General features: G+C 34.1%; 2 protein-coding genes, 2 long non-coding RNA genes and 2 pseudogenes across 8 annotated transcripts; 3 read left to right on the plus strand and 3 right to left on the minus strand.

Moving 5' to 3' along the window:
* Positions 1-10,240: 10,240 nt before the first annotated feature.
* Positions 10,241-14,338, minus strand: LOC120071570 (VIN3-like protein 1). Of its 3 annotated transcripts, none has more exons than XM_039023908.1 (4): positions 14,165-14,338; positions 12,412-13,037; positions 11,945-12,255; positions 10,241-11,846 (listed from the first exon to the last, which is right to left on the minus strand). In XM_039023908.1, exons 2-4 carry the CDS (start codon positions 12,867-12,869, stop codon positions 10,651-10,653), a joined length of 1,965 nt encoding a protein of 654 aa, XP_038879836.1. In that variant the 5' UTR covers positions 12,870-13,037; positions 14,165-14,338; the 3' UTR covers positions 10,241-10,650. The 3 variants fall into 3 exon arrangements, with proteins under 3 accessions (XP_038879836.1, XP_038879835.1, XP_038879837.1); XM_039023907.1 differs by having other exon boundaries at positions 12,412-13,066; XM_039023909.1 differs by lacking the exon at positions 14,165-14,338 and adding an exon at positions 13,221-13,249.
* Positions 14,339-21,550: 7,212 nt separating this feature from the next.
* Positions 21,551-24,265, minus strand: LOC120071008. The gene is made up of 2 exons (XM_039022990.1): positions 23,647-24,265; positions 21,551-21,760 (listed from the first exon to the last, which is right to left on the minus strand). The coding sequence occupies exon 1, from the start codon at positions 24,109-24,111 to the stop codon at positions 23,650-23,652; it is 462 nt and encodes a 153-aa protein (XP_038878918.1). The 5' UTR covers positions 24,112-24,265; the 3' UTR covers positions 21,551-21,760; positions 23,647-23,649.
* Positions 24,216-43,064, plus strand: LOC120071009. 3 transcript variants are annotated; one of them, XR_005480107.1, is made up of 5 exons: positions 24,216-24,303; positions 28,408-28,492; positions 32,782-33,270; positions 39,432-41,160; positions 42,337-43,064. It is a non-coding gene; the product is annotated as an uncharacterized LOC120071009 (long non-coding RNA). The 3 variants fall into 3 exon arrangements; XR_005480109.1 differs by having other exon boundaries at positions 32,782-33,243; XR_005480108.1 differs by lacking the exons at positions 39,432-41,160; positions 42,337-43,064 and adding an exon at positions 34,073-39,425.
* Positions 43,065-60,414: 17,350 nt separating this feature from the next.
* Positions 60,415-61,081, minus strand: LOC120072019 (annotated as a pseudogene).
* A 320-nt stretch (positions 61,082-61,401) lies between these two features.
* On the plus strand, positions 61,402-64,136 carry LOC120072020 (annotated as a pseudogene).
* Positions 64,137-64,171: 35 nt separating this feature from the next.
* On the plus strand, positions 64,172-65,095 carry LOC120070741. Its single transcript, XR_005480022.1, has 3 exons — positions 64,172-64,672; positions 64,753-64,882; positions 64,988-65,095. It is a non-coding gene; the product is annotated as an uncharacterized LOC120070741 (long non-coding RNA).
* The last annotated feature ends 6,994 nt before the right edge of the window (positions 65,096-72,089 follow it).

Genomic DNA, 72,089 nt, shown 5'->3' on the forward strand with positions numbered 1-72,089 from the left:
TCACCCATATAGATCAAAGGACTACCGTCATAAATAGGAGTTCACAACTCACTTAAGATTCAGATCAAGTCTTCTATTGTCATCCTAGGGAAAGGTTAGTTTCTTCAAGTAACGGTATTATAAAGAGAGACTAATTTTTTGTGGTCCGGTCTATATATAAACTCTTTTATATAGGATACCTCCACTCACATGTCTTTACATGAACAATATGGTTCATATTGTTTGTAACACTTACATCTCATGTAACAATTACAAAGTGGGTCGTATCCGCAGTGTTACTAAGATAAGACACCCAACCTTCATCCATTTACTGCAGACCTTTTAAGTTATTACTTGAATATGAACTACCTAAATGTCAACTACATACTGTTCAAGTGACATCATATAACCTTAGATCTTAGTTTATTGAATTGAATTAATGTTATCTAAATGTCAAATAAAATACCTATGATTTTATTAAATAAATAATTTGTATTAACAAAACTACAAACTTACACTAAATTTAGGACATCAAACTTAATAGATAGATACAATGAGAGGAATTATACGACCACCTAAAAAAGGAATGAAAACACCGCATTGGATGGACCACCATTTGAGTTGCACTTGAGCCATGCATGAAAGTGTTGATAGTGAATGAAATGGTCTTGAAAACTTTAAATTATTGTTTTGGTATAATGTTAAACTGCATTAGGAACCTTTAGGGAAAAAAACCTAGTTTTGAGTTTATTGCTGATGTTTCGAAAATCTTGATATTTCTGTTTTGAGTTTATTTCTATTTTGGGAAAGCTTGAATGTTGTTTTACTATTTTGGAAACTTTGGATATTTAGACTTGGTAGGATTTTGGTTATTCTAATAGGCATTATTTTTATCTTTCCCTATTATTCTAATAAACATTATCTTTTTTTTATACATATAAGTTATCCTCTATATTAATGTATGCTTAAAATATTCTTAATCCACCATAATAAAATAGCAATGAAATAAATATTTAACATATTATGCATTTGTAATTTAACGTGCATTTTCATTTGTTCAGTTGACAACTGCTGAAATTATAAGTGATACTCTAATTTATATATGCTTAACTTGTTATAAAAAGATCCTAGTAAAAGGACTGATTATTAAATGGTTTAACTCATGAACAAATGACTAAACTACATCTAAACATTTAAAATATACTATATTTATAATTTAACATATAACTCATTCTTCCAATTACATATATACATATAAGGTATATTAACAACAAATACACTGTATGCGACAACTGAAGTCTCTGGAACTCTCCAACTTGATATACTAAACTAATACCATAAGTTAGACATATTTGAATCAGAATTATCCAAACGGTAAATGAATATTTAATATATAATGTATTTGAATTTTAACAGGTCTATCATTTTTCTAATTGATTAATTATACATACAGTTCAACAATCACATACACACTATAATTCTAAAATGATAGCCACAAAGTACCGAACCACCAAACTAAGTTAGTCATATTTAACTTTAAATTTGAGGGGCACTGTTGTTGATTGGAGATATATACGTTGAATATAATTACAAGCAACAATATGATAGATAACAAAATGCAATATTAATGCCAATGATGTATCCATTGATAAAAAAACAAACAATAAGAAAATTGAAGAAATATTTCATCAGAAAAATAAACTATAATAGTTTAAACAAAAATAAAATACAATGATATAAGAAGACAATAATATAAATCGTTCCCAAAAATGATTAATATGGGGACTCAACGCCGTATGGGTTCTTTACAAGACCCTACGATTATGATCCCTCCTACCACACCTACTACATCGAACTATAGCTTTATTTTCTAAACAAAATGTAATCCTTTTTCTCTTAGACCTTCCAACAGGACGTTTGACATCAAGAGGAAGAACGAGATCATCACCAACTCATGCATATTTGTAAACAGTTCTACATTACCAATAGGACGTGTTTCCTTTATATATAATCGAACTAAATTCGAAACATAGTAGAAATCATGTGTGTATGCCTGCAATTGAAGGTTCCTAGTAGATAATGCAATGCATGCATGGGAGTAGGGAACCATGTCTAGGTCCCACCGTCGACATAAGCAAGTACGATTTAGAATGTTAACCACAAATTGGTTGGTACGATGATGAACTTCAAATTCATGTTGGTTAATAGGGTATACCTACAAAAAGATAACAATAAGTGTACCATACAAATTTGTCTATTACTAATGATACGTATATTGCTTAAATAAAAAATAACTTACATTCATTGACCAATTCTTCCTTAAGGCTAATCGGATCATGTCCTCTGCATATGTAGAAAGTTCTGAACTCTGGAAACTCTAATGACTGCGACGATCATAATACAATTTTTGAACCAAACTACAAATCAATTCAAGGAGACCAATGACAGGTAATTCACGTGCTTCTTTCAATAATGAATTCATGCTTTCAAATATGTTTGTTGTCATCAATGAATATCTTTTCCTTCCACAAAATACCTTAGCCCATTTTGATTTGCCAATATCTTCTAAATCATGACTAATACACAGAGCAAGATCATCCAATTATCTCATGTAATACCCAAACTCCACAATTGTATCTTGCACACATATGGAAAGCATTCTCAATTGAACTTGACTTATGATTATTTTTAAGGTTCTTACACAAATGAAATGCACATAACCCATGTTCATCTGAATCATAAATAGAACTAATGAAATGCATATAACCCGTGTTCATCTGAATCACAAATAGAACTAACACCTTTGCCTATACCCTTATGATCATTAAACATAATAACAAGATCATTAGGCTCTCTAAAAGCAGCTTTAAGATCCATCATTCTTTGAATCAATAATGATAAATGCAAAAGGCACGATTTGAGAATTACCATCAAGAGTACAAGTAAATAAAAATGTCCCCAGAAATTTATTCTTCATATTGGCACCATCAACTGACATATTAGTAAAATAGTAATTCCATGCATCTAGCAATAAGGGCCATGAAATAATACTTAAATCTACCTTCATCATCAGATTCTTGTGTTATATATGTTCCTCTAAGGAATAAATATTCAAAGTCAATATTGTGATAACTTAAATAGAATGTCTAATTAATGAAATTGAACATTGGAAAAAGAATACGTATCAGGATTTTTTTCAATCAATATAGATGAGAATGATGACAAAAGAGAATATGAGGACTCGAGACTATCCCTGATAGAATTGTGAGCAATATCACGACCTCTCCAAACCTTATCATAACTTACATTTACACCATGATATCTTCTTATATAGCTAACAACGTCATAAAGACGACATGGCACCTTGTTGTTCATTTTAAAAAAGGACTTCGTACACTCAACAACAATCCAGGATATTACTTGTCTATGACCATCTTTAACAATATTGACAGCACATTGATGGATATTCGTGAATTTTCGAACCATCCACACCCTACTTTTCCTATATACAGATGCACATAGATACCAACCACAGAACGAATCCTTGCAGCGATTGTCATATGACGTACGGTTTGACCTAATAGTAGTAAGTTCAAAATTATTAAGTCAGATCGCCAAAAAGAAAAAAATTATCTTGAATATATTCAACAAACTGATGGAAAGAAGAATTTGATGGAATATAAACTTCAAGAACTCAAAAATCATGTTAGTGTGAATTTTCATTCCATCTACCATCGAAAATAAGTCTAACTCATTGTAAACTCATAGCAAAAACAGCAAGATAGCAAAATTGACTACTTACTTGTGTGTCAATAACGCAAACTTTTTTTAGAGATACTCATAAAACAAAAATGTATATAAAAAAATTTTATTGAATCCAAAATAATAATAATAATAATAATAATATTATGTTATTTTATCGATACAATAATAATATAATAATATATCAGGTGATAAAACGTGATAATAATTTAAAATAAGTAAACTTAATAAGATAATGTAAAATCTGAAAATTTACGATAAAGTAAAATTTATATTGAGAGAGAAAAATCAAAGATTGATAAATTTTGAATCCATTCAAAAATGGTTAAACAAATCTAATTTGGTTTTAAAAAAAAAAAAAAAAAAAACTGCAAATTTGAAATTCAAATGGGTGAAAAATGCGGCACTTTTTTCTATCAAATCCGTTAGGTTGGAATTTGATAACCAGTGCTTGCAAATTTACACTATATTTCTAAATCAATTATATTCACACTAGGGAAGGCAACAGGGTTGGGGCGGGGCGGGATGTTTCTAAATCAACTATATCCCCACCTCATTTCCTGTTTTAGGGGGTCGAGGTCGAGGTCAGAGAACTCCTATTCGGGGATTCGGGTCCCCGCGGGAAAAAATCTTCGTTTTTTAATTTTTTTTATTTAAAATTAACTAAATTTAGTATTTACATTTAAAATTATAAATTTTATGTAAATAATTAGTATTATTATTACATATATTTGTTTAAATCAACAATTAAAAAATATTTTTATTGTTACTTATTATAAAATAATAAAAAAAATAAAATTTATATTATCATAAATTAATTAAAAAAAATTATTATATTAAAAATTTTAAATTAAAAAAAAAAAAAAAAAAAAAAAAAAAAAAAAAAAAACCCCGGAAACAGTAGCTAGTGTTTCTGTAGTTTATATATATACACACACAATAATTAAAATTAAAGAAAAAAAAGACAGTAGTTTTAGCTACTGTTTTAGTGTATTATATATCAACAAATAAAAAAAATCGGGGCGAGAGGGGGGATTGGGTTCGAGGTCGAAGATGGGGCTGAGATCCCCTCCCTGTCCCCGACCGGGGACTCGATTAAACCCTGTTTAACCACCGTACTTGGTTAAACTGGGGATTCCCCGTCCCGATCGGGTCGGGGACCCGACTCCCGAGAAATTTTGCCATCCCTAATTCACACTATAACAATTACATTATATTTAATATTTCTGAAGAACAACCATATTAACAGCAAATTGGGTATTATAAAAAAGGAACTCACATGAGTGTTATATGTTTTGCAAAAAATCTTATTATTTTCGGATTTTGCCATAAATCCAAATGAATCATCAAATCTTGCTATTTTATCCAAACAATACCCATAAACTTCACATCGAGAAACTTCATCTTCCTCTCTTTCTCTATCTATCCCTTCAAACCAGACACATTTGTATTTTTATTTTAAACAGTTCTTATAAAAAGTGTGTTTAAATGCAAATAGTCATTACCATACCATTAGCATTTATGATAGTTTTTTTATCTTATATACTCATTATCATCTTCTTATTTAGTCAATGTAGGATTTTGATCATATTCCAACACCAACATACATGAGTAATAAATCCTAACCTACAATTTTTTACATAATATGTCATAAAAAGTCCTAAACTCTTTGGTGATTTTTTTTTTTTTTTTTTTACATAATACTAATGTGAAAGTATATAGTAATTTGATTATTTGTACGAAACAAAAGCCTTTTGTCTATCTCAAGTACAATGGTTACATATAAAAAAAATTGAAAAATATATGTGAAAATTTGAAGTTGACAACTCACTTCCGTGTTAAAATTTTGGAAAAATATGTGTGCATTTGAAGGATTAAACAAAAAGTTAAGCAAACAAAATAACCACCAGAAAATCATACTTCTTTAGACCATAACAAAATTTCACCAAATATCCTAATTTAATAACTTAACTATGCACCTCAAGAACAAATTTCCTAACTTATTAAATAACCATGCATCCTAAAACATAAACTTTCCAGCTCTAGAAACATATTAAATCTATAACTAACTATATAAAGAAAGTATTTTGAATATGATTCACTTGATAATTTCTTTGGTATAATGTTACTATTTATATACATGGGAAGTAAACTTGCATGTTAAAAATATAGGTAAATCAAATTTACAATTAGTGGCATAATTTAAAGGTATAAGCAAGGAGGTGATCATGAAGAGATATTTGATAATAAAAAATGATGCTAAAATATGCTCCAATAAACTTTAGATTTAAAAAATTTAACTCCACGCCCCGAAACAAGTCTTAAGTTCTATCCATTACAATGACCTTTTGTTTCGACTCAACGCCTTGAAACAAGGCTTAAGTTCTATCCATTACAATAACCTTTTGTTTTGACCATTTTTTAAATATATTATATATTAAAATTACTCCTTCACATTCACACATACGTATAGGTAGAATACACTGCATGTATATATTGATATAGTTTCCATGCATTGTTTGTTTTTATTTGTATTTTTTTAACCAACGTTTCCATGCATTGTTGTACGTACGTACTTAAATATAAATTCCTCCCAAACAATTTATGTATCGTTTGTGGATAAGTATGCATGATTAATTGTTATTTTACATCGACTTGTTTCATGTTGAAATATTTCATCCAAATAATTTCTTTTTTATATTTAGGATCTGTTTGGATTGATTAGTGAAAAAAATAGTTTTCAAAAAAACTCATTTTTATTCACATTTTTTATGTAAAAAAAATAATTAAAATACATTTGAAAAGTTATTTTGACTCGTTGTTAAACACTCCAACTTCTTCTCAAATAATTTATTTTTTAAATTAAACACTTGAAAATATATTTCAAACACACTTTTAATTTATTCATTTGCTTCGCGATACTTGTTCTTTCTATCTCTATTTTGTTGACAAACTTTTTCAAATTTCCTTCCCACATTAGGACTGGAATATGAAGGTGAATTAGAAGACTACAGTCCTATTCAGAATAACTTTCAAAAGCGTTTGGAAAAAACGTTTTTAGGTGTAAAAAAGTATCCTTGGAAATATCTTTGAAATTACGTGAAAGTAACAATTTAGTCTTTTAACTTTAGGTTGCAATGTTTAGTCCTATCGTGAAAATTTATCTTAATGAAAGTTTTTATACATATAAATTGATAAATTGGATAAGGGCTAATTTTGTTTATGAATTATAAATATAACTTGTCATATAATCAAAATTGATAATTAAGTTTGATGAGATTTTACTCGATAGAGACTAAATTATCATAAGAAAATAATACCTTTTTGGTACCTAAGTTTTGACCCTAGTTTCTATTTGGTTCCTAGGTTTTAAAATGTTATACATTTAGTTCTTAGTTTTTAGTTTGCTTCAAGTTAGTCCTTAAGTACTAAAAGGTTACAATTTGACCTTTGAATTTGAGTTTTGTTTTAATTTGGTTCTAGATTTCAAGATTTCATATTTTTAACCTCATTTTTTCATTAAATATTTATTTTCAATCATTAACATCAATTTTTATTAATTAATTAAAAATACTAAGAATTAAAATTTTAAATTTAATTTTAAAAGTGCTAAAAATAGTGAAACTTAATTAATTATAATTCTTTTAACAAATTTTAATTTATTAACATAAATTAACTCCAAAAGATGGAAAGTAGATATTTAGTGAAAAATTGAAACTAAAAGTGTAAATCTCGAAACATAAGAACCAAATTGAAGCAAAACTCAAATGTCAAGAATAAAATTGTAGTATGTTGATGTTGGATTTTATGTCCTAAAACTCATGGTATGTAAACAATGAAGCTTATTCTGAAAATTCAATAAAGTTGTTATTAAATAGATCTATTACTTAAATTAGTAATATTATCCGTGAACGTATTGAGCAATATAATAGAGAAGTCAAAATTGTAAATACCGGTACTGTACTTCAAGTAGGCGACGGCATTGCTCGTATTCGCATTACTCCAAAAAAAAAGTCATCCCATGAGTATACATGACCTCACTACAGTCCCTTCTCCTCGATCCTGTATTGATCCACGACCATTCTTGGTATCCTTTGGTGGATATCCCACATGAAATTCGAATAGAAATCCAATAAACCTAAAAGTCCCTTAACTATTGGATGAGTACTTGAACTTTATGTACAGACATAAATGTGGATCAGGTTCGAGTAAATAGTCAAAATGATCTATAGTACATGGATAAGATTGTGTACCTTATTCTAGTAACACTGTTGGATACGGCATGCTCTGTAATTGTTATAAGGAGTTGTAAAGTGCTACAAACGAAGTGATCCTAATTCGTTCATGTTGGACATGAGGAGTGAAGTGTCCTTGTGCAAAAGAGTTTGTACAGGATCGGACCACGAAATGAGTCACTTTTACTTTATAACACTGTTTACTGTTTAAGACTGATAATTTCAAAGTGATGATCTAGGTAACTTGACCTTAATCCTGAGCTAACTATGAACTCCTGTTGATCTGGGATTACCCTTAGATTTGCGTAGGTGAGGGTTGGCTTAATAGCACCGGCCCAATATGACTGCTATTTCAGGGGTGAAACTGGATAGATAGCTGGGGACATAGGGTACAAAAGGGAATTTACTCCTACCCGCTTTAGAGATAGTAGAGAGGTTGTTTTCTTAAGTGCTTATTCTGGGGCTTGAACAAGGGATCCCACCCTCTTATTTGGCATGAGAGGGACTCAGTTTTGTGATTGGATCACAAAACAATTATTCATTAGGGGATCAGTGGGGACTTAAGGACTAAGAGGTAATTTCGGGGGTAAAACAGAGATTTGACCCAGCTGTTATTGCGAACCTATGAAGGGTTAACTTACTAATCATGGTTATATCGAGTAGACATAATATATCTACAAGAGTTCAACTATGGGCTTTAGTGGAGTGACCCATTAGTTAATGAATGGGGATTAGATCGGTCTAATGAGTTCATAGCCGATTAATCTCGGATCGTTGGAGCCCATGATCTGTAGGTCCATGAAGTTTCCCTTCTAGCTCGAAAATTGATAGCTCTAAAGTAGCGTGATAAGTTAATTTGAAACGTTCAAATTAGAATCAAACGAAATTGGAGAAAATATATTTAAATATAACTTAAATATATGAAGATGAATTTGTGTAAAAATTAATTTAATATTAGATATTAAATTAATTAGAATTATTTAAATTGTTTAAATAATTATTTATTAATTTTATTAGAAAATTAATATTTGAAATTAATTTGTAAAATTAATAAATTTTGATTTTAAAAATAAAATATTATTTTAAAATCAATTTAGGATTTTTGGAAAATGGAAAAATTACACAATTTGAAAGTGGGTTTTTCAAGTTTATCTTCAAGTTGCTTACAAAGAACCCACCACCTCTTGATTTACTCCAAGCATGAGTTGCATCTCATGCAACACTTCTATTTGCATGATAGTAATATATTGAAGAGATTAGGGTGAAGAAAGAAAGAAAACCGACTGAATTTTTGCTAAAAAAATCGGATGAAGAAGGTGTTCTTCAATGGGTTTTCTTCAGTGAATTTTCCCCATATTCCCTTTGATTCCAACTTATTTTGAGTCCCACAACTCAATCTAGAGCACCAAGAGAATAGTAGGGAAGATCTTGTTGTGGTCTACACAAAGACTCGGAGGATTTTGCAACTGGAAATGGAGATTTCGTTTGTTCAACCTATGTTCATGAAACTCATTATACTCTGTTTTTAGTATGTTTCTTTTCATCAAAAATTAATGAATTAGAATACTTATGAATCTTGATTTCTTCCGATGCATGTTGGTATAGATCCAACAATTGAAACTTATGGACTAAATTGAAACCAAACTCAAAACTTAAAAACTAAATATGTAACATTTTGAAACCTAGGGACTAAAATGAAACTAGACCCAAAATCTATGTACCAAAAACGTACTTTTCCCTTACCATCAATATAAAAGTTTAGAAACTTAGTTGTTACATCCTAAAGTTGAAAGGACTAAATTATCGCAAATTGAAAATACAAAGATTAAATCATTACAGATTAATGTTAAAGAACTAAATTGTTACTTTTAGAGAGCAATGGGGTGAAACGCACACAAAGGTTGGGATATATTTCACTACCATCTAAATTCTTCTTTCTCCTTTCTAAGAAGCCAACCAAGAAAAGTTTCAAGTATGTTTGGTTTAACTTGTCAAGTGTTTAATTTTGAAAATAAGTCATCTTGAAAAAAAAAATGAAATATTTAACAATAATTCAAAATAGATTTTGAAACACTTTTAAATGCATTTTAAATAATTTTTATTGAAAGAGTTGAAATAAAAATGATTTTTCCTCTCATCAGTCCAAAAGAGGCTCTCCATGCATTTAACGGATACCCCTAGAGATTCTAGAAGTCCACCCAACACCACCTTCAAAAGGATAAGCTATAAGAACGGAATAGAAGTAGAATAGAGTAAAAACAAGATTACATTAAATAATGAAAATACAATATTAATTTAAATCAATGAAAATACGATATTAATTTCAATTACCTTCTTTGTATTGGAAGAAGGTTAATGCCAATATGATAACTATTACAAATTATCTTCACCGACACCAAGTACTTGAGAAATAGTTCATACCTCCTACAAGGTACCGGCCACCACCAATTTGTTACATTCTAAGAAAAATTGAGTAATCTGTCTCTGCAAATCAGCATCCAATTTCTTTAACCCGGATGATATTATCCGAGGTATAAATGAATCACTGGAAGACAGTGATCAAGAATAAATGCCTGTACAAATCATGGCAGACCAATTAGAGAGGAGAAGAAGCAGAGAAAGGTGAGATAAGTACGAGCTAACGGTGATTTTTTCTGCATATGAGAATGCTAATCTAATGCCAAAGCTTACTGCAGAACCCATTTCGTGGCTTTTTGCAAGATATGATATCAGAAAATGAGTCAACTAACTGTCCAGCCAAGCTACTAGGTTCATCGATCAGTGTTTGGATAAAGGTGTTGACTACTCTACGTTCTTGCTCTGTTGATCTCAAGCTAAACCATGTTAGAAGTTTCAATCTAAATTCCTGTTTGATGTAACCTTCACATTCTAGCCACCGAATTATCTTTACACAATACTCGAAGTTCTCGTCCAAGAAACACGAACCATTCGCCACACGGAGTGGCGATCCATTTATCAAAGTGCTGTCACAATCATTTGTCTCTTCATTTGTGCTAGCTGCTGCCCTTTTCCTACATAACCCTGTAAGGGAATCAACAGCTGGCACCTCACCATTTGGCCCACAAGTCCATATTTGAGAATCGCCACTACCGTGTGATCTTGCCAAGCCATTCTTCTCTATGTCATGGGAAGCAGCATCTTCATCTGCCTCAACAGCCTGCTGCAGGGTGCAGCCATTAACTTCATCCCTAGAATACTCGAAAGGAGGAGTTAGTTCTTCATTAAGATCAGGTACAGAAACCACATTTAAATCAAGTCCACGAGAAACAGGAGGTAGCTGCTCTTCGTCTGGAGTTTCAGGCTTGACCCCGTTCTGCACTCCACAACAATTTGCTACATCAACATTACAAATCCTCTCAAGACATCCTTCCCCTTGAGCTCTAGCAACTTGCAGAATTTTTCCAAGATCTCGAACTTGAAATCCTGAAGATGAACAGACAATGGTTGTACTATCTGGACCCCTCTTCCGGATACAGCTTTCTTCAATAACAGGACTTTCTTTCCTGTGATTTGAAGGGGCAGGAGAATGGGAGTTGCGAATTATTTCCACACTCTTTGTAAAACACTTGGCCTCAGAGTGACCAACGTCACCATTCTCTGTATATGAAACAATTCTGAATGTGTATTCAGTGCACGGTTGTAGATTGGATATCAAAATCCTTCTCTGAGTTCTAGGAAATACACATATAGGTTCTTTTGTGTATGCTTCTTCTCTACTCTTACTATACCAAAGCTTGTAGCCTTTAGTCTCTTTAGATGATGTATTCGAAATTTCAACTAAAGTAATCACAATAGAAGAAGATTCGATGCCCTCAAAAAGAAACTTGCAAGCAGCCGGAAGTGAATCTTCTGTCAAAAATGAAATTATGGGAAAAAACAACAAAAAAACTAATGAGATTTATTTAGAATAGTTGGAGGGCAAGAAACAAAATGGTCGTGGAATAAACCTCTGCAATTCAGATTTGGGTTGGATACGGTAGCCAGCCAGTGATCTGCTTTTTCAATTGCAAGGGAGCAAAGCTTCTGCACATCACCAGCAACAGCAAGCCTGCAGACAATACCACGAACCATCTTGGCAGAAATCCCATTTACTGGACCTACTTCAGTTTCTAGCTTGGCCTTTGCATCTTGAATAATCTCGTGCAGTTCCTTAAACCTAGAAGTCCTTTCAAGAAGCCTGTAACTTAAATAAATCCTATAACAGAGAACATCAACACGGCGTGCATCTCTTGCTATAACTAGCTGCTTCTTCCAACATCTGCCAGTATAGAATTCACAATCTAATCAGGCCGTGGGTAAAATAATATCACTGAAATAAATATAAACCATGCAACAACACCTCTCTGGAACTTGAGAGTGCAAAATTTGCAAAATAAGAGGATCAGAGGAAATATTGAGCGAGAAAATTGCTTACTCTAGTATCCCAGAAACTTTGCCACAAGAAGCACAGCAGTAACTACCATCTAGCTGCATTAGTTGCCCAAGATCGACAACCCCCACCTTCCCACGCTGCAAGGCACACTCAATATGGCAAGATAATCCACAGGAATCTCCCTGTTCCGATTCAGTAGAGCAAACCAGCCAGAGACTAGGGTCCTTGTTGTCATCAAATAAGTGACAGATACAGCAAGAACACCTCCTACAAAATGTATCATCTACTGACAAAACAGCTCTACAAGCAGAATTTTTGCACACCCATGTACTTGAAATTCCAGAATGTAGACATTGCTCAGGAGCTGTAGGCATGCGAGTTGGATTTTCTATCTTCCTGTGTTGCTTTCTACTAACAGACCGATTATTTAAACTGGACGAAGTTTTCTTCATCTCCTGTTTCTTAATCATTCTACTGGTTGCCTTTGGAAGTTCAGACATTTAACTTCTAGAATGATTAAGTCCCCCTTCTCCTTGTTAAGACATGATCAGAATGCTCAAAAAATTCATCATTCCATCCATGATTTCAAAAACCTACTCGAAAAGTTCTTGACCTATTCAAGCATCACCCAAAAGCTCATTTTCTCTCGAGGGCCATGAACGCCAAAACTGGATACAAAAATATAAACCAGTCACCCCTGGCAAATAAAAAAACATGACTTAAAATACTTAAAATACTTAAAATGGCGTACTATGCCAACTATTAAGTCCTATACACGATCATATTAGTGTAAGCTGCACTGATAAAAGACGCACTATGCACAATAACAAAATAATTCATTATCTTCTTACCAAATCCGTAAGGCAAAAGGTTTCTTTCCTTAGTGCCATCCAGTGAAAAGGAATCAAGGGAAGACAAAGCAACCAATGAACATTTAGTACTGATTGCATAATACAAGTCAAAACATGCTATAATTTTCAGAGAAAGAAGAAAACATATGCCGGTCCCAAAGCCGAGATATAACAAATTTTCCTATTTTCTTGTTCATGCGTATGCACCTCGAGAGCATGCAACTAAACCCCAGAGATCTCCGTCAAACCAATGAAATGCAAGCTGATCTTCAAAAAGCAGCGTATAAACTTTCTCCTATGCATATGAAGGAGGAAAATCTCCAAGATTCCATCTTTTACTCAACCCTTCCCCCCCAAATGCAGCTTATAATTTTCCCAAAATTGATCGAAAAACACGGAAATTATTCATTCAGCAGTACAGAAGAAACGATTTCAGTCATATTCCCAGAGTAAAACTGACCAGAAACAAAAAGCTTTTCCACACATAAAAGAATCTCCTTTCCACCATTTTCTCCAAAACCACTATTGAATTACCATGACAATTGACACATTACCTTCATCAAACAATTTCCCCCCACCACTTTATATGATATGACAACAATACACAGAAAATATATACATATACATACGAGAAGCCGCAAGCAGAAAATAACGTTACTGAAATTTTCCACATACACATTATGCGAATCTAGATACAAACCAATAAAAGCCCAACAACAAAGACAATGATTATAGAGAATTAAACAGAAAAAAACACATATTTTAACGTCACGAAATACTAAAACAATAGCGATAGAAATTTTGAAAAAAAGAAGAAAAACTAAAGAACAAAACCGAGAAGGAAGCTGGGAAAACAACGGATCTACCACATAAACAGCCTCAAAGAGCTAAGAAAATCGTTTGAAAGAAACGATGAAAACAAAAGAGAAATATTCGGAACGTACCAACGAAGAATGGGGACGAATCTAGGGCTTCGATGCGCCGAAACCGAATAATTTGTTCTCAGCGACCATGAAACTAGAGAGAGAAAGAAGAAGACGAAGAGGAGAGAGAGAGTCTTCGAAGGTGTTTGTTAGTTGGCTTAGAGAGAGAAAGAGAGGAAGAAGAGAAGCTTGTACGAAATGTTCACGTTATGGGAGAGAGTGGAACACACGTAGAAGAAAAGCGCGTGAGAAATGCGGCTTCTGTTGGAATACATTTCTGGTTAGGAGCGAGCAGATAAAAGTACATAAGCCGCTGCGTTTAATTACAATTGGGGGAGTGAAACCCATTCGCGGTTTTTGGCGCGTGAATTTCCCACTCGTTCATTTAAAAATCTGATTTAATTATTATATTTGTTTTTCCCTTTTATCAAGTTTGTTGGAAACCCAACGTGAAAGAGAAAATACTAGTCTCATCATCAGCATCACCCTTGCCACTGCTGCACCACATGATCAATATCTGACCGTCCGATTAGATGACTTTGAAATACTTTTACCTCATCATTCTAATCATGAATTATCTTCAATCACGTCGACTTAATAAATAAAATAAATTTAATAAAAGAATAAATCAAAGAAGAAAAAATATTCATTAATAAAAATCATTAAATTAATATAAATTAATTAGAATATCAATAAATAATAATAAATTTTTATATGGAATAGTTAAGATAATATAAAATATTAATAATATATGTATTAATTGAAATTTATTAAGTCTAAATAATATATTCATACTTAATAATTAATAGTAATAATTAATTGATATTAATTTATTAATTAATCAAGCTCTATCCATCTTTCAGGTATAAAAATCCCACAAATATAGAGGATATTAAAAAGATGAATTTTAAAGTTTCTTGGATAATAATATCTTGAGTTTTAAAAAGTAAAATTGAATTTCCATGACAATATTTATGGAATGAAGCGACCCTATGAAAGCTTAGAGTTTAAACTGATATACTTATGAAAGTTCATGATTTTAATTGATACAATTATTAGTTTGAGATTTAAATAGACATAACCTTAAAATTCACTATTTAAATTGATATAATTATTAATTTAGGATTTAAATTGGATATAACCTCCCAAATTTGATATTTGACCTAAAAGGAAACTGAAATTGGTGGGCATTTTAAAGAAGGGAAAATAGAAGTCTTTTTTTGGGTGTAATTCCAGGAACCGTCTTATTGGTTAAATTAATTTTAGATGTGAACTTTAGAAAAATCAATGGGCGGAAGTGGAAGAATTAAAATAAGGCAAATCAAAAAATTCCCACTTGAGACGACTTGTGACAAGCGTGTTTTTAGATCCAACTATTTTGCCGCTTTTCTAATACTAATTCGACCAAATTAAATGAACCCATTTTATGCTTTTGTCCTTGAATTCAACCGGACTTTCGTTAGGTTTCTATTCAATTAGGGTTAGGTGTACCATCATAAATACGAGCTAAGTCGATTTATAACTCTAAACTTTAAAGTTTTATTGCTTAAAATTATATATTCATGTCGGAATCTAAACAATTCATTTAGTTCAAGTTTGTTTGATGAGAGAAGAACGAGATTTGTCTAATGCTTAAGTTAGAGAATAGATAGATGCTACAAGCTAAGAGCCTTGACAACTTTAAATCAATTTAGCTTCATTGAAGTTACAATGATATATTTATAGAGGAAAAGATGACTTGAGTCATATTTTCTCAAGTTTTCGAGCAATTTTAGGATTATTCTTACTTCTCTTAGATCGGGACATGTGTAGAGAATGCTCTGTTGAATTTTCTACTAGATTTGTCCTCGATTGAACATGCTGACTTGGGCTCGAGCCTTAGTTAGCTCTTTTCTTTAGGCTTATTATAGTCTTTCGATGGTATTTTTGGTCTAGATTCTTCAATTTTTATGGATTCAGTTATGTTCTTTTGTCCAAATTTACCTATAAAATTAGAAAGTAATAATTTTATTAATTAAAATTTTAAATTAACTTAGATCTCTTAAAATTTTATATTAATTTGTTGATTTTTTATAAAACTTTTTTAAAGACAATAATTAATTTAAAAGAAATGTTAGAAACAAATAGATAACACTATTAGTCTTTTTTGTAAAATAATAGTAGTTTTTCATTTTTCTCATCTCTCTACCTATTTATTAAGAAGTATGTGATAATTTTTTTGTGCTACTTTTAGTATGCTTTCTAGAAGCATAGTTAGAAGTGATTTGAAATGATAAAATTCACTTGTGGCGTGCTCGAAATCACTATAAAATATAGTTTTAGTTATTTAATATCAATTTTCGTGGGAAGAAAATTGTGTTTAAATGAAAAAATTAATTTTAAAATCACTTTCAAACATGTCATAACTTTACTTAAATGATTTTGAGTTGCTTTTAAAATGAAATTAAGTAAAAATAACTATAAATTATCGATATATAATCTCAATTATTGATTCATTTATGAAAAATTGTTGGAATACCTTGAATCTTTTATTTGGTGCTTTGAATGACCAAGCACAGGGTTTTGTTGCTCAACCAGTGAGTCAGAGTTCAGGGGTGACGCACTCTAGGTGGGACTTTTAGAGGGGTGCACTATATATAAATTCTCTAACCCTATTAACACCTTGCAATCTGTATTACATGATACTTCTCTCTAATAATAAAATGATCTCCCTCTTTGTTTGTGGATGGAACAAATACACTATTGTTGAACCACATTTTCCTATAGGGACAACCTAATGGGGTTGGGATTCATTCCACATCCCTATCTCTCCCCCACTCCTGCTTTGTTTCTCTTCTCCACCCTGTTTAGCCTATGGTCAATCAGATTATAAATATGTTATGCTATTATTAATACTATACTTAAATTTCAAATTTTACTGTTTAATAGTCAATCAGATTATAAATATGTTTGAATTGAACATTTAAATTTAGATTATATGAATAAGTTGATTTGTAATTATTTTCTTTGACTAGAAAATTAGAATAATTTCTCTAAATCAAATTGATCCTATGAAACTAATCATATTAAAAGATTTAGTGAGAAATTAAACTATTTAATTAAAGTTTTTCTAAAGTAATGATTTAAATTGATTTTTTTTCAAATCAAACGGGCAAATATTCAAAGTCCCATAAATTCTTCATGAAGAATGTCCGCCCCGATCTCTATGGAGAATTTCACAAGAATGGACAATGATATGGGAAGCAAGGATGGGGACGAGGAAGCCATTCGCCCACTCTGCCCAATGGACATCTCTACTAAGTGGTCATTTGTTCGAAGGACGATTAATAAAAATACAATTAAAGTCTTATATCGACTATATAAAAGGAATCATCATAAGCTTATAAGAGATAACAACTATCTCCAATAGTATGAGATCCTTTTGATTAAACCGAAAGTAAAAGTAGGGTTTATGTGCAAAGTGAACAATATCATATTATTATCAAGATATTTAAAGGTTCAATATCTCTAATAAAAAATTAGTATATAAATCAATACGACCCTAAAATTTCAGTATATAAATTGCTTTTTTTTTTTCTCCCATGACAATAGACAAAAAGGAGGATAGTTGTAAAAGGGAGGATAATTTAAGTGGGGGAAAAAGGGAAAAGGTAAAGGGTAAAGAAGGGGGGGTGGGGGCAAGATTGATGGATAAAACTAGTGAAGAATAGAGAACAAGGCAATCTGAAAATAATGACATAATTTTCGGTGATATATTTAAAGAGAAAAAGAAAAACATGAAATAAGAGGGTGAGATGTAATTATGAGTTTCTTTTTGGGAAACGATGCTAAATAATAGAAAAATTAAAGGGAGAATTGATTGGGTAATGAGAAAGAGAGAAGAGTGTGGTCAAAACTAAAAAGAAAGAGTGGCATGCGATGAGGAACAGAGAAGGCCAATGGGATTGGAGGCCACACACTCAAAATAATGTCTATTGTCTACTTTGGTTTTAGGGTTTTTTCTTCCCTAAATTATGGGGTTTTGGGAAATGAAAAATGTGGAGGAACTTAAATGACAAATGGTGATTATTTGTCAAGCTTTTGGATCATATGTTATTGAAAAAAAAATAAAATCTCCCTTCATTTTTAGGTTTTCTTTTTCTATCTCTTAGTCTCACGAGACAATTTATATGTCGAAAAAATTTGTAAGATATTAAATTATAGGTACGTGATCACCATGAATTGAACTTCTGACTTCTTAGTCCTTCATCAAGGTTATGCCTCCATATTTACCATTAGGTCAATCCATGATAGTTTTTAGATTTCAAAATATTTATTGAATTCTTTAATTTTGAAATGTTTTATTTTTATTTGGTTCTTAAGTTTGAGTAGGTACACATTTACTCTCTTGACTTTTAACTAAATACTTTGTGTGAATCACATTGTTATTTTCTATTAATTGATTTAAGAAGAATTAAGTTAATTATAATTAAATTAGTTTTCAATCTTTTTAGTCACTACTAAAATTAATTAAAAATATACATTCTAATACTTTTAGATCTATTAACAAAAAGTTAGTTAATAAAAATATAATGGAAACAAAATTCGAAACTTAGGACTCAAATAGTTTTTTTTTCGAACATCATTTGATTTTGTAAGTTTCATACAATTCATTAACAATTTCTTATATGACAGGTAAGGATTGAAGGCCATCTAGAGATTTTGCCTCTTGCCCCCTTCCTCACCTGGTTTCGATTGAGAAAAGTTTTGGTAGTTCAAAAAAGTATATGGAATCCAAAATTTTGTTGATATTTTTCTTTGCTCAAAACATCACAGTGGGTCCTCGTTCATGGTTTTCTCTATGTAAATCGAAAGGGAAATACAACTGCTCGTGATCTTGCCTGTCACACTCATCGTTTCAAATACTCAAAAATTTGGATTGAAGACTACTCATCATGAATCTCCTCGACTATTTATAGGGATTTACAAAACCCTTTAGTTCCCTAGTTTGTGTTTGTATTTGAGTTTTGTACCAACAAAAAAAATATATATTAATAAAAATTCAAAGGTAAAAATATAAAATACTAAAATCCAGAGAACAAATATAAATTAAACATAGCTAATAAAAATATAATATGTTTTAAAACTTAAAAATTAAATAAAACTAAATTCAAATATAGAATATATAACTTTTTTTTTCTATATACATAATTTTATTTTACAAGTTTCACATAATTTTTAAAACATTTTTTATATGGCAAGCAATGAATGATCTAGAAAAATTTCCCCTTCTCCTTCCACTTGTTTCATGTCGAGAAAAGTTTTGGCGGTTCAAGAAAGTGTATGTCGACATGTCGAGACTTTGGAAGAATTAAAATTTTAATGCACTAAAGGTAAAGGGTACAAGATGTACATTTCATTATGGTGCATCAAGTTTGAGTTTGATGATGTCGTTTGAAAGACGATATGTCGATCAATATACATAAAGATTATATTCTCATAGATAATTTCAATTTTACTTTTCAGGATTTTTCAAAACAATGTTGTGAATATATTTGCAAAGTTAGGGTTAAGTATAAGGATAAATGAGGTGGAGTGAAATTGGAATCTTCATTATTATAATTGTGACCATAGACATTATTTGTAAATTACTATTTTAATCTTCTTTTTATGGGAATATAGCATCTAAAAAGTAAATGTGGATGTGAAGTTTCGGATATTCAATTTATAACAAATTAGATGTTGACTTAAAGAAAAATATTAATGTGTTTATTATTAAGTTATGCTTAAATTAACATGAATTGATAATTACTATAATTCTACTTAATAAATTGAATTTATGTACCTACTTTTGTTATTTATTATAGTTAATCTTTTTCTTCTTTAAAAAATTATTCATGGAATGATTATTTTATATCTAAATGAAGGATTATTGCATAAAGAAACACACGTGTTTTATATAATAAGTTTAGTTTCTAAATTTTTAAGATAGAGATCTATTACACATAAATTAAATGTTTAAAAATTTATTAATCATTTGAAAAAAAAAATATCAATTATCCCTAAACTAAATGGGTTGTATCAATTTATATCATGAAAAAATAATTATATCAATTTAAACCCTAAACTTTTATGAGTGTGTCAATTTACACAATTCATTACGCTTCGTTTGGAAAAACCTCGTGTGAAGCTTATAATTATATCAATTAATCCTCTGAGCTTCATAGATCAATCAATTTAAACTCTTTGTCAAAATTTCTTTATAGATTTCACTATGCGTTTACTCTAGTTATCCGTTTTGTAAAACTGACATATGATGAGACCTACCTATATTTAAGAATCAATATATGGATGATTTTCAAAGTTAATTATAATGAAAATGTCTAAATTGAATTACTTATGAAAAATTTAGAGTTTAATTGTCTCAAATCATAAGTTTCACATAATATTGATTGTACAAAATTTGGAAGAGGGTGTACGTTGATAGAAAGTTCATGATTTAAATTATTACAAATATTAGTTCATGATTTAAATTGATACAACTAAAAAATTTAAGGATATAAATTAATAACTTTCATAATAATTTTTTAAGATACAAACTGCAAAGAATAAATATGCACAACATTTAAAATGTTATGAGTAGTCAACTTTTAAAATTACATATCTGCAAATTAAGCTCAATTCAAATTCCTACTAAAAAAAGTGACAAGTTAATCAGTCAAGTTTTCTTAAAAGAAATGCAAGTAGATTTTCTCATAGGAAACATCTTATTTTGTAGTGTTACAAACTTACAATCCCACCAGACATTTTCTTTTTCTTTTCTTTTTTTCCTTAATAAAAGAAAAGCATTCAACTTTTCATCTTTATTTTAAAAATACTGTTATTCTTTTGAAAATTGCAACATTCCCCTATAAGTTTCTTCAAAACTACATTAAAAATTTGGTAGAATTTTAAATGAAAATTAAAACTTGATATAAGAAAGAGCTCATTTCCTTTCTTTTCTCTTTAGGGTCCTAATTTTCATTCCATTTCACCATCACACCATTCCAAATCCCAATTTTTGTATAATATTCTCATAAATTTCTACTTCAATGGTAGTTTTGTAGTTTTAAATCATTTATGAAAGGCTAGACATAATATTACAATTTTATAAAATATAGGGGCATTTTGTTAAACAAAGCGAAGATTCAGAAGTACTTTTTGTAATTCAGCAAAGATGAAAGTTCCAACTTTGAGCCCTCCAAAGTGAGAAGTTTGACTTTTATGTTTAAATAAAAAAAATGGTCATTAAAATTCAATACAAAGTATCATCATGTGAGAAAAGCTGCTCAAAAAACGAGACAACCGACAGCGGAAGTTGCAAGTCATCACCCCCCACCAAACCAACAGAAAAAGGGAAAAGTTAAAGGGTATAGTACAGATCAGATCATAATGAAGCACTAACCTTATAAATTAAAATAGAGTATTAATCCAGAACTAGAAGTAGTAAGTGTTACAATCTGCAGAATTAATATATACAAATTACAAAGTACAGTTCAACACACAGCCAGCATAATTAGAGGGTTCACATTTCATTTTAAAGAACCAGCATAAAATGATATAAACTAAGTTCATCTATGCTTGAAGGGAATGAATGCCCTGCACAAAAACAAAATACCAATTAAATAAGAGATCCTGGTATACAAAATATTACATATTCTGCACTTTAACAAGTCAATGTAATTAAAATTTAAAAGCAAAAGAAACAAAGTTCAGGGAATCTACTTTTTTGCATAGAAATCAAAAACCAGACAAATGAGAATTCACTAATTTCTTTATGAGCAATAATGAAGTTGAAGATGGCTTGAGATCACAGCATTGCCTGCCAAACACATTAAAAGAAACACAACTCAAGCTAAATGATTCTTTTGGAAAAGGTATATTGGAGGTTACAAGATACTTTTCTAGAACCTGAGATTGACAATGTACATTCAGATAACATCCATGTTATATGCCCGCAATGTAGCAAACTAAAGCTATTCACATCCTCTAGTTTTCTCTTCTATCAAAAATCTCGAGATTAGGGAGAAAGATGACAGTGGAGGGGAGACGTATAAAGGGAAAAAAGAGGATATATAAAGTTGGAAAGTTTTGTGGTGGACACAGATTACAATGTGAGATGTAGATTGTTGCTTCCTTCGACTTTTTATATGAAGAAGAATCTACATCTTACCCTACCTGGTCCAACTTCCACTCCGAATTTGTACTTCAATCTTTAAAAATGAAATTTCCAGAAGGTTGATATTGGCCCGAGAAACCACCATAACAAAGTACAAGGCTGCTTTTGCGGTAATGAAGAGGAACATGATATTTAAATAGCAATGGACTTGAACCCTTGACATACGAATTTTGATCTTGGGAATGTAAGACAGTAGCATGGAAACAAAACTTCACGAATCTGACTATCAAATCATTAAATCTTTGGGATAATTCTTCAATTGTTTTTTTTCCTTTTTCTAACTACTTCTAAATTTATTGTCATCATCAAGAATTCGAATTTCAACTTTCTATTTGATCTCTCTATGAAGCTTTACCTCTTTTTTTCTTTTGCTAAGCATCATCTTCTTTCTGTTTGTTTTATGTCTGTAGTTCCTTGATTATTTCAGCTTACTAGCAAGCAAACGCCGTTTGAAATTCACAGGTTACAAGGTCTATTCATAATAATAAATACTACATAGTAAAAACTGGATTCTTCTGGGTTGGATACATTTTTTGGTCTAGTGTGCAACAAATTCAGCTAAAACACCAATACTGTATTTAATATCATTTAATAATACGGGATTTGTCATTGTATGATTGTCCTTAATGGCTTATGTTCTTATTAAACTCCTTCCTTTTCAAATTGCAACGCCAGCACCTTTTCAACCTTAGAACACCCCGTTGTTAAATCCAAAAATAGAAAAAGATCTCATTCATCAATGAGGCTGATTTAACAAAGGCCACCAAGTAACTTTATTCCTTAAACTATTGCCAAAACTAGCCAGCTGGCGATAATTAATATATTTACAAGGTGATCCAGCAGATGTAACACAAAGAAAGTTTCCCTTTCGCAACGTCAGGAAACTAGAATTTTCTCGTATCATTATAAATACTGGGAGCTTTAGCAGAAAAATATACCTTATATAACATCTCAAGTTAGTCAGGGTATAATCAAGAGAACCTCGAACTAGGCACAGTATGAATATGAAGTAAATATACAGAATCCGTTCAAAATTCATGGATATTGAAGATAGAATCCAATCCACTTAAAAGAGAAGACATCAGAAAATTAAAACCAACAGCGTCCTGTTTCTAAAGAATCTAATCCATGCAAAGACTGAAAACATTACCTTCAACCCCACAATCACAAAGCACTTATAAAAATTAGGTAAAATGTCTACTTCACTAGTAACAACAAATCCCAAAATTACTCCTAAGATCTCAATCCTAACAGTGGAATTAGCAGTAAAAGAAGAAGCAGAAAAGCAAACTGAAGAAACCCAAACCTCTTACGAATCAGACCGACGGCCTTCACACACTGGGCTCTCGTTGAAACTCTTAGACGGGTACTTAGCAGTGATCAACCCAACCTCGAAAACCAAATCCTCGCCGGTAGACCTAATAGCAGTAATCGACCACCACTGGAACAAAGCGCGAACACGAATCCCATCAAGATTGTGGATCCGACCCTTTGCAATCTTACCGGTGACAACCCTAGAGAAGGAAGCCACATAGTTGTCTGGTGGAAGTGTGAACTTGCAGGAATCACCGAGGTCCAGAGAGAAGTCACCGGAGGTTTCGTTGATGGTGTAGGTGGAGACGGAGGAGGGGAGAAGGCCGAAGGGAAATCCGTAATCGGCGAGGCGAGCGTGAGCGGCGGAGGGTGGGATTTTTAGGTCTTTGGAGTCAATGGATTGAGTGGAAAGAGAAACAAGGGCTGAGACGAGAAAGAGAAGGAAGATGGATTTCATGGTGAGGTTCTTCTACGTTCTACCTGTGATCGTCCTCTGAATCAAAATCAAATGCTGTTTGGTTTCAGATTTTCGAAATCACTGAGATTTGTTGTTTCTTTCCAGTTCTTGACTAGTTCGTGATGGCTACGCAACTGTTCTCTCTTCCACAAAGGACAGCCTCCTGATGGGGCGATGAAATACTTTGACCTGGTAAACGACGTCGTGGCATTGGGTATTTTATTCAATTGTTTTCGTTCAAGATATTTCTCTTGTTTTGTAAACAAATTGCAATTTATTTATTTATTGTGGAATAGAAGTCAACGAAATTAAGGTCCACATTACATATTCACCACACACGTTTTGGGATTATTTTTCAAGGTTAGTTTTCAGTAATTTTGTTTTCTATTGAGCAATTAATCATGAACTTCTCCGTATTGTTTTCTTTTTTGCTTCTTTGACAATATTTCGCTGTTGATTGCCCTTCACCATTTCTTTTACTTTTTTTTTTCTTTTTATAACTTATATATATCTATATGAAGATAGTTAAATCTAATATAGAACACATACAAATCAAGCATGATATCGTAATATCACGAATGATAAGAATGCAAACTAAATAGTAAAAAAAGAGATGGACATTGTTATGGGTAATATACTCAAACTAAAGGGCAAAAGTGACATTACGAGAAAAGAGGGCAACAATAGCAACTATAGATAAGCAAATGACTGGGTTGAAGCGTTTTTGGGTCGAATGGGCCAGGTTGACCTCACAAGTGCCAAGCTCGAGCACACAAGATCAGGTCTCATGGGCTTGGGTACGACCCATGCGGACCTCCAAAGATAGGAAAACACGATTCGAAGCAAGTTCATTTGACTAGGCCAGCAAGAATGAATCTTCCAAACATACTAAACCTTAGGGGAAAAAGGAGATCCGAGAAGATTTAGGAAGAAACCCTAAGAAGGAAAAGCACACGACCATAACCTATTAAATAAGGGAGAAAGGAGACGAATAAGGTAAGTAATTTCTCTGCCCAAAACTCTATTAACAATGCATCTCCATGCTTCCTAACTTAAGCATTAGAGTGTGTGGTCTACACCACACTAGTGTGCAGTCCTTTATTGGTTTGCAAATGAGCTCTCATTCCAAAAGTACAAATTTACCGTTGTTGACAATTTAGAGGTCAGTCCAACCTACTTAATCAAATTTTAGCATCAATGGATGACGTCGTCTATGGGGAAGAATACTCACTTACTGACCAAGAAAGATCTAGAGTTCCTAAACAAGAATGAGTAGGAGATTTAAGAACATGAATTTAGACGGAGAAGATTCTAATCGAGATTACCACCTCAAGCGAGTATGTTAGGTTGAAGCTCCTCAACCTCGACCTAAAGAAAAATGAGCAAAGGAAAAGTACAACAACCTAGAGACGAAGGTGAATGGAATTGGGCATAATGTTGTTCGATTGCTAAAACTCATTGATTAACAAGGTCAATTAAATAAAAATCCTATGAACGAGCTTGTTCGAGATCCAACAAAAAGAAAGGTGCCAATGTTAGAAACTGTGGGGGAATCACATCTCCACCAGTCGAAGCTGATAGGACGCAAGGTGCAGGGAGTGAAGCAATAGCTGGAGGGAGAGAATAATACCAAAAGCCTCAAGCAAAAGAACCAGAATGAGAAGAGTGAGCGAGAAAGAAGAAGTAGAGCAAGGGAAGCCACAAGAAAAAATAAAGGTTTAAAGTCCATAGTGCACGTATTTTCAAAAAGCAACCGTTGAAGTCGAGGTCAAGGCTGAGCCTCTTATTAAAAGACGATGTCAATTAAGAATCTCCCAAAAAACAGATATTCTTAGCTGGATTGAAAAAAAAATGCAAAAAATTCAAAAACAGAGTTTGAGGCTGAGGCCAAAGAAGTGCCTTAGATTGCAGATCTACAGAAGATGCAAAAAGAAATAGGACATCTACATGGGGGGAAGGGGGATATGCGCAAGTAGACTCTCCATTTATCGATGAAATAATGGAAGATGAGGTCCCTTCAAAGTTCAAGGTTTCATCAATTAAGTAATATGATAGGAATAAGGACCTGATAAACACCTAGATTCATACCGATCTTGGATGGAATTACATGGGGTACGTTATGCTATAAAATATAGGGCATTCTCTTTTACCTTCCTTTTCCCAATTGGGCCAGCCGAAGAGTGATTTAGAAAATTGAAAAGAAAATCCATAGGGTTCTTTAAAGAATTGGTTAGGGAATTTGTTACACAATTTTTAGGGGGGCGAGATCAACGACAGTCGACAACGCATCTCTTGATGATAAAACAGGATTCAAGAGAAACCCTAAAAGAGTACATTGCATGATTTAACAATGAATCCTTGCAGGTAGAAGGATATACTGACTCAATAGCCTTGCTGGCTATAGTAAATAGGTTATGTGACATAAAAAAACTTTGTAATATCCTCGAAAAAGGGAAGCAAAATCATATATAGAATTGGTTACTTGAACACAAAAGTATATGGGTGTAGAGGAGTTACTACATTCAAAAGGAAGTATAAATGAGCCAAGAAGAAGGTCACCATAACCTTAGCCTAGGGATAGAGGGAGTTTAACTGAGAGGACGCAATATGAGGTAAAAAGGTGCAAAGTGGAAGACTAGGATCGACCATGGTTTACTAATGCATTGAGGTTGGAAAAGTGCACGCCAACCATTCTCCCGGTAGAATAGATTGTCATGGAGATAAAAACATATGAACCTTTTGAGAGAGCCAGAGTAGATGAAAATTGGACCACATCGTAGGTACAAACAAAAATACTACTTCTTTCATTGAGATGAAAGGCATATGACCAAGGATTGTATACAATTGAAGGATGAGACCGAATCCATAATCTGTAATAGGTTTTTGAGCGAATTTGTCAAAGACACAGGTGAGAGACGGCAAAGTCGACCCTGTCAACAGAGAAGTCGAGGCCAACTAGAATTAACCCAGATGATGAAGAATGGTGACAACCATTAAGAGAGGTCAGAGTGATCCATAGAGAATCAGCTAGAGGTGATTCAGGCAAGCAACGAAAGTAATGGCCTATGAAGCAAAATAAGAGCCAAGAGGTTTCCAGTACATTATCTACAAGTAAAGGCTTTGAGACAAGTCCTTGAGTTCAATAGAGAAGAAGCACAAGCTCTTCACCAGCCATACAATGTTGCATTGGTTTATTACTTTGATAATAGCTAATGTGAAAATCATCAGGTTTTGGTTGACGGTGGAAGTTTTGCAGATGTACTAACCTTAGAAGCATTCAACAAGATGAGGTTGAATAGAGAACAATTGAGAAGGCATGTGACTCCACTAGTAGGGTTAGGTAGAGAGAAAGTAGGGCCAGAAGGAAGCATCAAACTACCCGTAATGTTTGGGGAAGATCCAAAGTCAGTGGTATGGATGGTAAAATTTTAGTTGTGAATCGGCCATCATCTTACACCATGATATTGGAAAGGCCAATGTTGCATGAGCTAGAAGCAGTTCCATAAACCTATGTTGGGTTTGCTTTCTTGTGATTATGAACTGAAAAGCCCAAATGATGAATTGTAGGCCCTGTTTGCTGATCCAACTCGTGAATCCAAGTTATTTTGCTCCAATTAAATTGGTTTGGCCCTGTTTGCTGATCCAACTCGTGAATCCAAGTTATTTTGCTCCAATTAAATTGGTTTAGGAAAACTTAGACCTTCTTTGTCCACGATCTTCCAGCTGATGTGCTCCACATGGAAAACCCCACTGACGTTTGCCTGATGGAAGTGAATGACTATCTTTATTCTGATGGGATTTCAGAACAATTAATTTCTTTCTCTCTCTCGTTCTCTCTATCGTTTTCCTGAAATTTTCTAACCCTAATCTTTCTTTCTGTTTGTTTCGAGCGATTGCTTGTGTAAACGAAGATGATGAAGAACATGCAATCTTGTAGAAGAAAAGAGAAGGAAGAGATCTACACGATGATATATGTGGTTCGGCAAATGATACCTACATCCATGGGAAGGAGAGAAAATTTTATTCAAGAGCTAATTCACACCTTTTTTCTTTTTACAAATTTCAAGCTTTCTTGAAGCTTTTGTATATTGTTGCTACGAATTTGTAAATGATGAGTATTTATACAATTTTTTTGATACAAGTAGTTACAATAAAAAACTGTAAAAGATAAAGAAATGTGAACAGCTGTTGAATATATGGTTGAATGTTTGAGCTTATTTACTTTAAATCTCCACCTTAAGCTCAACATGCAAGCTCTTCTCCTTCTAGATTTGACATGTCTTCACCCTTTTACAGGAAGTTGGAAGTCGATCTGACCAAGACAGTTTGCTAGCTTGAGCTTCGGACAGGTTTGGTAAGCATGTCAACAGCATTCTCGCTGGTATGAACTTTTAGCACTTCGACTTCACCTTTTTTTATTCCGTCTCTTACAAAGAGATATTTAATATCTATGTGTTTGGTCCTTGAATGGTATTGAGGGTTTTTGGATAGATGAATGGCTCTTTGGATATCACAGTAGATCTTTACTACTGTTTGATTAATACCAAAGTTCTTTATGAACCCCTTTAACCACAATGCTTCTTTTATTGCTTCTGATAAAGCCATGTACTCTGCTTCTGTGGTTGATAATGCTGTGATTGACTGCAAATTTGCTTTCCAACACAATAAATTTGGACCATATAAAAATAGATAACCTGTTAATGATCTTCTTTTATCTTGGTCACCTGTAAAATCTGAATCAACATATCCATATAGCTCTAAATCCATTTCTTTTGTACTTTGATATGTTAATTTTGACTGTTTAGACCAAATTAGTTATCTTAAAATCCATTTTATTGCTTCCTAGTGCCTTTTTCTAGGGTTAGACATGTATCTACTGACAAGACTAGTGCTGTATGATAGGTCTGGTCTAGTAGATATCATTAGATACATTAGACTCCCTACTACTTAATTGTATGAAATTAATTGTATTTGAGTCAAATGTTCTATGTTTGTTTCCTTTGATGAGTTTTTTGAGGAAAGTTTAAAATGACTAGCAATAGGTATAGTGGCAGGTTTTGCATTAGACATATTAAATCTGTTAATAACTTTTTCACAATAGCTTAATTGACTAATGATTAGAATAAAGGAAGCCATATCTCTTTTAATTTCAATCCCAAAGATCTTTTTAGACTGACCCAAATCCTCCATGTTAAACTCTCTCTTTAGGAGATTTTTGACATGAATTAAATCCTCCTTAGATTTTCCTGCTAGTAGCATATCACCAACATAGAGTAGTAGATAGACTTTGTCCTTATAGGTAGTTGAATTAATATAAGAACAAATATCACAAGAACTTCTTTGAAATCCAATACTCTCTATGTAATCATTAAATCTTATGTACTAGCATCTAAGAGATTGTTTAAGACCATATATAGACTTGTTTAAGAGGCAGTATAGGTCTTCCTTCCTTCTTTCTTCAAACCCTTTAGGTTGAACCATATAGATAACCTCTTCTAGATTTCCATGAAGGAAAGCTATTTTAACATCTAGCTGATCTAGTTCAAGGTTGTACTGAGCAACTAGTGATAAAAGAAGTCTAATAGAGGTTTGTTTTACTACTGGTGAAAAAATTTCAGAATAGTCTATGCCTTCCCTTTGGGTAAACCCCTTAGCCACTAGCCTTGCCTTGTACCTAGGCTTTTCTTCTTTAGTAGAACCCTCCTTTAGTTTATATATCCACTTAGAGGCTATAGGTTTGCATCCTTTAGGAAGAGAGGCTAGGATCTAAGTATTATTGACAGTGAGTGATTCCATTTCTTCACACATAGCTTGAATCTAAGACCTAGCATTAGGACAATTTATTGCCTCTTCAAAAGTAGTTGGCTCTTGGTCATTAGGAGCTATTGTGGCATTTAGGACTAAGTTCATGTAATTAGTTTCAGTATACCTAGCTAGAGGAACTATCACTCTTCTTTGTCTATCCCTAGACAAAGAATACTGACTTAAATCAGGTACAACTTTAGTATTCTCAGTATGCTCATTTGAGTTTTCCTCTTCTTCTTCTTCAGTTTCATTAGGAGGGCTATGACTAGTGGAAGAATCTTTAGGTGTCTTCACCTCAATCCTAGTAGTACTAGGGCTTTTAGAAACTTCATAAGTTGTCTTTTCTTTTTGTATAAACATCTCTTTTTTTCTAAAAGTGACATCCCTGCTTATGAAAAACCTTTTCTCAATAGGATTCCATATCTTAAAGCCTTTAACACTTTCAAGAACCCAACAAACATACACTTTACTGCCCTAGACTTTAGTTTCCCCTGATTTTGGTGAATATAGCCAACACATCTAAATACCCTTAGATTTTCTAGGTTAGGTGGATGTGTTGTCCATTTTTCCTCAAGAGTTAGAAAGTTTAGGGAGGAATGAGGACACCTATTTAAGGTATACACGGTGTAGCTTGCAGTCTCAACCCAATACTTTTCACTAAGGATTGCATCTAAGAGAAGACATCTAACCCTTTCCATGACTGTTCTATTTAGTCTTTCAGCAACTCCATTATGTTGAGGAGTAAATCTAACAGTCCTATGCCTAATTATTCCTGTTTCTTTACAGAACTTGTTAAACTCTTTACTACAAAATTCCAGTCCATTGTCAATTCTTAGGTATTTAATTTCTTTAGAAGTTTGCTTCTCTATCACGAGTTTTCATTCCTTAAACCTATCAAACACTTGGTCTTTAGTTTTAAGGAAGTAGACCCAACTTTTTCTAGAGAGGTCATCAGTAAAAGAAAGTAAATACTTTGAACCACTTAAGCTAGGTGTAGGAGCTAGACCCCATAGGTCAGAGTGAATATAATCTAGGATAGCTTTTGTGGTGCGTTGTGCTTTAGTGAAACTTTACCTTGTGGCTTTTCCTAAAACACACTGTTCACAAAAGATTAGATTTTCTAAGAGACCTTTAGGTAAAATCCCTTGTTTAGATAGGGCTTCTAGGCCTTTAGCACTAATGTGAGACAATCTCTTGTGCCAAACATCAGCCTATGTGATCTCATTTGTGGTGGTAACATATGCCCCTGTCATCATTTCAACTCCTTTGACCACAAATAAGTCATTTATCTTTTCCTCAACTAGTATCATCTTAGAATCTTTTAGCACTTCAAGGGTTCCTCCTTTACCCCTGTACTCACACCCAATTGTATCAAGCATACCTAAGGAGATTAGATTTCTCTTAAGAAGTGGAACATATCTCACATTCCTAAGAAGTTTAATAGTTCCATCCTCAAGTTTCATAGAAACAGAGCCAATACCTTCTATCCTACAACCTTGGTTATTTCCCATATAAACCATTTCTCCTTCAATTTCTTTAAAGGTGTTGAACCATGGTCTCATTGAGGTCATGTGGTAGGTGCATCTAGAATCTAGGACCCAATCATGTTTTCCTAGAAGATTTACATGGTTGGATTTGTCTAAAGTTGAGGCTAAAGCATCTGAGTAGATAAAAGAACCTTCTACAACAGATGCTTCAGGTTATTTGTCTTTGGAGTCCTTCTCTTTCTTTTGGTTCTTTCTCTTTAGGATAAAATAGTCTTTGATTAAATGTCCTTTCTTTTTGCAATACTTACATTTTATTTTCTGTTTAGACTTATTATCTTCTGAATTATGTGGTTTTCTGTCATTTAAATGATTTTGTTTAAAGTTTCCTTTAGCAAATAACCTTTCACCACTAGGATGATCCTTTTTATCAATCTGTAACTCTAACTCTTTAGTTCTTAGGGCTGAAATTATAGTCTCAGTACTTATACTATCCCTTCCATATTTTAGAGCATTTTTAATTTTCTTTTAGGGTTCAGGCAAAGAGTTAAGAAGCACATAGGCCTCATTCTCATCACCAAGTTTTTCTCCTAAGGTTTTGAATTCAGCAACAATTTTCTTGAACTCATCTAAATTATCAGTTAAGGATTTTGATGAATCCATTTTAAATGTAAATAATTTCTCCCTAAGGTACATTTTACTAGGAAGATCTTTAGTAGCATATAATTCTTCCAGTTTAGTCCATATCCTATATGCAGTTTTTTTATCTAAAACTTGTCTTAGAACACTATCACTAAGGTTTAGGACCAACGTACCATAAGTTGCCAACTCCCAGTCTTCTTTTTCTTGAGTTGTCATTATGGCAGGGAGAGTTGATGGGTCAAGGAGGGCTCTGTGAGCTTTCTGTTGGCCGAGAGTTGCCTTGATTTTGGCCTTCCACAGGCCAAAATCTCCTTTGCCATCAAACTTCTCTACTTCGAATCTTGCTATTGACATCTTGGAGTGAAAAACTTGAATCTTGAATCTTCAAGAACTGCAATCTTGTAAGTCTTATGCTCTGATACCACTTTATTGGGCCTGTTTTCTTGTGATGTAAAGCCTAAATGATGAATTGTAGGCCCTGTTTGTTGATCCAAATCGTGAACCCAAGTTATTTTACCGCAATTAAATTGGTTTGTAGAAAACTTGGACCTCCTTTGTCCACGATCTTCCAGCTGATGTGCTCCACGTGGAAAATCCCACTGACTTTTGCCTGATGGAAATGAATGACTATTTTTATTCTGATGGGATTTCAGAACAATTAATTTCTTCCTCTCTTTCGTTCTCTCTATCGTTTTGCAGAACTATTCTAACCCTAATCTTTCTTTCTATTTATTTCAAGCGATTGCTTGTGTAAACGAAGACGATGAAGAATATGCAATCTTGTAAAAGAAAAGAGAAGGAAGAGATCTACACGATGATATACATGGTTCGACAAATGATGCCTACATCCACGGGAAGGAGAGAAGATTTTATTCAAGAGCTAAGTCACACCTTTTTCTTTTTACATATTTCAAGGTTTCTTGAAGCTTTTGTATATTGTTGCTACAAATTTGTAATGATGAGTATTTATACAATTTTTCTGATACAAGTAGTTACAATAACAAACTGTAAAAGATAAAGAAATGTGAACAGCTGTTGAATATATGGTTGAATGTTTGAGCTTATTTACTTCAAATCTCCACCTTAAGCTCAACATGCAAGCTCTTCTCCTTCTAGATTTTACATGTCTTCACCCTTTTACAGGAAGTTGGAAGTCGATCTGACCAAGACAGTTTGCTAGCTTGAGCTTCGGACAGGTTTGGTAAGCATGTCAACAGCATTCTCGTTGGTATGAACTTTTAGCAATTCGACTTCACCTTTTTTTTATTCCGTCTCTTACAAAGAGATATTTAATATCTATGTGTTTGGTCCTTGAATGGTATTGAGGGTTTTTGGATAGATGAATGGCACTTAGATACTGTGATGACCACTCTTAGATCCTAAGACAACTCACTCTAGAATTAGCTTGATCAAGACTAATCCAATGAATTGATTTAAATATCAAATCTAAAGCAAGATTTGAAAAAAAAAAGACAACACCAAAGGGTTGAATAAGCACAAGTTTTTTACTAGGGATAATATGAGTTTTGAAGAACATTACAAGCCATTTTATAGGCCAAATGGTCATGGATAGACCAAGAAACTCAAAAGCCATTCAAATACAAGTAATTGCAAATTGTAGAAAATAACACCTAGAAACTTGAAACTTAATTGTATACTTAAATTATAAGTCAAAATGAAAAATTAGGAATGTAGCAAGTTTTCAAATTGCCTTAAATATCTCCTCTAGAAGGTGGCAAAGTAGATGCGCACATTTAACAATATTTGACATCACATTTTTCCATGCGGTGCACACTTGACAACATTTTCTTCACAAAATCTGCACACTTTTTTTTTTTTACCACCGTGTCATCTTACAAACCTTTTCCCGTACCATCTTCACGTCTCTTCTTGACTCATTGAACTAACATTATATAAAACTTTGGTCCCAAAATTATTTGTCGGTTCTTGTGAATTTGCTAGTTTTTGAAGATATAGTGTGAATGCCTATTGAATCTTCTTTGCCTTGCTTCTTGTAATTGATCCTTTAGGTACATGCAATGGTTCAATGGTTGAATTCACATCACCAAGGTTGGCCTAGATAAAAGGCAGGCCGAAACCAACCTTAAAAGAAGAGAGATGAAGGCATGCTAGCAATGATGGAAAAGGCATTGGCAAAGTAAAGACGAAGTTGAAAGATAAAGAAACTTCATTGATTAAAAAGTAAAACCATAGAAAGAGCAACAAACAATAGAGAAAATATAAAGGAGAGAAGTGCAACAACGATGTTAAAAGAAGGCAGCAAAAACATAATGGTGGAGGAAATTTTCAATCATCTTGGTTTATGGCATCTTTAGTGTCAGCCTCGACATTGTCATCTTGAGGATGGAAGGGATAAGGATTCCTGCGTAGAGTTTCAAAATATTGAGTTGGATAGTCAAAGTTCATAATAGAGTGGTAAAATATGCTTCTTTCTTTGCTAAATGCCCCACCATTCTCCATTACAAAGTTCTACATTCTGGTGCAAGCTTCAGTTTCTGGGATTTTTGTTCCAAGTACCAAGTATCAGAGAGAAGAGCCTCAACTTTGTCAAGTTTAGCTTGGATAGCTGATGTGTTAACTCGGGATGATTGGAGCTCAGTTTGGATATCATATAGAAGCCGATTAAGACTAGCAATGTTGGCCTGGGCTTTGTTTAGCTTTTTAGAGGAACTCGAAATTCCATTAATTAATTAATTTATATGGTTAGTGATACTCATTTTGAAGTAGCAATCCGAGAAACAGATTAAAAAAAAAGAAGATGAAAAAGTTTACATGAAGTTCAAAACATGAGAGGCCAACCTTACTCAAATAAGAGTCGAGGCCGACCATTCTAAAGGGATAATAATGAAAAAAAATATAATAACATACGTAAAAAAGGTCATTCAAAGTTTTTGTGATAGCTGCAGCGGGGTCATCATATCTAGTAGGTGGAGAAAGGCGCCTCAATCTGACACCTTGCCAAAGGGTGAAGGTTTGGGCAAGGAGTTCAGCTTCACCCCCATTCTAGAATATCTACAAGAAAGTGAAATATTATATTCTCATTGAAGGATTCATCTTGAGGAAGAGGGATCTCATTGTAAAGCCGAATAGATAGCCGATGGGTCATCTGAGGGACAGGATGAGGAAGAAGTTGAGTTATATGTTGCTCGGGTTGTTCATCATCAATTAGGTCTATTATCCTGCCTTGAAGCCTCCTAGATGATTCTCCTCTCTTGCCCTTGATGAGCAAGAGAAAGGGTGTTGTAATCTTCTCTCTGCCAATCAAATAAAATTTATATTACTGAACTAACTACTTGTACTACTGAGTAGTACAAGTGGCAAGTCCGAATCAATCCACAGAGAAGCGTGAAAATTAGTTCCTCAAAGCTCATTTTCAGTTAAAGTGGTAAATAGGGGGATGAGGCTTTGGTGTGGTTTGAGATTAGTGCATAAAAGTAAAGACATGAAAGTAAAAGGATAAAAGTATAATCTAATAGCTTAGAGGAATGAAATTACCCAATGTAAACTTGATCCTAGGATAACACTAAATCATCTTAAACACATAGTCAACTTAAGTGGAAAAGCCAACATTAAGCGTCCTTAATTATCAATTAAGATTTGCATCCTAATTAATATATGTGTCAATTAACTAACAATGAAAATCATTCATTAATCAACCAAACACATTCATTAAGTTCTAGGACTAAACCATGACATGATTACCTAACAAAAAAGCCGATTAATTAATTGATTGTTCTCTATCCCTAAGTCACTCAAAATAACTATATGATTTTAATAGAAAAGCCATGAAATCAATATACACCCATGAGATGACTTTAGTTAGTTGGTAACTAACACATAACAATTACAGATTACATGTTAAGTTTTAAGCGATTAGTATACATAAACGACTGATTTGTTAGGCCTAATCATTCACACATATTAAGAATTAAACCAAGAGATAGGGTGCTCAAGGAATAAAAATGTATACATTCAAGCACAAAATCCTATCAAAATTACAAAGGGTTCTTCCAAAATCCTCTAAATAAAAAAAACCATAAATCTTACCTTCTCGTGGCGATGGAGAAGCTAAAATATGGCCTCATCTCAATTGATTACATGTGAAAATGAAGAAAATACATGCGCGAGAGAGAAAGGGATGAAAAATCGACTAAGGGTGATTGGGGTTTGATAAAAATGACCTAAAATCGAAGAGGATTTAAATAATCATTGCGGCAGCGGCGCGATGCTAGGCCCTAATTGGCCCTATATGAGTAGTGTCATGTCGCAACGTCGGGCGATGCTATGGTGCCTTCACCTGTGCGTGCCTATATGTCTCTTCTCCATCAAAGTCTGGAGCACTACAACGCTATGTCAAATGCAGCTACTGCCTTTCAGCGCCTTTCATGTGACGCCAATCCTCCAAGGGCATTTTCATCTTTTTCGCTCCTTTGAAGTTTCGTTGCTCTAATTAGCTTCTAATTACTCCAAATTAACCCTAAATGGGCCGTAACACTCTTAAATGCATAATTACTCGAGATTCTACAAACATAGACATTAAAACACATTAAACATCGTATACATTCAAGCACAAAATCCTATCAAAATTATAAAGGGTTCTTCCAAAATCCTCTAAATAAAAAAAACCATAAATCTTACCTTCTCGTGGCGATGGAAAAGCTAAAATATGGCCTCATCTCAATTGATTACATGTGAAAATGAAGAAAATACATGTGCGAGAGAGAAAGGGATGAAAAATCGGTTAGGGGTGATTGGGGTTTGATAAAAATGACCTAAAATCGAAGAGAATTTAAATAATCATTGCGGCAGCGGCGCGATGCTAGGCCCTAATTGGCCCTATATGAGTAGTGTCATGTCGCAACGTCGGGTGATGCTGTGGTGCCTTCACCTGTGCGTGCCTATATGTCTCTTTTCCATCAAAGTCTGGAGCACTACAACGCTATGTCAAATGCAGCTACTACCTTTCAGCGCCTTTCATGTGACACCAATCCTCCAAGGGCATTTTCATCTTTTTTGCTCCTTTGAAGTTTCGTTGCTCTAATTAGCTTCTAATTACTCCAAATTAACCCTAAATGGGCCGTAACTCTCTTAAATGAATAATTACTCGAGATTCTACAAACATAGACATTAAAACACATTAAACATCGTAAATGAGCTAGATTAGAGGCACTAAGATAACACATTTCGGGTGCTACCAAATACCCCAACTTAAACTTTACTTGTCCTTGAACAAGTAAAAATAAAAATGAGTCATCTGATGGAAAAGATTGACTCTAATCTCAAAGCAAAATATAACAACACAATTCATGACGAGAGAATCACTTGAATGCACACAATCATTAGCACATTTAAAGTAATTCTTAATCCCTTACGTGTGTGTGCTTAGCCATCCTACCTAGGTCTTTACAAACTCGGGAAGGTTTTATTCAACTGTTAACTCTAAAAAAGAGCCAAGTTTATAGCTTTAACTTTCCTATATTTGGGTAATTCTTGTGTCTTATTTGTCTTATTTTGTATGAGAATTGACTCCATGGAGCAAGTACGTTTCAAGGATGAAGAATCAAGCAAAAAGGAAGGAACAACCAGAATTCAAATGCATCAAATCGAGCTGAGATGACAAAGGACGATTCTGCCTTATTTCAGCATTGCAACGGTCTTCATAAGCCTATGTTCGACGCTCATTCGATGCTGGGAGGTAGTAGCATCGGGTGCAGGGCAGCGTTGCAAGTGTCACAACGTTTCAGAGTTAAATCATCGCCACTGTTGCAACGCAGTTTGACACCAACGCTTAAGGACAAAATACTCAGCATTGCAATGATCTTCTAGAGCGTTGCGATGCTACGAAGATTGATGGAAGATAAATGCGTGTGCGTAACCCAGTGTCAGGGGGAGCGCTGTGATGCCTCCTTAATGCTCATCAATTTGCATCGCAGTGTTGCAACGCTATTTCTAAGATTTGCAACGTTGCGAGAAGCCTATAAATAGGACGTTCGACTCCAACATTCGACATACCTAAATACAATTCAAAATAGAGTAAAATTTAAGAGTTAGTCCGGTTTTGGGAGCCATTGAAGTCGAATTGCTGAGCAATTATCACCATAGTCAGCCTTGATTCTCTTTCGATCATTGTAATTTCGATATGCCTTTTAGAGGCTAGGTAATTTTCTTGGGATAGTTTGTATGTCTTGATTCTTGAAAGTTTACTAGTTAAACCCCTCAGAAGGCTCAACCCCAACTTGAAAGATGTAGTTCTCAAGGAAATTATCAAGCTCAATGAAGTCAGAATTATTTACCCAGTTCCAAATAGCAAATGGGTAAGTCTTATTCTTGTAGTTTTGAATAAGACCGACATGAAAATTATAGAGAATGATAAGGGTGAGATTGTGCGCATACAAAACGGGTGGAGAATGTGCATCGATTTCTGAAAGCTCAACGAGGTAACCAAGAAGGACCACTTTCCTATACCTTTTTTGGATCAGATGGTGGAATGGCTCGCCGGAAAACTATTCTTTTGTTTCTTGATGGGTTTTCTGGATTCTACCAAATCCCCATCGCACAAGGAGATGAGGAAAAGACCACGTTCACCTGGATTTATGAGACCTATGCCTTTAAGAGGATGCCATTTGGGCTTTGTAACACCCCAGGTATGTTCCAAAGGTGTATGATGAGTATATTTTCCGATTTTATAGAAAAATGCATAGAGATGTTTATGGAAGATTTTACGGTTTACGGAGAGTTTTTCGAGGACTGTTTGCATAATCTTAGCTTAGTATTAAAACATTGCATTGAGGCTAACCTGGTATTGAATTATGAAAAATTTAATTTTATGGCTTTTCATGGGATTGTTTTAGGGCATCTAGTTTCTGCAATGGGGATTGAGGTAGACAAAGCTAAGATAGATGTTTTTGCTAACCTCTCCCATCCTACATGTGTTAGGGAGATTCGTTCTTTTCTTGGTAGCACAGGTTTCTACAGGCATTTCATAAAGGATTTTTTGAAGTTGGCACTATCGCTATCAACATTACTGCAGAAGAATGTTCCATTTAATTTTGACAAGGAGTGTCAAGAGGCCTTTGACACTTTGAAAAAAAAGCTGACCACCACCTTAATTTTGTAACCTTCAAGATGGGACGTACCGTTTGAGATCATGTGCGGTGCTAGTAATCTAGTAGTGGGAGTGGTCCTAGGACAACGGGTCGACAAGAAGAGTCACGTCATATACTTTGCGTCAAGGACCCTAAATCCTACCCAAATTAACTACATTATGATTGAGAAAGAATTTATGGCTATCGTTTTTGCTTTAGATAAATTCCGTTCTTACGTTCTTGGCTTTCCTATTACTATCTTTACTGATCACTCTATTCTCAGGTACTTAATGACCAAGAAGGAGTCGAAGCCCCAACTTGTGCGATGGATGCTTCTCTTCAGGAATTCAATTTGACTATCAAGGACAGGAAAGGAGCAGAAAACTTAGTAGCTGACCATTTGAGCAGAATAGTATAAGAAGAAGACCCTGTGCCCTTACGAGAGGATTTTTTAGACGAGTTCCTAGATAGTCAAACCCACTACATGATATGTTGACATGGTGAATTTCCTGGTTATTGATAAGTTCCCTTATGACATGCCTAGCTCTAGGAAGGCCAAATTAAAGAGTAATTCAAAGTATTTTGTTTGGGATCCACCGTACCTTTGGAAGATTTGTTCTGATCAAATCATTAGGAGGTGTGTCTCAGATGAGAAATTTCAGTCTATGCTTGCATTTTGTAATGAGATGGCTGTGGGTATTTTAGTCATAGGAGAACTACTAGGAAAGTTTTAGATAGTGAGTTGATTTGGAATTCCCTATTTGCTGACTGTTTTGCATTCTGTAAATCCTGTGAGAGATGTTAGAGATTGGGATCTTTGTCTAGAAGGAATGAGATGCCACTAAATTCTATCTTTATGTGTGGAATTTTTTTGTTTGGGGCATAGATTTCATGGGCCCCTTTCCTTCTTCATATGGTTTCTTGTATATTCTTTTGGCAGTTGAATATGTTTCAAAGTGGGTTGAGGCTATCCTCACTTGGACTAAGAACGCTGTTGTGGTTTCAAGTTTCTTAAGAGCGAACATATTTTCTAGGTTCAACATACCTCGAGCTATAATTAGTGATCAGGGTACTCACTTCTGAAATCGAAACATCGAGGTGCTCATGAGGAAGTATGGAGTTCACCATCGAGTTGCCACACTGTACCATCCTTAAACAAACGGACAAGCTAAAATATCGAATCAACAGGTCAAAAGTATCCTGGAAAAGACTGTCAATCCAACCAGAAAAGATTGAAGCACACGCCTTGACGATGCTCTTTAGGCCTACAGAACTGCATTTAGAACTCCTATTGGAACAACACTCTTTAAGCTCGTCTATGGTAAGGCATGTCATCTACCGATCGAAATTGAGCATAGAGCATATTGGGCTATCAAGCAATGTAATATGAACCTAGCCCAAGCCAGTGAGGAAAGACTGCTGGAACTACAGGAACTATAGGAATTAGAGGAGCTGCGCTTAGAAGCCTATGAGAACTCAAGACTGTACAAAGAAAAGTCAAAATTAATACATGATAAGGGTCTTTTGAGGAAGGAATTTCGAGTTGCAGAAAGTGTTCCTCTACAATTCACATCTATCACTCATGCTCGGTAAACTGAAATCTAAATGGCTTGGTCCCTTTGAGGTTATTAACTTGTTTCCTTATGGTGCAGTGGAGATTAGGAGTCTGGAGACGGGGAAGGAATTCAAAGTGAATGGGCACCACCTTAAAATTTTCAATGAAGGAGAAGCCAACTCCGCTTGCTCAAGCTACATATTGACTCTACCCTATATCACTAGAGCTCGCATCACTAGACGTCGAGCAAAAGACGTTAAATGTTGCGCTACCTGAAGGCAACCAGGAGTTTAAATTAATTTTCTTTCTTTTCTTTTTCTTCTTTTCTTTTGTTTCTTTCATTTTCTTTTTTATTAAAGAGTGGCTGACTACATTTACTTTTCTTCTTAGGAGAATCACAATTTTGGCTCTTGGAGGAATGCTTTCAAATGATCATGTTTGTGCCCAAAAATACAGGGTAGTTTTTTTGTTCCCTCTCTTGCCCCTTTTTCTTTTTGTTCTTAGCATGAATTAAAGCCTAAATATACTTGAGAAAAATGCGTAGCTCTTAAGTTGGGGGTGGGCGAAGCATGCTCATGATTTGAAGTTTTGATTGGTAATCTGAATTGTTGTCTTGATTCTGTCATGATGAATGCTTTAATATCTGTTTGTTTTGTTTGCTATTTCCTTTCAATGACAATTTGATGATGCACTCAACGGGCTGCTTGTTCTTAATAAAAGAGTAATTTTCATGATTTTGAGTTTTTTATAATTTTTTTTTCATGAGATCCATGTAAAATGAACCTAGGTTGAAATTTTTTCTATTTGGAATCCCTTAAAGTCTTAGAAACGGATTATCCATATTGGATTTTGATAGGCCCTCTATTGGCTTGGGAGCAACTTTTAGTGCTTGAGAGTAAAACTAGATAGTGAGAAAATAACGGCCTAGCGTGTGAAAAAAAAAAATAAAGAGAATCATACTAGATGCTTTTCTCTTATGAAAAAAAAGCCATAAAAATGAGGCATAACCGGTGTGCCTAGAAAAAAATTGTGTGTGTGTGTGCATCGATAGAGGTGAAAAGAGCTACCTTCGCTGTGTCTAGTTAGGGCCCGCGAGAAAAGAGTGATAGGTTTCTGGTGGTCTGGTGTGAAAGCTAGCCCTTTAGGTAAAACCAATGCCCTCTATGTTTTGTGTGTGTGAGTTTTGGGCACTCTTGGATAGTGTTGCTCTTTGATATGTAATAATAGTATGTCTCGAGCTGATGACTAAGCTAGAATAGAGGGAAGATGAAATGGGAGTAGGATAAAAAAATTTCTGATGCTTTTCAATTTTCGAAAAAGTATTGTGTCTTAGTGTCTCATTTATATATGGCTTTGATTGAAAAATGACCTTTTATAACAAGTCTAAATTGAGTGATTGTTTGATATTGATATGTGATTTATTGTGCGATCCTAAAGACTGTTGATATTAAGAAAGGATTCGATGAATGGAGTGAACGGTTTCTTGTTAATTTCAATGACTAAGTGTTATAATCTTGCTCGGGGATGATCATTAAGTTGGGGGTGTTTGTTAGCTCTCAAAAAGAGCTAAGTTTATGACCTTAGCTTTCCTATATTTGGATAATTCTTGTGTTTTATTTGTCTTATTTTGTAGAAGAATTGACCCCATGGAGTAAGTACGTTACAAGGATGAAGAATCAAGCAAAAAGGAAGGAAAAACCGAGATCTAGTTGAGATGACAAAGGACGATTCTACCTTTTTTCAGCATTGCAACGCTCTTCATAAGCCTAAGTCCAATGCTCATTCAATGCTGAGAGGCAATAACATTGGGTGTAGGGCAGCGTTGCAATGCTACCTTGAGCGTCACAATGCTCTAGAGTTAAATCATCACCACCATTACAACGTCGTCTGATGCTTGACTCCAACGCTTAGAGACAGAATACTCAGCGTTGCAACACTCTTCTAGAGCATTACGATGCTACGAAGATTGACGGAAGATCAATGCTGCGTGCGCACAACCCAGCATCGGGGCGGAGCACTGTGACACTTCCTTGACGCTCACCAATTTGCACAACGGCATTGCAACGCTATTTACAAGCGTTATGACATTGCGAGAAGCCTATAAATAAGAGGTTCGGCTTCAACATTCGACACACCTCAACACAATTCAGAATAAAGTAAAATTTAAGAGTTAGTCTAGTTTTGGGAGCCATTGAAGTCGAATTGTTGAGCAATTGTCGCCATAGTCAACCTCAATTCTCTTTTGATCATTGTAATTCCGATATGTCTTTTAGAGGCTAAGTAATTTTCTTGGGATAGTTTGTATGTCTTGATTCTTGAAGGTTTACTAGTTAAATTTAATCAATTGTTGTGAACCCTTTAGGTGGATTTGTTTTAATTTCAATAGAGTTTCGATGAACTTTTCTGACAAATTAATATATTAAAATTCTTGTATGCAAAATCATTCTTGCCTATGCATTATTGATTGATTAAGTTGCACGTATTAGGATCGCATGTTTAGGGTCTAGACTTTTTCTGGCCAAACTCATGTATGCCCTAGTATAATCTTTTCCAATAAATCATGGTATAAGATATAGCCTTTCCGGCTTATAGTATGTCTTAACAATTGAACCCTTTCTTAATGTTTTTCAGTTTTAACTTGTATGTCGCTAAGAAGAAAAAGTTTTAAACTGAATTAGTGATGGTTTGGATTTTTATCAAAATTGGCTAATTGGGCTATTAGAATTTCTAATAGATTGAGGGGTTCACAAGATTGGTAAAATTAACTAGTACCTAATGATAGAAAACAAAAAGCATATAAACTAATCCTAAGATTTTTCCATCAATTTGATTCAACCGTTTTCTGTGCTAATTCTTATTTTTCTCTGTTTGGTTGTCAATTTACTTTACAAAAACAAAAAACCATCAAAGCCCCTTTTCACGTGGAATTCACAAATTATCCTAGCTGATTCAACAGTCTCTTTATGGATTTGACCTCGATTACCACTTTACTGCATTTGTGGTACAAGTAGTGGATCGGTGAAAATAAATTACCTTTGCTTGAGCCGGGGGCGGTTACGACAACTCTAGTCCCGGATTTTTAACAACCGTTAACTCGTTTCCCCTACTCTGGCTTGAAGGCTCAAGAGTTAAGCTTCCTAGACTCAAAGTGGCAATGAAACACTCAAAGGAACCAAACTTTTATTTTATTATTTTTTCTTCCTTTTTTTTTTTTTTACTTTACACAAAAGAGGAAACCTTATCTAGATATGTCATCTTTTTTTGGCTTGCCCACACGGATTACATGAAAAACATCCAACTACTTGTTGGGTTGTATGTCCTAAAACTCGCAGTTTATATTGTTAAACATATTCTATTATCAATAAAGATGTTATTGACGTTTATTTAATAAAATTTATTGTTGAATGTGTAAATTCACTTGTAAAGACTAAATCCAATAAATTAAAGATCCATGGCTATTATATGAATCATGAAATTTATGTGGAGACATAAGAATTGATCAAGTTCAGTAAATAGTCAAAACGGTCTATAGTATACGAATAAGGCTGAGTACTTTATTCTGGTAACACTATCGGATGCGACCCACTCTGTAGTTGTTACAATTTGTTGTAAAGTGCTACAAATGAAGTAATCCTGATTCGTTCATGTATTGACATGAGGAACGAGGACGTCCTATGCAAAGAGTTTGCATAAGATCAGACCAAAAAATAAGTCACTCTTACTAGAATTAATTGAATGTTTAATCATTAAATTAGGGTATGCAATTCTAGGCTTTTCGATTGCATAGGTTAAGTCAATAATTAGCAAGCATTTCACTTGTTTAAGGCCAATGAATAACCAAGAAAGTTAAGAGGATTCTTATACCTAGGCAAAAATCTTTTTGTATCAAGTTATTTTTTTTCTTTTCAATTATGCATTTGTATTCTTATTTTTACATTCTAGCAACAATTTTACAATATCGTTCAGATTCAAGATTAGGCTAAATATCAAGAGATTCCCTGTGTACAATCCTGTTCTTACCACTTATACTACGTAGTAGTGCAGATAGTTAGATCGGAGTTTTACAAATTCATTTGATCCTTGAAGAGTGATTGTGATGGCATGTCTTTGAGCTCAATCAAATTGGCGTCCTTGCCGAGGAGTCTTGTTAATAACTTAGCCGATTTTTGAATCCAAATTAGTATGCGTGCATCTCTTGTTGTTTTTAACCCATTTGTTTCAAGGCCCTAGACTTCTATAGTTTGAGGTAATAAGAAAGAAGAACGGAGATTACAACAAGAGTGAAGAAGGAGACGAGGAGAAGGTGAGCTTAAAATTAACAAATTTTGAGGAGAAGAACCAAAATAAGAAGAGGATCAAGAGAGCTTAAATTTAGAAGAAGATATGGGAGAAGAAGCAAGAGAAAAGACTTTAAGGGGATTGATTGAACTGGACACGACACAACAACCCTTATGCATAGTGTACCTGAAAACCACGATCCTATTTGAACTATTACCCATTTTCAAAGGAAATCCCAGAGAAGACCCTCTCAAGCACATCAAAGACTTCCATTTGGTGTTTGATGGGATGAAGCCTCATAGTATAACCAAAGAACAACTTAATCTATGGGTCTTTCCTTTTTCGTTAAAGGATGTGACCAAAGATTTGTTGTACTACTTGCCTCTTGATTCTATCACTCCTTGGAGTTGCCTAAAGAAGAAGTTCCTTGAGAAATTCTTTCCGGCCTCGAGAGTTCACTTTGTTAGGAAGGAGAATTATGGAATTAAGCAAAGTGTGGGAGAGACTTTGTTTGAGTATTAGGAGTGTTATAAGAAATTATGTGCAAGTTTACCCCACCACTAATTTTTTGATCAAGTTTTGATTCAAATTTTTTACTCCGGCTTGCTTTTTTTTTTTATAGGAGTACGACCAATGTTGTGGCAGGAGGACCTCTTGCCGACAAAACACCATTGAAAGCAAGTCAAATTTCTATTATGGTAGAAAATTCTCTACAATTTAGCTCAAGAACCACTAGACTTAATTCATTCAATACACAAGAGGTAAAAGAACTACATTATCAACTTATTAATCTCACTACTCTTGTGCAGCAAATAGTTTAAGTATAGTTGAAAGCTCAAAGCTAGACGGAGGAAGTCAACTTCCTTGGAGGGAAAAGACAAGACCCATATAGCAACACTTAAAATTCCAGTTGGCAAGACCATCCCAACCATTGGTCTAGTCTAGCTACTGTGAGTACATCTAGCTACTTCGTTGGAAAGGTCAAGGAGATCAACAAGGGAGTACATCTAGCTCTAGTCTAGCACTAAAAGATATGATGAAGTCATTGGCTACAAATATGCTGTCATTTAAGAAAGATGTAAGTACCTTTAAACAAGAATCAAAGAGGATGCAAGAAGAGAACCTTGTGTTCCAAAAAGAGACAAGGAAAGGTATGTAACATCTAGCCAGTCAAATTACCGAGTTGGCCATTACAATGAGTAAACTTGATATCAAATGTGGTAAGCTCTCTGCATATTCCAAGCCTTGTTTGAGATCCCCTCAAAGAAACTCATATAGGCTCACCCTAAATGTGAGATCCTCTCAATATAAATTAACTTAAGCTCCTCCCAAATATGAAGAAGTTTCAAACACACTCTAAACAACAATCGATTAACCGTTCTTCAGCCTAGTCTTAATGACTCAAGGTAACCTCACAGTAAGGTTCATGTAGTTTTCTTTTCAATCAAACTCAAACACAAAAATTACTCATACATAAAAGGGATAACCTTAAAAGAGAACAAACCACCAAATACATATGAGCTACTTCAACAATATGTTCAGAACGAAAAGAGATCTTCTTTGTACGAAATATGGAAAGCAACGCCCGTAAATCCAAAACAAATGAGGAAAATATTTTCAGAAAAAAATTGCATAGCATGAAACAAATTGCTTGACAACCCTCAAGAAAATCTACCAGACATTTTGTCTGTAAAAACATAAACCAACCATATTCACTAACAATAAATATATATGTTCACACAATGTTTATGAAAAAACGTGTTGGTGTCTTCTAATGTTTGAAGAATTCTCTCAAAATTCTCTTTAGATTTTTAAATTTCTAAATCCCAAAAATGAAGAACTCCTGATGGCAAAAACTTGGTGTTACAGAAATGCACGTATCAAGTTATAGTACACTAAAATAATCAAGAGAACGAGTATTGTCCTCAGGAAATCAGATTGATTAATATTTTAGCTATTTAGAGATTCTTCCAATTTTATTTAGGGGACCGAATTCGATAGAAAAAAACTAAATTAATCCAAGAAAGCAATAAGAAGTGATCAAATAAGTGATCAAAGAGACATTTTAGGGAATAGATTTCATCAAAGGCATTATTAAAAACAACCGCTTTAACTTTTGAAGTAATTAATACAACACCTAGATCTAGAAGTCTTTTATCTGGATTGAATCTTTCAGAAACAATCTTTTCTTTCACTTAATTACTAATTATTGTTTCCTTGAAACTAGATAATTAAGCAAAGCATTAAGAATCTTCATTAGCAATCTCTATCGTTATCCTACTACTCTCTGTGTGTTCAAATGATAGTTTAGCTTGCATGATCTAAGTTAAAGCCTACTTGCCAAAGAAATATTTAAATCATGGAATCATTCAAATATTGATCAAACATACAAAAGCACTAAGAACGGTCATACTAGAAAGCGTAAATACAAACTATCATTCAAGAAGCCAAAGTGTCCAACAATTAAACTTAAGAGTTCATTTACCCTTAAAACTATAAAAAGTTTAGCTAACATGGCTTCTATGGATAGAACCATTTCAAGAATACCACAATACAAAAATAAATTCAAGAAAACAAAAGGGAAAGAAGAGTTATCCACCTTTCGATCGTGTCTCTGGAATGGATTTGGCCCTCGAACGATCTTCGATATCCCTGACATCAAGAACACTTTCTACTCTAAACCCTCTCTCTAGACCTCAAAAACGTCAAAATTCGACGTGGTGCCCGGTAAAAATTGATCACTGCTACACTATCCAATTTTCAACGTGGTGGCTGGTAAAGCATGACACTCTGTTGATCACTGCTACACTATCCAATTTTCCCACCTCTCGGGAAAAATTGCCATGAGTCAGTGCCATTGCGCGAAGCACGACATTGCATGTTTTCAACCGCTTCATGTTTTGTTTTCCTCTTTTCTTTCCTCCATTTAAGTATTACTCGGATTTGACTTCTGTTCAAGCTAAAAATGATATCGTTAGTTCAACTTAATTCAAAACAAATCGAATTTGAAAAACATGCACAACTATTAATACTAACACGTAGTAATAGTGGAAGCAGGAGGTCGATCCACAGAGAACCTCTATTAATTGGCAAAATTGAGTTTTGAATTCCAAACTGGGGGGAGGGGGTTTGGTTTTAAGAAAACGAAGTAAAGGTAAAAAAGAATTGAATTTGGTAATGAGATAGGAGACAGTTTTAAGAAATTTAATGGAAAAACAATATTGGGATTTTATGTTGATTAATCTAATTTCATCATTGACTTAAATGATTTCATTCAATTTAATTGTTCCATAGTTCATTAAGGCAAAACCCCAATGCCCTAATTAGCTAACTAACTTAAATTGGTCAATTAATAGCCAATTAACCTAATCTAGCTAATTAACCATAATTTAGCTCATAATGTTTCCTAAAGACATTCCATATTTAATTCCTAAATTGCATAAATTCTTTGGGTTTTCTTAACTATGACATTCTTGAAATTAAGAAGTCTAAAATCAAGATTGATTAATTTGAATGTTCTAAACTAGTAAATCTTTTCAAGAAAATAGGAAAAAGTTCAAATTCTCATTCAAGATTCTAGTTCTTGCAACCTAATTACAAAGTTGCTATAGAGCTATGTAATTTTGCAAAAAAAACTTATAAAAATTGAGTTGTCAATTCAATCTTTAAAAGATTTTATTCAAATTTCAGCAAGAACATTCAAGAACAACAAATTGTAAGAAGAAATTAAAAGAAAAGTCTCAAGAATTGATTATTCAAACATAATTCCCAAGAAAAGAACTTACCTACACATGAAGTGACAAAATCTTTAAGAAATCCATTGAGTCTTGCAAGAATTTGTACAAAGATTGAAGAAAATTATGGAAATCTCTCTAAAAAATACAGAGAAAAGATCTCAAAATCGTAATAATAGGTCTCTCTCCCGTGAAAAAGGCTGAAAAACTGCTTTTACACAGATGTCGTAGCGTGATAAGTTGATTTGAAAATGTTCAAATTAGAATTAAGGGAATTAGTAATTATACGTGATATAATTATGCGTTTAATTTTGGAATTAAACGAAATTAGAGAATTAATTAATATTTAAATATGATCTCAATATTAAATTCATGAATAGGATTCATGATGCTAGAATTAGTGTTAAATTAATTTAATATTTGATATTGAATTAACTAGAATTAACTAAATTGTTTAATTAATTAATTATTATTAATTTTATTAAAAAATTTATTATTAAATTAATTTTGTAAAACTAATAAAGATTTCATTTTTTGAAAATAAAAATGGATTTTAGAAATCAATTAGAAAATCAAAATTGAAAAAGAAATGGAAAATGAAAAATCCCAAAAGTGGGATTTTTCCACTTTCTATTTAAGAAGCTCATACACATTCCACCAAAATTTTCAGTCATTAATCCAAGCATGAACTGCAATTCATACAACAATGGTTCTTGCATGATTTTCATGCAATATATATTGAAGAATCTCAGTGGAATTGAGCATGCATTTAGGTGGAATAAGCTGAAAAACTTCAAAGGTTGAAGACAGGTTTTCAGCTGGAAAAACCAGAACCTCTCCTCCTTGTTTCCTCAATTCAAACTTATTTTGAGTCCCACAACTCAATCCAAGGCACCTAAAGGATAGTAGAGAAGGCCTTGAGGTGGTTCACAAGTAAATTTGAAGGAGATTTGCAGCTGGTATTGTGATTCAAGTGTTTCTTCAAAGGTATGTCATGAAACCCTCTTATTAGTTTATAATCATGCTTAATTCAAAGTCAAAATCAATGAATTAGAATGCTTAATGATACGTTCTACTTCCGCTGCATGTTTTCTTACTCTAATAATTGGTATTAGAGCATCATTTAAGCATTCAATTTGGTTTAGTTTTGGCTTTGTGGGTGTTTTTTCATGAGATATATGAAAATGGTGCACTGATATGGTTTTCTGAGATTTGGCATTAAAATTCTCTTTGATTCCTTTATTAAATTTGTAATTAAATCTTGATTGATGAGCTTATATATGTGCTCAAGAGTCTTTAATTTATTTGGAGTCCTTAGAGTTGAAATTAAGATATAATTGAAGAAAGAAGTGAAGAAGACTGAACTGTAGAATTTTGATAATGAGCTTCTATCCAGGCAGCATTGCAACGCTGCTTATGTTGCCGAGCGAGAGCGACACGGAGCTAGTGAGAAGCGTGACTAGAGCTAGCAAGAGCTAGCAAGTAGTGAGATTGAAATGAGCAACGAGCGAGAAGTGAGATCTGAACTGAGCGACGAGCGACGGGTTCGACCGATTTGCTTAGGTCTTGTCTAGTTTGGCCTCAAATGGTTTTTGGCTGGTCCAATTCCGGTAATTATGATCCAGTCAGGCGGTTCACGTTCGGTTCAAGCAGTCTGGATCCGATTTGGGACAGTTCGAGCGGTCCAGTAGTGTTTTGGAGCCAATTCTTGCTGAATTTTGTAATAGTTAGGCCTTTGTTTGCTTGAAAATGCCAAAACTAAAACCATATTAGTATGTGTTTAATTATTTATATATGTGATGTCTGTTATAATTAAATAAATCTTATAGTGCATAAAGTATGCCATGTAGAATTAAAATCCCACCATAGGAAGCATGTTACATGCATTGAAAGTATGTTACAAAGTGTTATAATATATAGTATGCATGTTTAGGGTTTCTTTTATTTAATATAAGTGTTATATTAAATATTGAATACCTTTGATGTATGTTGTGGGTGTTTAGCATGTCTAAAATTTTGTAAGTTGTTATAAAATTGGGTTAGACATTTAAAATCCATAACATAGAACAGTTGCATGCTCATGTAGGTTAACCACTTATTTTAATAGTTAAAATAGGTTGTTAAACTTGTAAAACTAGGGTTACAAACTCAACCGTTATATAATTCTATCTAAGGCTAGGGGTATTTAAGTTGACGGTCTACGGAACACCTCCTACCTGGGGATTATGGCTGAATTATTGACATTGTTAACCGGTTTTATGAGGAATACAAGAACGGTGTGAGGTTTTAAAATTGGTTTATCACATAGACATCGTAGGTTAAATCCAAATCTAAATGTTATACTTGGATAAAAACCTAGACTTAGATTGTTTAATTAGCCGGAACAAGCCTAAGAAAATGTATACCCAGTTTAACGTTAGAACACTTCAGTGGGAGTTTAATAACATATATATTATATGCTATTATAACACTTCATTGAAAATAAAAATAATGTATATGATATGTTAGCATACTTTAGTGGGAGATTAATAAACATATATGATATGATTATTTTTAGCTCTCGCATCCCTAAGAGTTCACAATCGAAATTCATGTTTTACTTTGTGTCACCCTAGGAGTGACCTCTATTTGGAAAGTGTTTGTTTGAATCCATATCAAGGTGAATGAGGGGAAGATGTTCAATGAAAAATCAAATATACGACATATTGATTTCAATTCTCACGTCCCTAGAAAATTCCCACTGTGAGATCCGTGCAACACTTTATGTCACCCTGGGAGTGACATCCATTCAGAAAGTGTTTGTCATAAAGTAAAGATCAAAGTGAATGGGGAAGTAGTTCATTATAAGTGGGTGAAGGATATATGTCAACGTATCCTGTGGTCTCTTCTGTTTATTTGGACTGTGAGATTCCTATGTTGCACTTGCTTGTTGTCTTTAAGTCGACCTCGTTAGTCATTTAACGGTGGCTATCCCTTCGGAGGGTTTTAACATAGGATTTAGAACAACTCAAACTCCAGAAATGGATAGGATTTCTGAAGTCGTTTTCAAATTTGACTTTCCAAATCAGGAGCATCATTGAGGTCGACTTATAAGGTCTGAAAATAGAGGGTTACACTTACAAAATTAAAAAAATGTGAGTAATTTTTGACAAAAAACGGTAGCTAAATGACTATCGGAATATGAGTTATTCTCGGGATAGTATTTAGTCAAGAATGTCTTGCTGCAAAAATAATCTTGGGTACATTATTACTTTGCTCAAACTTGATTGAGTTTAAAAAGCAATTCACTGATAAATTTTTTTTTATATTTTTCAGAATGACGAGTTCATTAGTACAGTTGTTGGTATTTGATAAAATTATTGAGGATAATTATGTAACGTGGAAGTCCTTAATACTATACTGATGATAGATGATCAACAATTCGTTTTAACAAAGAAGTGTCCTCCCATTCCTGGCTCAAATGCAAACCGAAATATTCGGGATGCATACGACAGATGAATCAAGCTAACGAGAAAGTCTGTACCTATATTCTTGCTAGCATATCTGATGTCTTGCAAAGAAACACGAAACCACTGCTAGGCAGATCATGGTCTCTCTCCGTGGGATGTTTGGATAACCGTCATTCTCCTTGAGGGATGATGCTATCAAACACATTTACAACTGCCGTATGAAAGAAGGGGCCTCTGTTAGAAAACATGTCCTGGACATGATGGTTCATTTCAATATGGTAGAAGTAAATGGGGTTGTCGTTGACGAGAAGAGTCATGTTGGTTTTATTCTAGAATCTCTTTCGAAGAGTTTTATGCAGTTCTGCACGAACGTGCTCATGAATAAAATAGAATATAACTTGACTATTCTCTCAACGAGCTATAGGCTTACCAGGCCATGATCAGAGCAAAAGGTCTAGAACCAGAAGTAAATGTTACTACTGCTGAGAAGAAAGAAACGTCCTCCAAAAAGCCTGATATTGCTTCTTCTTCACAGAGTAAGAGTATTCCAATCAAGAAGAATAGGGTGAAGGGAAGAAAAAACCCGCTGGTAGAAGACGCAAGGCTAATGCTGCAGATAAAGGAAAATGTTTCCACTGCAACGAAGAAGGACACTGGAAGAGAAACTACCCCCAATAGCTTGTAGAGAAAAGAGCAGAGAAAGCAAAACAAGGAAATTAGTTCCTGAGGATTGTTTGCTGTACTAAAGTTGACTAGTGGGATATGTTGCAGTAGCTTTCGGAAGATGATTTTATCTACTTTTATTGTAATAAAAGTTATTTTGTCTTGTTACAAAGAACAAATTGTATAACTTTTTTTTTTTTTGTAAATGAAATGTTCATTAGCAAAAGTTATGTTTGTTCTATTACAAAGTAACTTTTGTTAGAACCAACCTAGTTAAAAGCCATTTGCAAATATTTAGATATTTAAAACGGCTAGAAATCAATAAAGGAAAGTAGTTATTTAACCTAAGTGATAAGTTTAGAACACTTGAAAAGTTCAAAGTGTATAAAACTTGTTAGGTAAAATAAAACAAAAATACTTCGATTGGATCAAAGTAATAAGTATAGAAAGTTTGAGATTTCTAAGACTATTTGATAGAACATGAAATCCAGTAAAAAAAACCTTCTACACTTAGTTGACTTAATTGTTTTTTGAACATCATTTCAATTTTAAGGTATTTTTGAAAATCCATATGCGATATGGAGAACTCATAAAAGCTGTTTATGATATGTAAAAGTTGTTTACATAGTTCATAAATCTGAAAAGATCGATATAAGTGTTAATGTTGAAACCCTTAAGTGTTGGAATATTGTTCGAGATCACCATGTATTATTTGTTTCCATAAAAGTTTGCATATATCAATAAAGAGTTATTGATTAAAACTGACACTGTAAACAAAAATTTGTTTCAGATAGGTCAGATGCATCTTACTCAAAGAGTTGAGAGTACCTCGATGTAGTGGGATGAATGTATGACTTCCTAGCCATTGTTGAGAAACAAGTGTTGTGAAAATAAAATGCATTCCTTATATAGTTTAATAAGAAATCCATTGTATACTAACGTGTTTATTGTGATTCTCTTGGCTAAAGTGTTTGAGAATCTCCTAGTAAGGCTGGGGACTACAAGGTATATAACCTAGGGCAAGTGGGAGAAAAATCGGGCATGTGATACCGAAAAGTAAACTATGGGTATGTGATGCCCTAGTTTATTGTATCTCTCCGTAAAACTCAAAAACTAAGTATTATATGTTACAACTGGAGTTTTAGCCAAGTGGGAGTTTGTTGGGTTTTAGTCTTAAAACTCATGGTTTGTAAACAATTAAACTTCTTCTAAAAATTCAATAAATTGTTATTGAATATATGAATTAGTTATTTTGTTTTAGAAAGAAATCCAAGAAACTAAAAGATCCATGACTATTACATGAGTACTTGAACTTTATGTAGAGACATAAAAGTAGATCAGATTCGAGTAAATATTCAAAATGATCTATAGTATATGAATAAGGTTGAGTACCTTATTTTGGTAACACTATAGGATACGACCCACTCTGTAGTTGCTACAAGAAGTTGTAAAGTGCTACAGATGAAGTGATCCTAATTCATAAATGTCATGACATGAGGAGTGGGGGCATCCTATGTAATGAGTTTGCACAAGATCGGACCACAAAATAAGTCACTCTTACTTTATAACGTTGTTTATTGTTTAAGACTGACTATTTCAAAGCGATGACTGATGCGTAGCTGTTATGCGATGAAATAATGATAAAGGATGTGATGGTGGAAAATGCATTGTGCATGCAAGTTTTCTCAGTAAGATCCAAGTATAAATCCTACTGAGTTGCCTGATAAGCCCAGGGTCGAACTCGGGGACTAAGAAAAAGAATATGCGCTAGTAATTTTTAGACCGCTTTGCGATAACAAATAAATCAAGGGGTTGGTTGGTTTGTTGTTTACAGTATAAAGTGTATGTGGCGGAGTTGAGAAAAGAGTTAATAATACGAAAGATGCGATGAGTATGTGGGGAACGGGCTGAGAAGTGATTTAGCTAACACTTCCGAGGAATGCATTCATGTTATGCGATCATGCTACACACATATAACAGAAAGTCATCTCTCAATGTAAATGCTATGGCTTTTAGTTTTAGAACGCATGCGATGTATGCGACAGTCTATAGGACCTACGTTTAAGCCTCTATTCTTGTCTATGTGATGACGAATGACACACACATACACAAGGTGACCACGTACTATCCTAACCTATCTTTAGGGTACGTGCAATGCATGATAGCAAACAAAGCTTATCTCTAAGTCTCTATCTCTTGCTTATGTAGATTTAATCTTGAGCTCTCGAGTCTAGATTCTAACCTAGCTCTCTCAAGTCTTAGGTTCTTTCTTTAGACTCTCTCTCAAGTAGCTCTAAATGGGTGTTGGGCGCAACATAGGACAAGATGATCGCATGCAATGAAGATCCTAGGTCATGTTAGCTAAGCACTTCTCAACCCATTCGACAATTTTAGCTACTCATGTGTATTTTACAGAGAGTGAATAGATGTAGAAAAGTAAGTTCCATTATATATATATATAATCAAAGTACAAAATGACAATGCAGAATAAGAATAAAGAGCCTGGTAGAAATCTCTTGCTTTCCAAGGCTTTTACACTGTTCTTCTCTAATCTGCTCAAAAGATATTCTTGCTCTTGCAGAGTCGACCCTTTCTCTGTTTTTCCATGCTCCCTGGCACTTTCTCGAGCTAACCAGGATGATTTTCCGACGTCTTTTCCCTTCTCTCGCTTTTTCCTTCTAAGTATAAGAAAACTAAGAACAAGGCTAAGTATCTGAACTCCTTCACTGAAGGTGATCTTTGGTATTTATAGAGCTTCGGGGTGAAAGGCTTCTTCTCGCTTATGATTACACTGATGGGATGACATTAATTCTTTGTCTGCTGCGCCGAATATTTGTCACCGAAAAGTTGAGTGTACTTGCTACAGTAGGTCGTTAACGACTTGTCAACTTAATTCGGAATCGACCGTCATCAGCTTTCTGTCCCTTCGTGATTTATTACGCTTTTCACCCAGATGCGCCGACTTAATGCGGCAACCTTTTTGTTGAGCAGATTTTCGCAAGCGCAAACGATCGCATATCCTTGTGGTCACAATCTCTTAATGCGCTCGGACGTTAATTTCTTCGGATCGCATTTCCACCTTGTACCAACGCATTTTCTGCACAAAAAAATACATAAGTTAGCCGTTTTAATGCGATGAACGCATACGATCGCAATGTTGTGAACTTAATGCTTTTGGACGCAATATTGTATATTTTTACCATCGCAATCCTGCATTGTTTTATAATTTTGCAGTATAATAACGTGCATTTCTGCTCGTTATCACACCCCCAAATTTAAACAATGCTTGTCCTCAAGCATAAGCTAAAGATTTTCTTTAGAAAGTCGACCGCCTTCTCTTTCCTAGATTTCTAAAGGTTGCCTTATTCAAATCCTATGTACCAAAATCTCCTTAATTTTTATCCAGGCCTCTTAAAATATTTTTAAAATTTAGGGACCGCAAGTTTAACCTTAAAAAAAGACTTTACTAGATTCCAGGGCATCACATGATTTATTTCATAAAACAAAATTTCACTGGGGTATTTTCAAATGATTTTTATCCTTGCGTATTTTAGACACACACACACACACACACACACACACACACACACACATATATATATATATATATTCTTCTATATGACCTTGCGCTGATCCAAGTGCCTAGCCTTCATTTTGGCTTGCCCCCACATGTGTCATGTGAACATCCAACTACGAGCAAGGTGCTCTTTCTCAGTCTACACTCATGTCCATTTGGCAGCGGAGTGGCGATCATTTTATTTATGCGTTGATTACGATTCCTATCTTCATTTTGGCTTGCCCCCACGTGTGTCATGCGGACATCCAACTACGAGTAGGATCCGATCGCAACATAGTAATAATTTTTTTTTTGTAGAACCTAAAAATAGCAAGATCAAAAATGAATACCACACCCCCAAATTTAAATTGCAGCAATGTCCCCATTGCTGAAAGATTGAAAGAAGTCATGCGATGCTCTTAGAAAGTTTCGTAAAAAGTCAGTTTGAAAGAAAGCTAGCAGACCACTAACTTCTAGAAATATTTCATGAGTTGACTATCCTAAAATTAAGTTGACTTTAATATATACGAAAAAATAGAGGCATGCGTTTCATCATTGAAATCATAATTGGTAAGGAGAAATAATGTGGTGACTTACTAAATTAATCAATGTTAAATGATTACGCCGACTAAAGAGGATGCGATGCTAAAATGATCAAAGTTAAAATGCGATGCGATAGAGCGAAATTTGGAATAAAAAGTCAAGGAAAGACACAACCCCCAAATTTGCTCTGTCGCCCGCATTGTGTGTGAATGCATCCTTCTTTGCGGCGAATTGCTTTTCTTCGATTGCGGTGGTGGAATAAAGTTGTTGCATCTTTCATGCAGCTCCTTCGCAATTGTTCACCTCGATCATTGAAAAGAAAATATTGAGAGGGTCAAATAAAAAACAAAGTTAACAAAATCGTTTACTATGATTGTTCAACACGATCGCATTCTCCCTTTTTTTAAAAAAGATAATTATACGATAACAGAAAAAAGCAAGGTAATGAAAGTTCATGAAGCATTGATATAACAAGAAAAGGATATTCCAAAAGGATTGCGTCCTTGATGAGTTTGAGTTACATAGTAACGTAGGGACTGCTTATTTCAATATGGGCTTTTTACATCCAAGGCGGCTTCCTCTCCTTTTCTCGGTCTTCTGGGATCTTGACTGCCTTAATTCAGGGCTTTTCCCCATTGACGTTCATTATGATTTTTCCCTTGTGCACATCAATTTAAGCGCGATCGATCGAGAGAAATGGTCGTCTCAATAGGATGGGCAACTACATATTCAGCTTCCATGGTGGAGTCAGAAATACAATTTTGCTTTATACTCCTTCATACTATAGCTTCTCCATTTAGAGTGAATATCGATCCAGAAGTAGATTTTCTAGAATCCACATTGATTTGAAAATAAGAATCAGTGTATTCAGCAAGGATCAGATCCTTAGCACCATGCATGGGCATATAGCCCCTCGTTCTCCGAAGATACTTGAGGATGTTCTTAACAATAATCCAATGATCAAATCCAAGATTGGACTGATATCTACTCACTATTCTAACTGCATAGCATATGTTTGGGTGTGTACACAACATGATATACATCTTCGGATGGTATTTGCATCCCTCTTCGGATGGTATTTGCATGAGTCAATATCAAAGTGGATGGAGAGAGTATTTATAGTAAGTGAGTGAAGGGTGTGTGCCAACACGTTCTATGGTCTCTGTCATTGGTTCACACAGTGAGATCATTCTGTACGCCCTCATGTCGCCTTTGGAGTGCCCCCTTCGGATGGGTTTTGTGCAGTTGGTCAATATCAAGGTGAACTCTAGAAATGGATAGGGTCGTTTTAAGTTTTGTCCCAATCGGATTGGATTTTGGGACGGATCTCTAGGGCTTAAAATGGTGGGTCACATTTACGGGAGATTGTTAAGTAAGTTGAGATCTTGGGCATTGACCGATGCGATAGGTCTCAGCCATCTCCCACTTGCCCAGTCGTGTATGCGATCATTGTTTCCTCCATTTGTCTACCTCATACCAAGTCCTAACAGGAGCCCACCCTTTGGATTCTCACACTGAGAATACCAAGGTCGCTTTGTTGGTGGTGTCAGACTCAACTCAACACCGCCGAGATTTTTTAGAGGCTGTTCGTGGTGCTGCGGAAGTGTTTGTGTTGCGGAGGAGTTCGTAACCGAGGAGATCGTTGAGAACGAGCGTGAAGTGTTCATGCTGTGTTCGTACAGTGTTGCGGTCATGTAGATCGAGTGTTTTTCGTCGCTGTTGTTCGAGTAATCACGCAACGGAGCGTGGAGACACATATACACATGTTTGTACTGTTTTCCTTTTGTGCTTTTGAGACTTACATGTTGTAATTTCTGTATGAATCGCATAACCGTTTGTTTGAAGTCGACTGTAAATGATTTGTTGATTCATGATTGTAATTTGGAATAGTCTTATTCCGTTGCTTATGGAAATCTCGCTTCCGATTTCCTTTACCGCACGAATTCTCAGCTCCAAATCTTCAGTGAACCACCAAGAGATCTTCTCTACTATTCTTAGCCTTGAATTTGGGTGGTGGAACTCAAAATTGAAGTGAATAGTGAAGGACATTGGTAAGGGTTTGAGGTGTAGAAAACTAACTTTCAGTAATTCTCCCTCTATCTGAAAAATTTGAAGAGTTTTATTTCATCCTTTCATGCAGGCACAAAAAGGATTTGCTGATGGCCACCTCAATTTGGTTAAAGAAGTGGCCTTGGTGTTGGGATCATATTAAAACACATTCAATTTGTAAATATTGGATTTTTCCACTATGCATTAGTTTTTAATTTTAATTAATTCAAAAATTCAAAAATCCAATTTCTGAATTTAAATGAAATTAATTTGATTTTAGTTAATTAAACAAATTTAGTTAATTTAACAATAATTTAATATCAAATATTAAATTAATGAAACACCTAATTTAAACATGAATCCTATTCATGTAATTAATATTTAAATCAACATTTAAATATCATGAACTCTCCAATTTCGTTTAATTTCAATAAATTAAATGTTTAATAATATTGACTAATTCGAAATTGAACAATCCAAATTCAAACATTAATTTGCAATTTGAACACTTCAAATTGAAACCCTAAATTCAATTTTGGACACTTCAAATTTAAATTATTTCAAATTCACTCAATTTACGAATCCAAGGTATTCACGTTTTACAAGCTAATAGAGGGGAGACCTACAGATCATGAGCTCCAATGATTTGAGATTAATTGGCTAAAGTTTTTAGACAGAATTAATCAATATTCGTTAACTAATGAGACACACCACTATAGGTCGATAGTTACACTATTCTCACTGTAGATATATTTGTATCCACTTGATTTTAACCATAATCAGTAAGTCAATCCTTCATAGGTTATTCGTAATAACGACTGGGTCAAATGTTGTTTTACCCCCGAAATTACGTCTTGCTCCTTAAGTTCCACTGATCATTTAATGAACAATTGGTTTGTGATCCAATTACTAAATCGAATCCCTCTTGGGCTAATGAGAGGGTGGGGCCCCTTGTTCAAGACCTGAATTCAACACTTAAGAGACTAACCTTCCTTCTATCCTTAAATTGGGTAGGTGTGAATTCTCTCTTACACCCTATGTCCCATCTATCTACCCAGTCTTACCCCTGAAATAGAAGGCTTATTGAGCCAACGTTGTTGAGCCAACTCTCACCTATGCAAATCTAAGGATAATCACAAATAAACAGAAGTTCCTAGTTAGCTCAGGATTAAGATCGAGTTACTTAGGTGAACTAAGTGAGATAGTCAGTCTTAAACAGTAAGCAATCACTATAAGAATTTTGGGCTTTAATGTTGGTTGGAAAAAGTGAAATCGGATGTATAATGTTGGTTTTAAACAAAAAAAAATGGATCTTTGATGTCCGTTTTAAATCGACATTGAAGATGGGCTTTAATGTCGGTTTTAAACTCCCTTTCATTTTTCAACTCTTGCGCCTATCTCTCCTACCCAAACCCTTTCATTTCTCTCTTACCCAAACCCTATCTCTCCTTGGCTGTGCGAATTAGGGTGTCTATCATCTGTCCGTGGTTGTCCGTCGTCCGTCCGTCAGTCTCCATCACGTTTGGGTCTCTCCTGGTCGTGGGTCTCTCCATGGTGGAGCCTGGTTCTTGCACATCCCAAATGCGAACGGTGCAATCGCCAGAGGCGGAAGCAAAGACATCGCCGTGATGAGGGTTCCAGATGGATGAATAGTTGCAATAGGCATGCTCTTTGAATGTTCTGACACTGGTGGGGCGGTCTAGGGTCCAAAGCTTGGTGGTATCGTCCCAAGAGAAATATTAAAAGAAAGTCGAAATGAATGGGGTTGTAGTGAGCAGAGTGTACCTTGTGAGTATGTTCATGAAGAAACGAATGGGATTAGATGTGGGGGGGAAGAGCGAGGTTGTAAAGCTTGACAGAGCCATCAACGATGGTGGCGACGAGAAGGGAGTCGTGAGATTCGGAACAAGAGACGTCGTAGACTCCATCGATGGTGTCGAAGGCGATCTGCTCGGATATGGGACCGACAGGATTGAGATCAAGGACGTGAAGGCGACCATTGCCAAGGATTCCAAAATTTTGAGCGGTGGCAACGGCGATGCGGAGTTCGTAGAAGGGGCTAAACTTGACGAAGTAGCCATTGAAGGGAGTCTTAAAGACGGGCATGATTGAGGAGTGAGGAGCACCTCTCTGTCTCTCTCTCTCTGAAGTTTGATCTCACCCTCTCGGTTAGTTCGATGCTAAGCATCTCTTTTTTAATCCCTTTTTCCAACTACAAATTGCCCATTCTTGCTCAAGTCAATGTCGTGGTTCTTCTTTTCAGCAACATGGTGAGTTCATTTGTAGCTTGTTTGTGGTTTGATTTTTTTGCTCAATCTCTTGGCTTTAAACATGGGGTTATTTCAATATTATGGCTCTAGAACTCATTCCCCATTTCTTCTTTTCTTATGCCTCTTTTTGTCCTAAACTCCAATATTCGGCATCTTATGACTGAAGCTCATGTTAATTTATCTTCAGCTTATAAGGACAGGTATAAGGCTGGGAGACATGCAGCATGTTATGGATCATGGTTTGCTGCTACCTTAATTTTTGGCCATTTAATTTCAAAGGTTCGCTCTGATGTCTTCCATTACTGGTTGAAATCTTTGTTCCAGTTTGCTCTTGCGGAGAGAAAAATCCAGTTACTATTGTTACCACAATATGGTTCTGGCTTGGCAATCTGGTTAGAGAAGGAAACCATTCTAAACATGTTTTCCATTGAAGAACAAATAAACCAACATCACGCCAGGAGTATCACTGAGAGTATTTATTCTGACAAACTTTTGGAGGCCTACCAGTGTCTTTGCTCTTCAGGTGAGGCCCTAAAAGCTTCTGCTGTTCCTCCGGTTCAAGCATTTTGTTTCCAGAGAAGATTAATACTGTTAAAACTAAGAGAAAAATACATGATAAGTTGACTATCTTGAACTTTTATCTCAGTTAGTTAACTGTATTGAGTGAGATTGATATAAGAAATCAGATGATCACGTGCAAATGATATACGCTTAATTGTAATCATGTTAAGCTGACTTTTCCAAATCAATAATGGTAAATGGTTAATCACTTGCAACTAATGAGAATTAGTGTCAAAGTCATTGATCAATATGGGGACATTGATCTGAAATATTTTTGGGGCTTCAAAATCTAACAGCCTTGTATTCATTTATGAAGTTAGTGATTTAAGTTGTTCGAACAATGTAATATAGTTTTCTTCATTTAATATTCTTTTTCGCGCAGAAAGTGTTTTAGTACATCCTCTGAGTTCGAGTTTATCTGGCTGTGAACAAGTTGTGGAACTTGGAAATGACATGTTTGGATCAGATGATGTGGATATAGAGAAAGAGATAATGGCAATGCCAAAGAAACAAAACTATGTTTTTCAATCTGCAGTTGCTCTACGCTATCGAGTTATGCCTCCTCCTTGCATGAAGAACCCATACTTGAAAGATGCTTCAGATGTAGGCGTAGGCCCAACAGGTAATCAAAGAACAAAATGTGCAGGTACAGTTCACTTAGTTCTTAATGACATCAAAAGTAATAAAACATTTTTTTTGAAATCGTTTCTTCTCTGTTTTATCCATTGTTGTATTTTCCTTTAATATCGTTTCTTGTAAGTTTGAGCATTAGATTCTTTTTGTTATATCAATGAAAGGTCATGTTTCCTTTAAAAAAACATTTTTTTGAAATCGTCTTTTGCAGTATGATAGATTTTTCTGGGAAATGAATTAGTTTTGTGTTTTTCAATTTTGTGTAGGATTTTTTCCTGCGTTGTTTAGTGGAGATGGTCTTTCAAGATATCACACTGATTTTCATGAGATAAGGTATCCAGAAACATCTAGTTAGTGTTTGCAAGCTTCTGCTGATAGAGATTGGGATTTTTTTATTAATATTCAATTCAGGCTATCAAGTTTTGCAATAACTTCAGTCTATTTTCAGCAAATAGGGACTGGAAATTTTAGCCGTATCTTCAAGGTATTGATGAGGATTGATGGCTGCTTATATGCTATCAAACAAAGCACAAGATCATTGAATCAAGACATAGAAATGTTACTTCTTTTGGTGCATGTTGTATATGTTTAACCTCTAAACACTAACAAATGTGTAAGTAAAGTTTTTCCTTCCCTTTGTAGGAGGAGAGCTTTGATGGTAGTTCAAGCTTTGGCAGCTTTAGGTTAGTAAATTTATCTAGATATGGTTTTCTATTTATTATATTTATTTGTTGTCATTGTTCTCTTTTTCTTCTCTGGTGCAATTTTTTTTTTCCTGATTGTTATCCTCTATTGAACGTGTAGGATCTCATGAAAACATTGTTGGATACTACTCTTCATGGTTTGAAAATGAACAAATCTGTATTCAAATGGAGCTCTGTGATTGTAGATACACTGAGAGCCTTGTATCAAGTGAGGTTTAGTTCCATTTTGAGCTGTGAAACATTACATTCTCTGCATATGACATTTCATTCCAAAAATGTTTCTTTTTTTAACACATGATGACATTAATTAAAGCTTAATTTTAATTTGTTACTTGAAAGAGTAAATTTTTTTATTTCTACAGTTCATTCAATACGTTAATTTGAACAGGAAATGCCTCTTCTGAAAAATAATGATCCAGAATGTTATAAGTTATGTACTATTGTTTTATCTTTATACATTCCAATTCTTATGTAGCCTTAAAATATTTAATATGTAAGCTTTATCCATTCCAAATTTTAAGTTCTAAAACTGGTAACTTTTGAAATTCATGGCTTCTCTGCTGACAATGAAACTACAAACAGATTGCGAAGCCATTGCTCTTTGTGCACGAGAAAGGAGTAGTTCATTTAGACGTGAAACCTAACAATATTTATGTCAAAGATGGTGTCTTTAAACTTACCTTTCTTGATAAGAGCCAAACGATTAAGGAGGGTGATGCACACTATATGCCTCAAGAAATTCTGAATGAAAGATATGATTATCTTGACAAAGTTGTTATTTTCTCCTTGGGAGCTGCTATTTATGAGATTGTCCGAGGATCCACATTACTAGAAACACATTTCATGAACCTTAAGGAGGGAAAATTGCCACTCCTTCCTGGTCATTTGTTGAAATTTCAAAACTTAATCAAGGTACTGATTACTAATGTCATATTTTGTTTTCTCTTAATTTCTACTGACTATGCCTTTTGGCCTGGACTCATCCCCTGGTGAACCTTATGGTGAAATCTCCATGTTTGCATTTCTTCCCACTAGTTTTACTTTCCACTAAAAATGTAAAAAGTTGTCATTGTCAAAAGGTCAAAACTTATGCCACCTAAAGTAAAACTGTACAAAGTTGCATCCCTACCTTCCAAAAGACAAAAGGAAGCTGTATTTATTTTTTTCCCTTAGAAGTTACACCTGTTTATGACTCATGGGTACTATTTATTTGTAGTTTAGATTTGATTCAAGGTGCTCGAGTTTGTAGGTCGCACTATGGTAGTTTGTGGGTTATTCATGCATTATGGTAGTCTTTGTGACAACTTTTGAGATTTGAAGTATATTGTGAGCTAAATTTGCTTATTGATGTATGTGTTCTTGAATATTCATTTTTTGTGAATTTTGATAGTTCTATTGAGAACAAGTGGTTGTGAAATATTTTTGGGAGTGTGTTTCTCTGAACAGGTTCAAGGTAAATTTTTGGTTTTGTTGTGGTAGCATCGTTATGCTGCTGAAAATTTTCCATCGTCTTCGTATCTCATATCTAGGTAACCAAGCTTCTCTTTTTAAGATCTTGAAAAAGAAGATTCTCTCATTTATTCAACTATTGAGTTTTCTTGTTTTGCAGATGCAACAAAGGAGTAAATATTTGGTATCGCAACCACTTTATGCTTTTTCTTGAGGAACTTTAGATCCAATATATTCACTACAAGAATTTTGCCTTGAATGTACTTTTATGCACATTCCCAATAAACACGGTTAGTTGAATATAAATTCGGTTAGTTGAATATGAATTCTTATCACATTTTCACTTTCAATCCTTTGTCTTAAACCTTTTTTGTTTGTGATCCTTTGAACAACAGTGGTCAGACAAAGATGCCTATAACTAGACACTACTGAAGCTAGGGGTTGGTTCAAGAAGAATTATGAAGGGATCTATACTTACCAAGTGGAGAGAGACAGTAATCTCATAATGTTTGTATTAATTGTAATTTGTGTTTTCAAGGCCTGAATTATTGGACAACCTTTTAAATTATAATTTTATAGCAGAATTTGTGGATTAAGTGTAATAGATTTACAATCCATATATGAATAATATGTCATAGCCACAATGTTCAATGATGATGTGTCATGTTATACTTTTTGACCAAAAAAATGGATTCGGCAACGAAATTAAAAAAAAACGGACAGATTCGGGCTTGAATGTCGGTTCATAATTAAAAAAAAAATAGAGTCTTTAATGTCGGTTGCAACCCACATTAAAGACCTTTAATGTCGGTTGGAAATTTCACTGAAGGTCTTTAATATTGGTTGAACCCGACATTGAAGGCTATGTTATTGAAGTTCTTTAATGTCGATTTAAAATCGACATTAAAGACAACCGACATTAAAGGACTTTAATAACACTATCTTTAATGTCGATTTAAAGCCGACATTAAAGCCCGAATTTCTTCTAGTGAATGTTTATAAAATAAGAGTGACTTATTTCTTGGTCCGATCTTATGAAAATTAATTGCATAGGACGCCCACACTCCTCATGTCACTAAATGAATGAATCAGGATCACTTCATTTATAGCACCTTACAACAAATTGTATTACTACAGAGTGGGCTGCATTCGATAGTGTTACCAGAATAAGACACCTAATCTTATTTGTATACTATAGACCATTTTAGGACACACATAAAGTTCAAGTATTCATATAATATTCATGGATCTTAGTTTATTAGATTTAGTCTATATAAGTGCAATTTAAAAATTCAATAACAATTTTATTGAATAAATGTTGAATAAAATTTTTATTCATAATAGAAAATGATTAAATTTACAAACTGCAAGTCTTATATAACCCAACAATCTATATAATATGACTGAGATAATGCTAGCCTTCTGCTCTTGCGATACCGAACTATTTGGATTTCAAGAACATACTGTGCATCTTCCAAATCTTTCATTTGAAATTGCGACGTTGGCCATCTCTTAATGCCAGTCAGGAACTCATTTCCAATGAGAGGAATATCTTCAACATATATTACCAGAAAAGCTATAGTTTTATTGACAATTTTCTTGTAAACACAAGGTTCGTCAACGTTATGTTCAAAGCCATAAGGTTTGATCGTAGTGTAAAATATCATATTCTAGGATCGAGATGCTTGTTTTAACCTATAAATGGATCTTTTAAGCTTGTAAACCTTTTGTTTTTGACGCTGCTCTATAAACTCTTTGGGTTGGGACATATAGATACTCTCTTCAAGATAGCTATTCAAAAAGGCTATCTTGACATCTATTTGTCACATTTCGTAATCATAAAAGGCAACAATGGATAAGGGTATTCTTATTGACTTATTCATGGCAACTAAAGAAAAGGTTTCTTCATAGTCCACCCCTTCTCTTTGGGTAAATCCATTTGCCACGAGTCTAGTTTTGTAGGTCTGTACCTTCCCAACTTGGTCTCGTTTCTTCTTGTAGATCGATTTCCAACCAATAGGTTTTACCCCATCTGGTTAGTTTACAAGTTCTCAGAATAAATTGAAGTACATAGACTCCATTTTGAGGTCCATGGCTTTTATCCATTGGTCTCCATCTACATCCTCCACTTCTTTTTTCAAGGTTAATGGATGCTCTAAGTCATCATCATATGTGACGACCTGAGTTTCTGTCTAACCTATGTATCGTTCAAGTTGTTGAAAAATTTTCCCACTATGTCGAGGCATTCTCAATTCTTGAGAAGAATGTGACAGAACAATTTTATCAACAACACTTGTTGAAGGACCAACCCGATTAGTTTTTTTTTTTTGACATCTCACTTAATACTTACTTACTACGAAGTTTATGATTCTTTATGTGGTATTCCTCTAAGAATGTTGCATTTTTCGATACAAATACTATCATCTTGAGGATCATAAAATAGTACACATTTTGTTTCTTTGGGGTAGCCTACAAATAAACATACTTTTGAACGGTGTTCCAGTTTCATCGGGTTCTATACCAGTACATGTGTTGGAGATCCCCAAATCCTAAAGTGACATAAACTACCTTTACGTCACCTCCATAACTTGTTAGGTGTTTCTAAAACACTTTTCGAGGAAACCATGTTCAATATATATATAGTAGTCTCTACTGCATGTCCCCAAAATGAATTAGCCAACTGAGCATAACTCATCATCGAACGAACCATGTTCAACAGGGTTATATTTTTCCTTTCTACTACACCATTCTCTTGAGGTGTACCGGGTGTTGTGAGTTGAGACTGAATTCTGTGTTCTATTAAATAGTACTGAAATTTTAAGTCTAGATACTCGCTACCTCGATATGATCGAAGTATAATCCTTTTATTTAATTAATTCTCAACTTTTACCTTATATTACTTGAACTTTTCAAAGATTTCAGACTAATGCTGCATTAGGTAAGTATAGACATATCTAGAATAATCATCAATAAAACTGCTGAAATATTCATACCTTCTCGTGCTTTAACATTCATTGGACCATATAGGTCTGAATGTTCGAGCTCTAAGGGTTCTTTAGCTCTAAAATCTTTTCCCGAAAAAGATCTTTTGGTCATTTTACCCTCAAGACAAGACTCACAAGGTGATAGAGAGTTGTCTAACTGATTTAGGAGACCACTCTTAACCAACCTTCCAATCCTATTGAGATTAATGTAGCCAAGTCTTAAGTGCCAAGGATAAGCATTAGGAAAAAATTTTCGTTTCTTATTTTGAGTATCACCTGTTTTCAACATCTCTATATTCAATATAACTTTTACCTCAGTTGGTTTTAATGTGGCTAAGTCTTAAGTGCCAAAGAAACTTTATACTTTTATTCTAGGAAACATGAGATAGATATTAAATTCCTCCTCATGACAGGAATATAATAAACATTTTCAAGTAAAATGAATATATCTTCAATAAATAACTTTATATCTCCCACTACTTTAACTGAGACAACCTTCCCAGCCCCTAACTTAAAGATTGTTTCACCTTCTGCAAACTACCTCCAGGAACTAGTTTCCTAGGTGAAAATGCAAATACGATTAGCGGCACCTGAATCTAATATCCAGGTTAATTTATCGTTTTCCACTAAATATGTTTTAATGACAAATAAATCATATTTACTTTGTTGTGCTTTCTTAATTTCCTCATTTATGACATGCGTTTTATTACTTTTAACATATCTAGAACATGTTCATTAATAGAGGTTTTATCCTTTATGTCATAATTATACACTTCTTCGAGAATATTGTTCCTGGCAGATTGTCCAAACAATGTCTGCAATGAATCCATGACTTCTTTAGCAGAAATCATGTTCTTGAATTTCTTAGCTAGTATATCGGATCTATTTGCTAAGATGTGGATTTAGGCTTTTTCATTTTCCTTAGTCCATCTGTCATATGTATTCAAAACCTTTTGATTTGCAGATGAGCTAGAAGATGAAGGACATTCCTCTCTTAAAACAAATAATAATGTAAATTCTCGGAAGCAAATAATAATAATGTAAATTCTCGGATGGAGGTCAGTCCAACCTTTTGATTTGCTAGTATCGTGTTTACGTTTGGTTTCCATGTTGAAAAATTAAGACCATTAAACTTATCGGAAGCAAATAATTTAGAAGAATTTGATATGCTGAAAAAATTAAACAAGTTCTAATCAGTAAATTGCTCTTTAAATTCAATCAATTTTAGGAAAAAAATAATAATGTACCCCAAATTTCATTATTTATTTGCAAAGATACGTTAGTGAGTCAAAATAGATAGTACGGAGGGGCAGTCAATTACTCCTTCATTGAAGCAAGATGTTCTTGACTAAATACTAACTCCAAATTAACTGTTTATTACTATAGTCATTTAGTTATGATATCGGTCAAGTACTTACTAATACTTAGTAAATCTTGTAAGTGTAACCTCCATTTTTAGACCTCAAAGGTCGGCCTAGCGATACTATCGAATTGGAGAGTCAAGATTGGGAATGGACCTAAAATATCCTATCCATTTCTGGAGTTTGAGTTGTTCTAAATCCCATGTTATAACCCTCCAGAGGGATAGCCACCGTAAAGATGACTAGTTTATGTTGCCTAAAAATGACAAGCAGGCATAACATAGAAATCTCACGTTCAAACTTCATGGAAGAGACCGTAGAATACGTTGAGACACATCGTTCACCCACTTACTATGAACTACTTCTCCTATTCACCTTGCTATTGACCCATGTAAACACTTTCCCAATGGAGGCCACTCCTAATGTGACACGAAGCCGAACACGACTCTCACGGTGTGAACTCTTAGGGACGTGAGAGCTATAAACAATATATCATATATATCATTAATCTTCCACTGAAGTGTTCTATTTATTTTGGGTAAATATTTGCTTATGTATATTTCGGCTAATAAACATCCTAAGGCTAGGTGATTATCCAAGTATAACATTTATATTTGGATTTAACCTACGATGTCTAAGTGATAAACCATTTTATTATCTCTCATCGCTCACGGATGCTCATAAAACCAGGTTAACAATGGTCAAGAATCGACTAAAATCCTCAGGTAGCAGGTTTTCCATAAACCGGCAACTTAAGTATCTCTAGCCATAGACAAGATTTTAGTCCAAGCAAGTTTGTAACTAATGTTTTACAAGATAATGACTTATTTTAACTATTTAAAACAAGTTGTTATTTGTTAATCTTAAGTGAGCATGCATCTTATCTTTGTTAAGAAATTTTAAAAGTCAAATTCTTTTTATAACACTTTATAGAATATAGACATTCTTTCAATCCATAACATGCATCAGGCCATTCCAGAATTTAATATAACACTTTATATTAAAAACGAAACCCTAAATCATGCATACTATATATTATAACAAATTATAACATACTTTCAATGCATGATACATGCTTTCCTATGGTGGGATTTTAAATCTACATGATATACTATATGCACGTACAAGATTTATTTAATTATAACATACATCCAAATGCATAAATAATAAAACACAACTGATATGGACAAGTTTTGACATCCTAAGTAAACAAACAACCTAATTATTACAAAAATAATTAAAAAAACTACTTCAAATAGCCTCTAGATTACACGAACCTACCCGAACAAAATCTAAACCACCCCAACCGGACCTCCAATGCTCCAAAATGGGTAAAACAGGTCAAAATAGGGCTGAAACAGACTTTCTTGACCCGAACCGACCGAACCGATTCACCCTTGAACCAACCAACTTATGTGCGCCTGTACCTGGGCTTACTGATGAACAACGTGGCAATGCTTTAACCCCAGCGTTGCAACACCATAGATGCTTTTCCTTCTTTTTTGGGCTGGTTGAAGAACGGCATTGCAACGCTACAAGGGCAGCGTTGCAACACTACGAGGCAATAGCATAAAAGACGAATTTCTGCTACCGAGTTTGCTTCCTTCTTTCTTGAATTATAACCTAATTACAATTCTATTGACTCTAATAAATGTACAGACTCTCAATCACACATCAAGACCCATAAACAAAAAGCCAATTACAAAAATTACATCATAATTGAAGAGAAATCTAATGCCAAAACTGAAATTATCCATAACAGTACTCACTTTCATACAACTTATGAAAAACACCCACCATAATCAAATTAATGTAAATTAAATACTTAAATCATGTTTTGATACAAACTGATAGAGTTGACATGCAATAAACGAAAACAAACAGAATCATTTAGCACTCTTACTACATCAATTTGAGTAAACAAGCATGTAAGCTCACTAAACTTTCTTAGGGTTTCAGAATCACAATAGCTTTGAATATCTCTTCAAATCAACGACATCTTGCTCGTTTTTCCTCTCCAATTACTTATAAACAACCACTTGATCTTCCCTACTATTCCCTTAGACCTTAGATTGGGTGGTAGAACCCAAAATGAAGTTGAATTAAAGGGAATTGAAGAGGATTTTATGATTTGGGCAAGGGAACGGATATAACTCAGTGGTAGAGTGTCGCCTTGACGTGGTGGTTCCCAATATGAACGTGTCTATAACTAGATACATTTAATTCTCTCTTCCATTTTCCAATTGCATGAATGATCAATCTCAGCAAAAGTGAGTTCTTTTTGTTCAACATCAACATGCATCTTAATTTGATAAGAATTTGATATCAATCCCAAATAAGAAAGTGGAAAATTGGTTTCTAAAATGGGAAAATCTCACTAAGTGTATTTTTTCCATTTCTAAAAGGTATTGAAATCAAATTTCAAAATCAAATGGAAAATAACTTTATATAATATTAATTCAATAATTGATATTCTTTAATTTTATAAAAATTAATTCTATACTAAATTTTAAATAAAATAAATTCTTAATAATTAATTAAATAATTTCATTAATTTAATTAATTTAATATCAAATATTAAATTAACTAAACACTAATTTTTTCATCATGAAACTCTATTCATATAATTAATATTTAAATCATATCTAAATATCTTTCAATACTCCAATTCTGTTTAATTCGATTATTAAACATTTAATTAAATTGTATATAATTAATACCTTAAATCAAATCTGAACGTTTCAAATTTTCTCATCACGCTATTCTAAAGTTAAGTTCGTTTGTGAGCTAGTAACGGGACCTAATGGAACTACAAATCATGAGCTCTAACTATCTAAGATTAATTCAATAAACCCTTTTAACCGAATTAATCAACATTCGTCAGCTACCAGGTCACTCCACTAAAGGCCAGTAGTTGCACTCTCCTCACTGTAAATATATTTCTATCCATCTAATTTAACCATGATCAGTAAGTCGATCCTTTATAAGTTGTTCGTATTCACAGCTAGGTCAAAATTACTGTTTTACCCATGTAATACATCTTGCTCCTTAAATCTCTACTGATCCACTAATGAACAATTGGTTTATGTTCCTACCAATAAACCGAGTGCCTCTCAGCTATAGAGAGGGCAAGGCCCCTTTATTCAAGACTA

This window comes from Benincasa hispida, chromosome 2, assembly GCF_009727055.1.
Source record: "Benincasa hispida cultivar B227 chromosome 2, ASM972705v1, whole genome shotgun sequence".
Taxonomy (NCBI): Eukaryota; Viridiplantae; Streptophyta; class Magnoliopsida; order Cucurbitales; family Cucurbitaceae; genus Benincasa; species Benincasa hispida.

Excerpts from the sequence above, each read along its gene's own strand:
- LOC120071570 (XM_039023908.1), bottom strand. The coding sequence starts at position 12,869 with ATGTCTGAACTTCCAAAGGCAACCAGTAGAATGATTAAGAAACAGGAG. Across the intron at positions 12,256-12,411 it reads AAAGTTTCTGGGATACTAGA|ATGTTGGAAGAAGCAGCTAG; the intron begins GTAAGCAATTTT and ends CTATACTGGCAG. Across the intron at positions 11,847-11,944 it reads CCCAAATCTGAATTGCAGAG|AAGATTCACTTCCGGCTGCT; the intron begins GTTTATTCCACG and ends CATTTTTGACAG.
- LOC120071008 (XM_039022990.1), bottom strand. The coding sequence starts at position 24,111 with ATGAAATCCATCTTCCTTCTCTTTCTCGTCTCAGCCCTTGTTTCTCTT.